This window comes from Emys orbicularis, chromosome 1 (genome assembly GCF_028017835.1).
Source record: "Emys orbicularis isolate rEmyOrb1 chromosome 1, rEmyOrb1.hap1, whole genome shotgun sequence".
Classification (NCBI taxonomy): Eukaryota; Metazoa; Chordata; order Testudines; family Emydidae; genus Emys; species Emys orbicularis.
This window is the reverse complement of record NC_088683.1, coordinates 164284553-164356122: the sequence shown is the minus strand read 5'-3', so window position 1 is coordinate 164356122 and position 71570 is coordinate 164284553. Positions and strand designations below refer to the sequence as shown.

Here is a 71570-nt window from a genome sequence, read left to right as displayed (position 1 = left end):
CCATATTATCAATGCAGCTACCTGACCAACTGAATGATCCCTTAAAATTGTAGGATAGTAAAAGAGGAAATTAATTCACAAAAGAAGACCAGGCATTTTAACTGCTTTTATTAGACCATACTGATGCATTTGAAAAGAGCCTTGCAATCAAGTTAATGTCATTTCTCCCAAATCTGGGGTGGCAGTCTCCCCTTTGCTCTGTTCTCACTTAACAGGGACAGGAGCAGGGGCAATCCTTCTCTTGATGGCTCTCCTGCCATTCCTCTTCTTGGAAGGTAAAACCACAGGCTGATTTAAGTGCAGGACTCCGCCCTGAGAGACGGTGACACCTCCCAGCAGTTTCGTGAGCTCTGAGTCGCTGTGAATGACCAGCTGCAAGTGCCGTGGGGAAATCCGACGCTTCTTGCTGCGTGCAGCGACTTCCCCAGCAGTATCCACAATCTCATGAGTCACTTATTGAAGCACCACGGCCATCTATACTGGGGCTCCAGCTCCAATACGGTCTGCAAATTGTCCTTTGCGGAGCAATCTGTCTATGCGACTGACAGAGAACTGCAGCCCAGCCCGGGAAGAACGGGTGATTTTGGCCTTAGGGTCTTTTGCGGTTGAGGTCTCACCAGAGTGCTCAGACTCAGACTCAGTCTCAGACATGTTGCAGACTTCTAGTGTTCCAGCAACACTTGGCTTGACTTTCTTGGCTTTCTTTTGTTTTCTCTGCTTGGTTTACCTGAGTCTTTACTCAGGAATTGGCCTGCCTAGCTTTTTTCTTGACTTGCTTGGCTTCAGTGGATGTTTCCTTGCTTGGCTCCACTTGCCTGTGTCTTTCTTTGCTTGGCTTGCCTGACTCTGACTCTCTTTCCTTCTGTTCCTGGCTCTGTTCACTTGGTTTTCTCTCTCTTATTTTGCCTTCTTTGATTTCTTCCTGGTCTGGCCTGATTATGACTGGCCTGACAAAGTGTGGCTTGGCTAAGCCACCTCTTGAAATCACCACAGTAGTATGCTGACCCTGTCTGAGCCTGCAGCCTTTTATAACCTCAGTGCAGACAGAGAAAACATACTTTCTGATTGGTTGTCTGAGAACCAATGGGCAGCTACTTCATTTGTTACCCAAGCCAGAGGGGATATGTCATCCTTTTATGACATCATTCCCATTGATTCACCGTTTGTGTTGGATTTTTAGTCAGTGATATCTGCTATTAGCAAAACTCATCCTGTAACGGCATGCAATAGGCTTTGGTTACATTTTGAAAATTAGATGCCTTAAATTAGGCACCTAAATAACATATAAGTGGCCTGATTTGAAGAGGAGCTGAGCACCCACAGCTCCTGTTGATTTCACTAGGAGTTTTGAGTGCTCAGCACCTATGGAAATCAGGTGACTTTTAGTTAGTTGCTTAAAAGTGGGTTTAGGGGCTGAAATTCAGGCATCCTAAAGTTTGAAAATATTGGCCAGTTTCTCTGGAGCCCTTAACTTGGTGATGCTTCCCGTCTCTTAGAGAACCCTCATGGCACCCAAGCCCATGGTAAGGGTTCTTTGCCATTCCAGAAACCCAAGTGTTCACCATTTGTCACTCTCAGATTTGATTAGCCGCTTCTCTTGTTCGTGAGCTATTTTCTGAGACCGGTTTAAAAACAGCATCTGGAGAGAACCCCTCACATCAGGCCAAATCCATTGTGTGATGTTGCACTCTATATGATTTTATGAAAAGATGCTAATGAGTTAAATATAATGTAACTGGAATATGCTTCATGCAAAAGGTCTCTTGTAAGGTATCATTACAAAGCTTATAATCTACTGAGTGTGGTCATCCTATTTGTATAAATGTACCACTCATGTATCTGAAACTAGAAAGATGAAATATAACTCTGAGGGCCTATTGTAATTATGCAAAGTGTGGGCCATTAATGGTGGTTTGGAATCTTGATGACTCCCATTAACCAGGACAATCGTCTGCAGATGGCTCTCCTTTACTTGTAAGTCTCCCTGTATACCTGTGTGCTGGCAAGTGGGTAATGTTTTCCCTTTAAAAAGGTGATCAAAGTTTATGTGAACCCCTCCAGGTATTTAATAATTTCAGAAAGCCTGATTCTAGTATCACTTATACTGTATAACTCTGATATTACTCTAAACGAGTCAATGGTTTTATAATGGGGTAACTAAAAAATAACAAAACAAAACAAAACAAAAAGAAGAAAACAAAAAGAAAAACCAGGCCCATAGGCTTTATCCTTCATGTGTAATGGATTAAATTTTTCTGTCATGAGTTTGTTCTTTTTTCTGTTTTCACAAAACATGCAATACACATCAACTTCACTATGGGAAAAATGTTCCTCATCTTCAATCTATTGGGGAAATGCCTGAAAAAAACACAGAAATCACCTCCCAGAATCTACACGATTTAGACATTTATGCTCCAATACGTCTGTTGGTCTATAAGGTGCCACAGGACTCTTTGTCGCTTTTTACAGATCCAGACTAACACGGCTACCTCTCTGATACTTGACACCATTTAGACAATTTCTGATGTAAATTTCTTAATGAAATGATTGAGTTCTATCTTTCTAGGCTTTTATACCATATTATCAATGCAGCTACCTGACCAACTGAATGGTCCCTTAAAATTGTAGGATAGTAAAAGAGGAAATTAATTCACAAAAGAAGACCAGGCATTTTAACTGCTTTTATTAGACCATACTGATGCATTTGAAAAGAGCCTTGCAATCAAGTTAATGTCATTTCTCCCAAATCTGGGGTGGCAGTCTCCCCTTTGCTCTGTTCTCACTTAACAGGGACAGGAGCAGGGGCAATCCTTCTCTTGATGGCTCTCCTGCCATTCCTCTTCTTGGAAGGTAAAACCACAGGCTGATTTAAGTGCAGGACTCCGCCCTGAGAGACGGTGACACCTCCCAGCAGTTTCGTGAGCTCTGAGTCGCTGTGAATGACCAGCTGCAAGTGCCGTGGGGAAATCCGACGCTTCTTGCTGCGTGCAGCGACTTCCCCAGCAGTATCCACAATCTCATGAGTCACTTCTTGAAGCACCGCGGCCATCTATACTGGGGCTCCAGCTCCAATACGGTCTGCAAATTGTCCTTTGCGGAGCAATCTGTCTATGCGACTGACAGAGAACTGCAGCCCAGCCCGGGAAGAACGGGTGATTTTGGCCTTAGGGTCTTTTGCGGTTGAGGTCTCACCAGAGTGCTCAGACTCAGACTCAGACTCAGTCTCAGACATGTTGCAGACTTCTAGTGTTCCAGCAACACTTGGCTTGACTTTCTTGGCTTTCTTTTGTTTTCTCTGCTTGGTTTACCTGAGTCTTTACTCAGGAATTGGCCTGCCTAGCTTTTTTCTTGACTTGCTTGGCTTCAGTGGATGTTTCCTTGCTTGGCTCCACTTGCCTGTGTCTTTCTTTGCTTGGCTTGCCTGACTCTGACTCTCTTTCCTTCTGTTCCTGGCTCTGTTCACTTGGTTTTCTCTCTCTTATTTTGCCTTCTTTGATTTCTTCCTGGTCTGGCCTGATTATGACTGGCCTGACAAAGTGTGGCTTGGCTAAGCCACCTCTTGAAATCACCACAGTAGTATGCTGACCCTGTCTGAGCCTGCAGCCTTTTATAACCTCAGTGCAGACAGAGAAAACATACTTTCTGATTGGTTGTCTGAGAACCAATGGGCAGCTACTTCATTTGTTACCCAAGCCAGAGGGGATATGTCATCCTTTTATGACATCATTCCCATTGATTCACCGTTTGTGTTGGATTTTTAGTCAGTGATATCTGCTATTAGCAAAACTCATCCTGTAACGGCATGCAATAGGCTTTGGTTACATTTTGAAAATTAGATGCCTTAAATTAGGCACCTAAATAACATATAAGTGGCCTGATTTGAAGAGGAGCTGAGCACCCACAGCTCCTGTTGATTTCACTAGGAGTTTTGAGTGCTCAGCACCTATGGAAATCAGGTGACTTTTAGTTAGTTGCTTAAAAGTGGGTTTAGGGGCTGAAATTCAGGCATCCTAAAGTTTGAAAATATTGGCCAGTTTCTCTGGAGCCCTTAACTTGGTGATGCTTCCCGTCTCTTAGAGAACCCTCATGGCACCCAAGCCCATGGTAAGGGTTCTTTGCCATTCCAGAAACCCAAGTGTTCACCATTTGTCACTCTCAGATTTGATTAGCCGCTTCTCTTGTTCGTGAGCTATTTTCTGAGACCGGTTTAAAAACAGCATCTGGAGAGAACCCCTCACATCAGGCCAAATCCATTGTGTGATGTTGCACTCTATATGATTTTATGAAAAGATGCTAATGAGTTAAATATAATGTAACTGGAATATGCTTCATGCAAAAGGTCTCTTGTAAGGTATCATTACAAAGCTTATAATCTACTGAGTGTGGTCATCCTATTTGTATAAATGTACCACTCATGTATCTGAAACTAGAAAGATGAAATATAACTCTGAGGGCCTATTGTAATTATGCAAAGTGTGGGCCATTAATGGTGGTTTGGAATCTTGATGACTCCCATTAACCAGGACAATCGTCTGCAGATGGCTCTCCTTTACTTGTAAGTCTCCCTGTATACCTGTGTGCTGGCAAGTGGGTAATGTTTTCCCTTTAAAAAGGTGATCAAAGTTTATGTGAACCCCTCCAGGTATTTAATAATTTCAGAAAGCCTGATTCTAGTATCACTTATACTGTATAACTCTGATATTACTCTAAACGAGTCAATGGTTTTATAATGGGGTAACTAAAAAATAACAAAACAAAACAAAACAAAAAGAAGAAAACAAAAAGAAAAACCAGGCCCATAGGCTTTATCCTTCATGTGTAATGGATTAAATTTTTCTGTCATGAGTTTGTTCTTTTTTCTGTTTTCACAAAACATGCAATACACATCAACTTCACTATGGGAAAAATGTTCCTCATCTTCAATCTATTGGGGAAATGCCTGAAAAAAACACAGAAATCACCTCCCAGAATCTACACGATTTAGACATTTATGCTCCAATACGTCTGTTGGTCTATAAGGTGCCACAGGACTCTTTGTCGCTTTTTACAGATCCAGACTAACACGGCTACCTCTCTGATACTTGACACCATTTAGACAATTTCTGATGTAAATTTCTTAATGAAATGATTGAGTTCTATCTTTCTAGGCTTTTATACCATATTATCAATGCAGCTACCTGACCAACTGAATGGTCCCTTAAAATTGTAGGATAGTAAAAGAGGAAATTAATTCACAAAAGAAGACCAGGCATTTTAACTGCTTTTATTAGACCATACTGATGCATTTGAAAAGAGCCTTGCAATCAAGTTAATGTCATTTCTCCCAAATCTGGGGTGGCAGTCTCCCCTTTGCTCTGTTCTCACTTAACAGGGACAGGAGCAGGGGCAATCCTTCTCTTGATGGCTCTCCTGCCATTCCTCTTCTTGGAAGGTAAAACCACAGGCTGATTTAAGTGCAGGACTCCGCCCTGAGAGACGGTGACACCTCCCAGCAGTTTCGTGAGCTCTGAGTCGCTGTGAATGACCAGCTGCAAGTGCCGTGGGGAAATCCGACGCTTCTTGCTGCGTGCAGCGACTTCCCCAGCAGTATCCACAATCTCATGAGTCACTTCTTGAAGCACCGCGGCCATCTATACTGGGGCTCCAGCTCCAATACGGTCTGCAAATTGTCCTTTGCGGAGCAATCTGTCTATGCGACTGACAGAGAACTGCAGCCCAGCCCGGGAAGAACGGGTGATTTTGGCCTTAGGGTCTTTTGCGGTTGAGGTCTCACCAGAGTGCTCAGACTCAGACTCAGACTCAGTCTCAGACATGTTGCAGACTTCTAGTGTTCCAGCAACACTTGGCTTGACTTTCTTGGCTTTCTTTTGTTTTCTCTGCTTGGTTTACCTGAGTCTTTACTCAGGAATTGGCCTGCCTAGCTTTTTTCTTGACTTGCTTGGCTTCAGTGGATGTTTCCTTGCTTGGCTCCACTTGCCTGTGTCTTTCTTTGCTTGGCTTGCCTGACTCTGACTCTCTTTCCTTCTGTTCCTGGCTCTGTTCACTTGGTTTTCTCTCTCTTATTTTGCCTTCTTTGATTTCTTCCTGGTCTGGCCTGATTATGACTGGCCTGACAAAGTGTGGCTTGGCTAAGCCACCTCTTGAAATCACCACAGTAGTATGCTGACCCTGTCTGAGCCTGCAGCCTTTTATAACCTCAGTGCAGACAGAGAAAACATACTTTCTGATTGGTTGTCTGAGAACCAATGGGCAGCTACTTCATTTGTTACCCAAGCCAGAGGGGATATGTCATCCTTTTATGACATCATTCCCATTGATTCACCGTTTGTGTTGGATTTTTAGTCAGTGATATCTGCTATTAGCAAAACTCATCCTGTAACGGCATGCAATAGGCTTTGGTTACATTTTGAAAATTAGATGCCTTAAATTAGGCACCTAAATAACATATAAGTGGCCTGATTTGAAGAGGAGCTGAGCACCCACAGCTCCTGTTGATTTCACTAGGAGTTTTGAGTGCTCAGCACCTATGGAAATCAGGTGACTTTTAGTTAGTTGCTTAAAAGTGGGTTTAGGGGCTGAAATTCAGGCATCCTAAAGTTTGAAAATATTGGCCAGTTTCTCTGGAGCCCTTAACTTGGTGATGCTTCCCGTCTCTTAGAGAACCCTCATGGCACCCAAGCCCATGGTAAGGGTTCTTTGCCATTCCAGAAACCCAAGTGTTCACCATTTGTCACTCTCAGATTTGATTAGCCGCTTCTCTTGTTCGTGAGCTATTTTCTGAGACCGGTTTAAAAACAGCATCTGGAGAGAACCCCTCACATCAGGCCAAATCCATTGTGTGATGTTGCACTCTATATGATTTTATGAAAAGATGCTAATGAGTTAAATATAATGTAACTGGAATATGCTTCATGCAAAAGGTCTCTTGTAAGGTATCATTTCAAAGCTTATAATCTACTGAGTGTGGTCATCCTATTTGTATAAATGTACCACTCATGTATCTGAAACTAGAAAGATGAAATATAACTCTGAGGGCCTATTGAAATTATGCAAAGTGTGGGCCATTAATGGTGGTTTGGAATCTTGATGACTCCCATTAACCAGGACAATCGTCTGCAGATGGCTCTCCTTTACTTGTAAGTCTCCCTGTATACCTGTGTGCTGGCAAGTGGGTAATGTTTTCCCTTTAAAAAGGTGATCAAAGTTTATGTGAACCCCTCCAGGTATTTAATAATTTCAGAAAGCCTGATTCTAGTATCACTTATACTGTATAACTCTGATATTACTCTAAACGAGTCAATGGTTTTATAATGGGGTAACTAAAAAATAACAAAACAAAACAAAACAAAAAGAAGAAAACAAAAAGAAAAACCAGGCCCATAGGCTTTATCCTTCATGTGTAATGGATTAAATTTTTCTGTCATGAGTTTGTTCTTTTTTCTGTTTTCACAAAACATGCAATACACATCAACTTCACTATGGGAAAAATGTTCCTCATCTTCAATCTATTGGGGAAATGCCTGAAAAAAACACAGAAATCACCTCCCAGAATCTACACGATTTAGACATTTATGCTCCAATACGTCTGTTGGTCTATAAGGTGCCACAGGACTCTTTGTCGCTTTTTACAGATCCAGACTAACACGGCTACCTCTCTGATACTTGACACCATTTAGACAATTTCTGATGTAAATTTCTTAATGAAATGATTGAGTTCTATCTTTCTAGGCTTTTATACCATATTATCAATGCAGCTACCTGACCAACTGAATGGTCCCTTAAAATTGTAGGATAGTAAAAGAGGAAATTAATTCACAAAAGAAGACCAGGCATTTTAACTGCTTTTATTAGACCATACTGATGCATTTGAAAAGAGCCTTGCAATCAAGTTAATGTCATTTCTCCCAAATCTGGGGTGGCAGTCTCCCCTTTGCTCTGTTCTCACTTAACAGGGACAGGAGCAGGGGCAATCCTTCTCTTGATGGCTCTCCTGCCATTCCTCTTCTTGGAAGGTAAAACCACAGGCTGATTTAAGTGCAGGACTCCGCCCTGAGAGATGGTGACACTGCAGCTATGTATTCACTTCACTTCACTGAATTGCCAGAAGATCTCTTGTGTGTTCAGAATAAACATTTGGTAGCAGGGACCCAAGGAAAGGAGTATTTCTTGGCCTGTAGTTAGATTATATATAGGGGAGAAGGGAAGCTCTGACGCAACCTCTTGTTGGAAATCCACCTCCCTTAGAGCAGTGCTGTTCTGTGCTGTTCTGTTTAATACAATGGCTGTGGTGACAAGGCAGTCAGTAATGCCCAGCCTCCCCTGGCCTCTTAAACAAGGATGTTCTGTAGGAAAATAAATAACTAGCACTTCCAGAGCACTCTACAGACCAACTTCTACAGAAGATGCACTTACTCTGAGCCATATGCAGTCTTCAGGGCTCGCTTTCACTCTGGATACATGCAGCAGACTTACCGCCCCACGTTGTTTTGACTATCCGTATTTAAACCACAACTCATCCCCATTATAGCTAAGTGTCTGGAGGCTGCCTCCGTTTAAAATATTATATTCTGTCTTTAATAGAACTGACATTTATAGGCTGTTTTCCAACCCTGCTGTGTGAGGTGATCCAACTTCCTCTCAGATTAAATTCGGATCTAATGGCAGTAACACACCAGAGTCGCTGTTACCAACTTCTCCGTTTGTAAAATACTCTGAAGCTTACTCTTTTGGAAGTGAGGAGAAGGATGGGGTGACGAAGATTCCAGTCTGTATGACTGGCTGTGCACATCTATCACTGGCTCAGTAACAAGAAATCTTGTTAAACAGATCCTTCACCTGAAATGCTGTAGGAGTTAAAAGCTTTGGTAATGTTGTAAGTCAAACAATTCATATGTATTTCGTTAAAGATTTATTTAGGACTCCTGCTGAAGTGAACCAGGGAATGGTAACATTATGCCTTATAGAATTAGGTCAGAGGTGGGCAAGCTATGGCCCGCGAGACCATCCTGCCTGGCCCTTGAGCTCCCAGCAGGGGAGGCTAGCCCCCGGCCCCTCCCCGCTGTCCTCCTCCCCCGCAGCCTCAGCTCGCTGTGCCGCCAGCTCTCTGGGCGGTGGGGCTCTGAGCTCCTGCCGGGCATCACAGTTTCCTGGCTGGCTCCATCCGGGGGCGCGGCTGCCAGACATGCTGCTCTGAGCAGCATGGAAAGGGAGTGGTGGATAAGGGACAGGGGGTCCGGGGGGCAGTTTAGGGGACAAGACGCAGGGGGCGATTGGATGGGGCAGAGGTTCAGGGGTGGGGGCGATCAGGGGACGGGGAGCAGGGGGCGGTTGGATAGGCGCGGAAGTCCCAGGGGGCCTGGCAGGGGTGTGAATAGGGGTCAGGGCAGTCAGGGGACAGGGAGAAGGGGAGGTTGGATAGGGGTTGGGGTCCGGGAGGGGGAGTTGGAGGGGGGATTGCGGGAGGGGGCTGTCAGGGGACAAGGAGCAGGGGGTGGGATGGGTACAGGGGTTCTGTGTGGGGCAGTCGGGGGTGGGGGATGGAGGCAAGGGCCAGGCTGTTTGGGGAGGCACAGCCTTCCCTACCCAGCCCTCCATACAGTTTTGGAACCCTGATCTGGCCCTCAGGCCAAAAAGTTTGCCCACCCTGAATTAGGTGGTGCACTTAGCCAAAAGGTTAGTGTGTGGGTTTCCGCCCTTCCCCGCCCCCCGCTTCATCATGAGTGGCGTTGAATTTGGTGTTTTGTTCCAGTTGCAGCAGAGATTCAGAGTGTGGTGGGGAGGAGAGAGATGTGAATGAAGCAGGAAACGGATTAGCAGCAGGCCCAAAACCTTGCTCAAAGTTAACTTCTCAAAAACTGCCAGTGGAAGTTGGAGCAATAAATACGAGGGAGTTTCGTACTATAACGTTGTCTCCCACCAGCTACACTACAGGAAGCAGCTGTTGGCATGGAACACCCCATAGCGAACACCACAAGAAAGGGGAAGCAGGATCCAGCTAATGTGTCCATGCTATAAACTTGATGTGATATCTGCACAACCCATCACCATAGGGGTGATGCTGCCTTCTTGGTTCTCTTGTGTAGTTCTTGAGGTGGTGCCAGTTCATCCCATGTTGCTTGTTCTTTGCTGGTCCTTGAAGAGAGCTCTTGACTTCCATTTTTCCTTTTCCTCTTCCCCACCCCCAAACAGTCAGAGTATCAGCAGTTGAGGTGAAGACACCAGAGGAGCTCTTTGTGGAGAATGGGACAGAAGCAAGACTTCCATGCCCATTTTCATCCTCAGAGGTGATCAGCAGCGCAACGTCCGTCTCCTGGAGCTTCCAACCAGAGGGAGCAACGACCCCTATATCAGTAAGAGCCCTTTGTCTGGGTTGATCCTGCTGTTTGGGGCAGGACTGGGAGGGGGAAATCTTGGGTATGTTTAAGAACGAACTCGTTGTGGTCAGTTTTGTTTTTTCAGGTATGATTGTAGGGCAGGTCCCACTCCATGTTGCTGCTCCTTCACCCATCCCTCACATAAGCTTTTGTTTTTAGCTTAGCATGAAGTGTCACCAAGTGCTTGTACAAAGTGTCCATCCTGTGTTTAACATTGGTTCTCTTCTTGCCGCCATGTAGCTTGGTTTGGAAAAGGCCCAGGTGGTGATATCTTCTGCAGACGGGTTAAGGTATGTTTATACTGCAGCTGGGAATGAGCCTCCCAGCCTTGGTAGACTTGTGCTAGTGGGGCATGATCTAGCATACTAAAAGTAGCTTTATGGACGTTGTGGCTCTGGCAGAGACTTGGGCGAGCCACCTGAACTGAAGCCTAAGCGGTCAGGTGGGCTTGAGAGGGTGAGCCGCAACATCCACACAGCTATTTCTAGCACACTAGCTTGAGCTCTGGAACTGAGAGTCTGTGTCTACCTGGGCTAGGGGGCTTGCTCCCAGCTGCAGTGTAGACATACCTTTAGGCTTGGTCTACACCTAAAAATTTGATTGACCTAGATACGTAACTTGGTGCTGTGAAAAATTTCACTCCCTGTGTGACAGTTAGGTCAACTTAATCCCCACTTGCATGGTGACAGGTTTCAGAGTTGTCGCCAGGTTAGTCTGTATCAGCAAAAACAATGAGGAGTCCTTGTGGCACCTTAGAGACTAACAAATTTATTTGGGCATAAGCTTTCGTGGGCTATAACTCACTTCATCAGATGCACAGAGTAAAAAATACAGTAAGCAGTATAAATATTACAGCACATACAAAGATGGGAGTTGCCTTACCGTGGGTGTGGGGGGTGGTCAGTGCTAACGAGGCCAATTCAATTAAGGTGGAAGTGGCCTAGTCTCAACAGTTGACAAGGGGTGAATATCAAGAGATGGAAAAGTACTTTTGTAGTGCTAACGAGGCCAATGCAATCAAGGTGGATGTCGCCCATTTCCGACAGTTGACAAGAAGGTGTGAGTATCAGCAGAGGGACAATTACTTTTTGTAATGACCCATCTACTCCCAGTCTTTATTCAGGCCTAATTTGATGGTGTCCAGTTTGCAAATTAATTCCAGTTCTGCAGTTTCTCGTTTAAGTCTGTTTTTGAAGTTTTTTTGTTGAAGAATTGCCACTTTTAAGTCTGTTATTGAGTGTCCAGGGAGATTGAAGTGCTCTCCAACTGGTTTTTGAATGTTACAATTCTTGATGTCTGCTTTGTGTCCATTTAGTCTTTTGCATAGAGACTGTCCGGTTTGGCCAATGTACATGGCAGAGGGGCTTTGCTGGCACATGATGGCATATATCACATTGGTAGATGTGCAGGTGAACGAGCCCTGGATGGTGTGGCTGATGTGGTTACGTCCTATGATGGTGTCCCTTGAATAGATATGCGGACAGAGTTGGCAACGTGGTTTGTTGCAAGGATGGGTTCCTGGGTTAGTGTTTTTATTGTGTGGTGTGTAGTTGCTGGTGAGTATTTGCTTCAGGTTGGGGGTCTGTCTGTAAGCGAGGACTGGCCTGTCTCCCAAGATCTGTGAGAGTGAGGGATCATCCTTCAGGATAGGTTGTAGATCCTTGATGCGCTGGTGAGGTTTTAGTTAGGGGCTGTAGGTGACGGCTAGTGGCGTTCTGTTACTTTTCTTTCTTTATACTGCTTACTGTATTTTTCACTCCATGCATCTGATGAAGTGGGTTTTAGCCCACGAAAGCTTATTTCCAAATAAATTTGTTAGTCTCTAAGGTGCCACAAGGACTCCTCGTTGTTCATACCCACTGCAGTAGCAGGCAGGTCTAGCTACTGCCAGTTGAGGGGTGGATTTACTACAGTGACAGAAAAAGCCCTTCAGTCATTGTAGCAAGTGCCTGTGCTACAGTGGCCTCGCTGTAGTGTGCTGCTATAGCACTTGTAGTGTATACATACTCTAAATTTTTAGAGTGCCTCAAAAAGGTGCACAGTTAGGTAACAAGGAAAGTCAGAGCAGGGAGGAAGCGCTGGAGCAGTGTGGAGGAGTGCACTGGGTTTGGAAGGGTACAAAGTGAGGGCCATGTCCCTGTGTCATCTTTTGCCCCTTGGAGCTGTGCACTGGGCCAGCACATCCTGGACAGCAAACCTTATTGATGTAAAGAATTCAGGCACAAAACATGAAAACCCAGTTTGACTAGAGCTTTGAAGAACTGGGTTTCCTAAAGAGGCATTCGATCATCCCTCAACAAATAAGGGATAGACGTGGTCTGGGATGGGGAACAGGGAATGAGCATGTGCAGTGCATGGGGTAGGGACTGCATCACCACTCTCCTGCCTCCATCTGGTACATGCACTCTTCACAGCCTCACCATCTCCCCTCCTCCTCATAGCCTCTGCGAGCTTACCAGGGGTGTGGAGTGCAAGGGTGCGGGTGAAGCAGCTTGGGGGTGTGTTTGCATTTGAAGCAGTGTATGTGGGAGTGCCTAGGGGGCTTGGAGCCTAGGGTTTGTGGGATTGGTCGGCAATGGATGTGATGGAGGGAATGTTGGAAGAGTTGGAGCAGTGTCAGAGCAGTGGTGGGAGGAGGGGGGCAATGTGAAGGGTGTTGGAGCAGTGCAGGGAAAGGAGGGGTCAGCTATACAGTGGGGGATGTTGGTCAGCTTCATCTGCCTCCCCAAATTCCCCTACGTACATGCTCTCCTGTCTTCCCCCACAGACTCCATGCTAGTTCCTCCACTGTTTCTGCCTCTTCTTTCTAGCTCCTCAACATGCAGGTGCTATGCTGACACTTGCCACTTCATGATGAGATGGCCTGTGCTGGAGAAGCAGAACTGGAGATGATGCCAGGGCAGTGAAATGACATACATGCAGCCAGTGCGTTTTGTGATAATCTTGCCCAGGACCAGAAGCAGTGGAAGGGGAATGCTGAGCTATGCTAGATGTGAATATTGAAAAATTATTAATTAAAAAAAAAATTCCCCCAACTTGAGTAACACAGTTAAAGTTTCCCGTGGTGTCTTGTGCCCTTCCAGAATGTGGAGCATGGCTAAGTTTAAACTTCTGAAAACCAAGAAATGAAGAGTTAGGTGTATACCATCCCCGCAGTGTAGTCTCAACTCTACTCTCCTTGAGCAATGCCTGAATACACACAGACTAGCCCTGTACCGGGCCTAACAGATGCTATAGAACACATGATCACTGCAGGGCTAAGTCTAACACCTTCTCTTTCCTACTGTAGACCTCTAATTTAGAGCAGGCATAGCATACAGGACTTGCTGATTCTACACAGATTACGCCAGACTTGCTATCACCCTTTGGCCTGAGGACTTTTTCAGAGATGGTGCCTTCACTTGCCCCTCGCCAGGCCTTGGGGACTATAATCATGCATATTGCCAGAGTTCTGACAGTCCCCATGGCAAAACCCCTGTGCACCTCTGCTGGCACAAACTACAGAACTGAGTGCTGAAATGAGGTATGCTTGATCTCAGAAGATAGATGTTTTCCACCTGCTCAGCTACACCAAACACAGTGAATGCAGCTGGAGTGCTGGCAGATAAATGCAGATTCAAATCTTGAGTACAGCACAGGTAATGACACCTTTATGTAGTTCTTCATGTCTACTAATGGCACCAACTGTACTGAACCATTCCCAGTGGCTATTGTTAGCTACCGGGCACAGAACTAACGTTGCATTGCAGGTGCAGTGTGCTACTTAATTCTCCGAAAACCAGGAAATAAGTTTAGTCAGTCTCCAGGTTCTGGAAATGTTTGGGCAACCTTAACTCTTAGTTTTTAGACATTTAGTATCATTGTTAAGTTGGCTACTTTGCACATATTTGTCAGAGATGTTCAAACAGCAACATTATCTGTCTTCCATATTTGAATAGTCAGATTTCATGTTACACTAACAAAATCTGCCATCTTAAATTAACTCTTTAAAAAATGTAGGGAAGGAAATCCCTTCACCACCACACACTAGCCAAAACCGTTTCAGGCTTAGCTCCCTTCCCCTTCCTCCATCACATAGACAATGTTAACCTTTAGCTAAACATGCAAGTATTTAATACTCATCTTGCATTGTAGCAGCATCTAGATGCCTCAATCAGAATTGTGGCCTCACTGTGCTAGGTGATGTATGAACACATTATTATGGTAAGGATTGTCTTAGGCAGTGGTTCACAACTTTTTCCAGTAAGGAACCCCAGGGTCATTTCCCAACTACCTGGCTAGTGGAATCCCCCTCTTGTTTCAATACAAGAAGGGCACAGTGGTTGTGACCTGTGACATCTATGTGTGAACCCTTCCCTACAGTGCTGTAAGTAGATTTTTCTACTAATGGAGTGGATATTATGGTAACAGAAAACAATCCATTGTTCCAAGTCCAAACCACAGAACAAATCTCCCTTTCAGGCAAAAAGCAAGCAAGAAGCCCTCAACATTTGTGTAGGAAGTAAAATCAGCACTGAGACATTGCTTGCCTGTATAGGGGACAGAGGATTCATTGCTACCAACAGGAAGGAGTAAGCACTGACCTGTTTATTCCAAGAAGCCACTGTTGTACATAAATAGCCCATGGAAGTGTGGTGAAGAAAAGCCTCATCTCCCTCTTTCAGCCCACACTTACTAAGTAGGAGTTTTACTATCAGAGGATCTGTTGTACACCTGGACATTAATAATCTTTCACTCCTGGAACAGAAGCCAGGTTTCCCAATTAGTTCATAAGTGGACTTTGTCTCCTCAGGTCCAAACTAAGATTCCTAGGCCTGGTCCACACTAACCCCCCACTTCGGACTAAGGTACGCAAATTCAGCTACGTTAATAACGTAGCTGAATTCGAAATACCTTAGTCCGAACTTACCGCGGGTCCAGACGCGGCAGGCAGGCTCCCCCGTCGATGCCGCGTACTCCTCTCGCCGAGCTGGAGTACCGGCGTCGACGGCGAGCACTTCCGGGATCGATCCGGGATCGATTTATCGCGTCTAGACAAGACGCGATAAATCGATCCCAGAACATCGATTGCCTGCCGCCGGACCCGCAGGTAAGTGTAGACGTACCCCTAGTTGACCACATCACAAAGCCACCCCACAATGGATAGTTTATTCTCACTAGCCACAGACCCTGATGCTTTGATAGAACCGTGTTAAGGCCAGGAGGAGGTAGTAACCCCCTGAATTATATAAACAGCCAGCCGGCACTAGCGCATACAATACAGCATAGTCTCCAAAGTTGTAACCTCACTAAAGATCAGATCTTACAGACTTGAACTCTGCAGCAACATAATTGCATTCATCTCAGAAACAAAGACAGCGCCCGTTTATAGTCTCCAGCCAACCCTGATACCTCATTGAATCTATGACCATATCCTCAAATCCCAAACAGACATCAGAGGACTGTGATACAGAACACCATCCTTCAGCTTTCCCTTCCCATCTCTCCCTGCAACAGTCAGGAGTCATATTAGCCTGAAAGAGCTCAGGGTCACCTCATGCAGTGCCTCTGACACAGCTGCAGAACATTTTGGAATAAGAGTGTCCCCATAGGAAGTTATATAATTCGATTGGTTTAACTATACCAGGAAAACATGTCCCAAGAATGCATGAGATCTATAAATGGAAGTTGTAAAATCCAACAAGGAATGCAGCAACTTTGGCACAAAGAAAGAACTTGGAGTGCTACTGCTGAAGGTAGAACTTGACACCAATATCTGGCACTCTCATAGGCTATGCTTTACCAACAATAGGCTGGTCTCTAAACCACACCCCCTTGGAGATTATGCTCACTCGCAGGCAGAACTATATGGTACAGCTCTGAAGGCATCACCACCACCAGCAGCAACACAGAAGTAAGCTTAGCAGTACTGTAACCCCTCTACAATAACCTTGAGATCCCCCCTGCCCCCAACTCCTTTTTGGGTCAGGACCCCTACAGTTAAAAATAGAGTGAAATTTCAGATTTAAATATCTGAAATCATGAAATTTATGATTTTTAAAATCCTGTGACCGTGAAATTGACCAAAATGGACCGTGAATTTGGTAGGGCCCTAACTATATGAAACAATGTGCCAGACAAGAATGAACTTTTAAAGTTCACTGCATTTCTAGGGGGAGGTATATGTAAATGTACCCCTTCCAGTTATGCAAGAACTCAGCCTTTTGAAACTTCACCCTGGGGAGGGGACCTTAGTCTGCTCAACACCTGTTACATGAAGACAGGCTGAGAGGCCTAACCTGTATAAAGGAGAGACTCAGATTCACATGTGTGGTAGTTCTGAGCTAAGTTATAAACTTAACCACAAAAACCCGTTGATGGGGTTTGAAAGACTGACTCCTACAGAGCCCTTGTCAGCATTGGGGTGATTTCTGGTAAGCTTATTAGCATACATGGAGGTTTTTATATGTTTTCTCTGTAATGCTTTCACCTTATGAATAAATAAGCTTGCTTACAAAAAGCTGTGTCACAGCTTATAACTGTGGGCACTTAAGCTGTTTACAGCCTCTGAGGAGAAAAGCAAAGTAGGCCTGCTGAGGCAGTCTGACTTGCTGGGGAATTCACAGTGTAGGCAGGGAACTGTGCATCACGGAAATACCCTAGTCAGCAAGAAGAAGTGAGATGCCTGTCTCCGCCCAAGAGAGGACAGCTAGGGAGCCAGAAAACCTGAGAGTGGATGTTCTTGGTGGACCATAGGGGGGAAATACAGATGTAGTTGCCTTGAACTGTGACAAACGCTTTGCATTACAAATTATTCTGAATCCCTGAAGTAGTGATGAGCTTTTGGAAAACAAACACCCATCCTACTTCACAATTTGTTCCAATTACTCCCCACAACCAAAGTTTGTCTTATTCCTGTATCTCAGAGAGGAAAGCAAACTCTTGAATTCTTCCAGCCTTAATTTATTTAATGAAATAAAGGATTTCACTCCATGATTTCATCAGGATCAATTCAATAGTTGCATCCCACATCAATTTTACATGTCAAAAGTCACAAGCCCACATTAGGAAGTGGTTTGAACCGAAAGGGGGAAGTGGGTTCTTGGCTGCATGGAAGCCTTAGAGTAGCTCAGAGAGATACATAAAACCCCTTTGTGTCACCTGTAATATACCACCCTGCTAAATTGAGAGATTTAATTATATTACTGCATAATGTTTCTCTAAACAGAGATTAGCTCAGTTTGTAATGATGAGTGTTTCATTTTGGATGAAAATGATTTGTAAACCTGTTAAACTCTTGACACAGTTTCTTCTAATAACTATTTAGGAAGTTTTAACAGTTTGATGATTTCTACTGTCCTGTGCTCTCAGAGCGGTAATAGCCTTAACATACAGACAATCCCCAGGTCTTCATTAGACCCCTTCAAAATCCCTGCATGGTTAGTTCCTATTAGGAGAGGAGTGACTTCCATCATCTGAAATTTAAGCAGCATGGAACCAAGCATCTATTTCACCAACACAAAGACAGACAAAATGTTAGTTTCCCTGAATGATGTCACCCAGCCCACACCCCACCTCATCCCTTCAGTAGCCTGTTGACTATGACAGTCATGCAAGAGAGATGGGATTTGTTTGCAGACTTTAGGGCATGCGAAAAATTAGGATTAGGGAATACTGTGGCTGGAGTAAGAAAAACTGGTTAAGACTGGTATCTTCAGTGTTTAAAAATTAACTTTGATAACAAATCCTGAGAGTGGCCCTTGGGGCTTTGGAGACTACAGATAAAATCAACAGTCTCTCCCAGGCCCAGAATGGCACCTAAAGAAAAGAAGAGTTAGTGAGGGGAGGTACCTCTCTGCACGACTCTAAGTCGGATTTCTCCTGGTTTGACAAGTATGTAAGGACCCAAGGAAAGGAGTATTTCTTGGCCTGTAGTTAGATTATATATAGGGGAGAAGGGAAGCTCTGACGCAACCTCTTGTTGGAAATCCACCTCCCTTAGAGCAGTGCTGTTCTGTGCTGTTCTGTTTGATACAATGGCTGTGATGACAAGGCAGTCAGTAATGCCCAGCCTCCCCTGGCCTCTTAAACAAGGATGTTCTGTAGGAAAATAAATAACTAGCACTTCCAGAGCACTCTACAGACCAACTTCTACAGAAGATGCACTTACTCTGAGCCATATGCAGTCTTCAGGGCTCGCTTTCACTCTGGATACATGCAGCAGACTTACCGCCCCACGTTGTTTTGACTATCCGTATTTAAACCACAACTCATCACCATTATAGCTAAGTGTCTGGAGGCTGCCTCCGTTTAAAATATTATATTCTATCTTTAATAGAACTGACATTTATAGGCTGTTTTCCAACCCTGCTGTGTGAGGTGATCCAACTTCCTCTCAGATTAAATTCGGCTCTAATGGCAATAACACACACCAGAGTCGCTGTTACCAACTTCTCCGTTTGTAAAATACTCTGAAGCTTACTCTTTTGGAAGTGAGGAGAAGGATGGGGTGACAAAGATTCCAGTCTGTATGACTGGCTGTGCACATCTATCACTGGCTCAGTAACAAGAAATCTTGTTAAACAGATCCTTCACCTGAAATGCTGTAGGAGTTAAAAGCTTTGGTAATGTTGTAAGTCAAACAATTCATATGTATTTCGTTAAAGATTTATTTAGGACTCCTGCTAAAGTGAACCAGGGAATGGTAACATTATGCCTTATAGAATTAGGTCAGAGGTGGGCAAGCTATGGCCCGCGGGACCATCCTGCCTGGCCCTTGAGCTCCCAGCAGGGGAGGCTAGCCCCCGGCCCCTCCCCGCTGTCCTCCTCCCCCGCAGCCTCAGCTCGCTGTGCCGCCAGCTCTCTGGGCGGTGGGGCTCTGAGCGCCTGCCGGGCATCACAGTTGCCTCGCTGGCTCCATCCGGGGGCGCGGCTGCCAGACATGCTGCTCTGAGCAGCATGGAAAGGGAGTGGTGGATAAGGGACAGGGGGTCCGGGGGGCAGTTTAGGGGACAAGACGCAGGGGGCGGTTGGATGGGGTGGAGGTTCAGGGGTGGGGGCGATCAGGGGACAGGGAGCAGAGGGCGGTTGGATAGGCGCGGAAGTCCCAGGGGGGCCTGTCAGGGGGCAGGGTGTGGAAAGGGGTCAGGGGACAGGGAGCGGGGGTGTTCGATAGGGGTTAGGGTCCTGTGGGGGGGGGGTGTTAGGGATGGGGGATCCTGGGAGGGGGAGGTCAGGGGACAAGGAGCAGGGGGTTTGGATCGTTCAGGGGTTCTGAGAGGGGAAGTCAGGAGACAGATAGGGGGCAGGGGCCAGGCTGTTTGGGGAGGCACAGCCTTCCCTACCCCGCCCTCCATACAGTTTTGGAACCCCGATGTGGCCCTCAGGCCAGAAAGTTTGCCCACCCCTGAATTAGGTGGTGCACTTAGCCAAAAGGTTAAGGTTAGTGGTTTTTTTGTTTGTTTTTCCCAGCTTCATCATGAGTGGAGCTGAATTTGGTGTGGTGTTCCAGTTGCAGCAGAGATTCAGAGTGCGGTGGGGAGGAGAGAGATGTGAACCAAGCAGGAAACTGATTAGCAGCAGGCCCAAAACCTTTCTCAAGGTTAACTCAAAAACTGCCATTTTTCCTTTTCCTCTTCCCCACCCCCAAACAGTCAGAGTATCAGCAGTTGAGGTGAAGACGCCAGAGGAGCTCTTTGTGGAGAATGGGACAGAAGCAAGACTTCCATGCCCATTTTCATCCTCAGAGGTGATCAGCAGCGCAACGTCCGTCTCCTGGAGCTTCCAACCAGAGGGAGCAACGACCCCTATATCAGTAAGAGCCCTTTGTCTGGGTTGATCCTGCTGTTTGGGGCAGGGCTGGGAGGGGGAAATCTTGGGTATGTTTAAGGAAGAACTCGTTGTGGTCAGTTCTGTTTTTTCAGGTATGATTGTAGGGCAGGTCCCACTCCATGTTGCTGCTCCTTCACCCTTCCCTCACATAAGCTTTTGTTTTTAGCTTAGCATGAAATGTCACCAAGTGCTTGTACAAAGTGTCCATCCTGTGTTTAACATTGGTTCTCTTCTTGCCACCATGTAGCTTGGTTTGGAAAAGGCCCAGGTGGTGATATCTTCTGCAGACGGGTTAAGGTATGTTTATACTGCAGCTGGGAATGAGCCTCCCAGCCTTGGTAGACTTGTGCTAGTGGGGCATGATCTAGCATACTAAAAGTAGCTTTATGGACGTTGTGGCTCTGGCAGAGACTTGGGCGAGCCACCTGAACTGAAGCCTAAGCGGTCAGGTGGGCTTGAGAGGGTGAGCCGCAACATCCACACAGCTATTTCTAGCACACTAGCTTGAGCTCTGGAACTGAGAGTCTGTGTCTACCTGGGCTAGGGGGCTTGCTCCCAGCTGCAGTGTAGACATACCCTTAGGCTTGGTCTACACCTAAAAATTTGATTGACCTAGATATGTTGCTTGGTGCTGTGAAAAATTTCACTCCCTGTGTGACAGTTAGGTCAACTTAATCCTCACTTGCATGGTGACAGGTTTCAGAGTGTTCGCCGTATTAGTCTGTATCAGCAAAAACAACGATGAGTCCTTGTGGTACCTTAGAGACTAACAAATTTATTTGTTCATAATGTTTTGTGCAGACTTGCTACCACCCTTTGGCCTGAGGATTTTTTCAGAGATGGTGCCTTTACTTACCTCTCGCCAGGCCTTGGGGACTATAATCATGCATATTTCCAGAGTTCTGACAGTCCCCATGGTAAGACCCCCATGCACCTCTGCTGGCACAAACTACAAAACTGAATGCTGAAATGAGGTATGCTTGATCTCAGAAGATAGATGTCTTCCACCTGCTAGGCTACACCTAACACAGTGAATGCAGCTGGAGTGCTGGCAGATAAATGCAGATTCAAATCTTGAGTACAGCACAGGTAATGACACCTTTATGTAGTCCTTCATGTCTGCTAATGGCACCAACCGTACTGAACCATTCCCAGTGGCTATTGTTATCTGCAGGGCACAGAACTAAGGTTGCATTGCAGGCGCAGTGTGCTACTTAACTTATTTCCTGGTTTTCGGAGAATTAAGTTTAATCAATCTCCAGGGTCTGGAAATGCATGGGCAACCTTAACTTAAAAACCTTAGTTTTTTAGACAATTAGTCGAAATTAAGTTGGCTACTTTGAAGTACAAATATGTGCAAACAGCAATATTAAAATATGATTTAACATCTCTGAATTATCTGTCTTCCATACATGAATAGTCAGATTTCATGTTACACTAACAAAACCTGCCATCTTAAATTAACTCTTTAAAAAATGTAGGGAAGGAAACCCCTTCACCACCACACACCAGCCAATACCATTTCAGGCTTAGCTCCCTTCCTCTTCCTCCATCACATAGACAATGTTAATCTTTACATAGCTGAACATGCAAGTATTAAATACTCATCTTGCATTGTAGCAGCATCTAGATGCCTCAATCAGAATTGTGGCCTCACTGTGCTAGGTGATGTATGAACACATTATTATGGTAAGGATTGTCTTAGGCAGTGGTTCACAACTTTTTCCGATAAGGAACCCCAGGGTCATTTCCCAACTACCTGGCAAGTGGAATCCCCCTCTTGTTTCAATACAAGAAGGGCACAGTGGTTGTGACCTGTGACACCTATGTGTGAATCCTTCCCTAGCATCACAACACCCAGATTGAGACTCCTTGGCCTAAAAAACAACAACTTTGCAGTGGGCTTGAAGGCTAAGTCATAGTGTGGCTACTTGAATGTGTGATTAGTGGAGTGACAGCATGCTTTCTACAATCTGCAAAGCTAGAAGTAGCTGGCCTCTGGAGGAATTCCTACTCCTACCTCCTAATGTGGTATTGGAAAGGGCCCAGCAGATCTGGAGATTCTATCTTAGTGAAGGAGGGGTGTAAGCTTTGCAATGTTCTGACATGGATGTTCTTGCATGCTCTCCACCCTAGCTGCAGTTCTTCTATTACTCTCAAGGGAATGCGTACCCTTGGAAAGACACACCATTTAAGAACAGAATCAGTTGGGCTGGAGACCTTAACAAGAAAGATGCATCTGTCAGCATAGCAAACGTGCAGTTCCAGGACAACGGCACTTACTTCTGCGATGTCAAGAACCCACCTGACATACTTGTCAAGCCAGGAGAAATCCGACTTAGAGTCGTGCAGAGAGGTACCTCCCCTCACTAACTCTTCTTTTCTTTAGAAGCCATTCTGGGCCTGGGAGAGACTTGATTTTATCTGTAGTCTCCAAAGCCCCAAGGGCCACTCACAGGATTTGTTATCAAAGTTAATTTTTAAACACTGAAGATACCAGTCTTAACCAGGCTTTCTTACTTCATCAACAGTGTGACGTTGCACTCTATAGGATTTTATAAAAATATGCTTATGAGTGTGAATATAATGTACCTGGAATATGCTTCATGCAAAAGGTCTCTTGTAAGGTTATTATCACAAAGCTTATAATCTACTGAGTGTGGTCATCCTATTTGTTTAAATGTATCACTTGTGTCTGAAACTAGAAATATGAAATATAACTCTGAGGGCCTATTGTAATTATGCAAAGTGTGGGCCATTAATGGCGGTTTGGAATCTTGATGGCTCCCATCAACCAGGACAACTGACTGTGGATGGCTCTGTTTGCTTGCAGGCCTTCCTGTGAGTCAGACTGGTAGAAATGAAGGCTTGGGGTCTCACAGCACATGTGATCATGTCACCTCGTACTGAAATCCATCTTAAACCTGGTGCTTTTCCATTTAGAAGGGGGACCCAGAGAGACAAAAGATTCCTGCCTTGTGCCAAAGCTATATAAGGCGGTGGAACAGAACAAAGGGGGCTGCAATCATGAAAAATCCCCTAGCTACCACCTGAGCTGGAACAAGGGCTGTACCAGGGGAAAGGATTGGGCCCAGACTAGGAAGGCGTCCAGTCTGTGATAGAAGCTTATTGAAACATCTCTGGGGGTGAGATTTTATCTGTATTCAGTTTTCTTTCTGTATTAGGCATAGAGTTGCGTGTTTTATTTTATTTTGCTTGGTAATTCACTTTGTTCTGTCTGTTATTACTTGGAACCACTTAAATCCTACTTTTTATATTTAATAAAATCACTTTTTACTTATTAATTAACCCAGAGTATGTATTAATACTAGGGCCGGCTCTAGGATTTTTGCCGCCCAAGGCAAAAACAATTTTGGCCGCCCCCCACCCCCGTTTTTTAATTACCCCACCCCCGGCCGCGCCTCAACTCCGCCCCTTCCCTGCCTCCTCCCCCCAGGCTCTCAAGCCTGGGAGGGAGGGGGAGAAGCGGCACCAGCGCCGCGGCCATTCGGAGTCTCCCCCTCCCTCCCAGGTTTCAGAGCCTGGGGTGGGGGGAGACTCTGAGTGGCCGCGGCGCAGGCGCCGCTTCTCCCCCTCCCTCCCAGGCTCTCAAGCCTGGGAGGGAGGGGGAGACTTCGAGTGGCCGCGGCGCGGGCGCCGCTACTCCCCCTCCCTTCCAGGCTCTCAGGCCTGGGAGGGAGGGGGAGCAGCGGCACGCGAAACAACTGTTTCACGCGCCGCGGCCGCTCGGGATCTCCCCCTCCCTCCCAGGTTTGAGAGCCTGGGAGGGAGGGGGAGACCCCGAGCGGCCGCGGCACGCGAAACGGCAGCAGCAGCGGAGGTGAGCTAGGGCGGCCGGGGCACATTTTTAGGGGCGGCATTCTGGCGCCGGCCATGCCACCCCTAAAAATGTGCCGCCCCAAGCACCAGCTAGTTTTGCTGGTGCCTAGAGCCGGCCCTGATTAATACCTGCGGAGGGCAAACAGCTGTGCATATCTCTCTCTGTGTTATGGAGGGCAAACAATTTATGAGTTTACCCTGTATAAGCTTTATACAGGGTAAAACGGATTTATTTGGGGTTTGGACCCCATTGGGAGTTAGGCATCCGAGTGTTGGAGACAGGAACACTTCTTAAGCTGTTTTCAGTTAAGCCTGCAGTGTTTAGGGGCTGTGGCTCAGACCTTGGTCTGGGTTTGCAGCAGGCTAGCGTGTCTGGCTCAAACCAGGCAGGGCACTGAAGTCCCAAGCTGGCAGGGAAAGCGGGCTCAGAGGTAGTCTCAACAGTTCAGGTGGCAGTCCTCAAGGGGGTTTCTATGATCCAACCCATCACACACAGCAGTCCCAAATCCTAATTTTTCGCATGCCCTAAAGTCTGCAAACAAATCCCATCTCTCTTGCATGACTGTCATAGTCAACAGGCTGCTGAAGGGATGAGGTGGGGTGTGGGCTGGGTGACATCATGCAGGGAAGCTAACATTTTGTCTGTCTTTGTGTTGGTGAAATAGATGCTTGGTTCCATGCTGTTTAAATTTCAGATGATGGAAGTCACTCCTCTTCTAACAGGAACTAAACATGCAGGGATTTTGAAGGGGTCTAGTGAAGACCTGTGGATTGTCTGTATGTTAAGGCTATTACCGCTCTGAGAGCACAGGACAGTAGAAATCATCAAACTGTTAAAACTTCCTAAATAGTTATCAGAAGAAACTGTGTCATGAATTTAACAGGTTTACAAATCATTTTCATCCAAAATGAAACACTAATCATTCTAAACTGAGCTAATCTCTGTTTAGAGAAACATTATGAAGTAATATAATGAAATCTCTCAATTTAGCAGGGTGTTATATTACAAGTGACAAAAAGGGGTTTTATGTATCTCTCTGAGCTACTCTAAGGCCTGGTCTACACTACGAGTTTAGGTCGAATTTAGCAGCGTTAAATCGAATTAACCCTGCACCCGTCCACACAACGAAGCCATTTACTTCGACATAAAGGGCTCTTAAAATCGATTTCTGTACTCCTCCCCAACGAGGGGAGTAGCGCCGAAATAGACATTGCCGGTTCGAATTAGGGTTAGTGTGGACGCAATTCGACGGTATTGGCCTCCGGGAGCTATCCCACAGTGCACCATTGTGACCGCTCTGGACAGCAATCTGAACTCGGATGCACTGGCCAGATAGACAGGAAAAGCCCCGCGAACTTTTGAATTTCATTTCCTGTTTGCCCAGCGTGGAGAGCAAAGGTGACCATGCAGAGCTCATCAGCACAGGTAACCATGCAGTCCGAGAATCGAAAAAGAGCACCAGCATGGACCGTAAGGGAGGTACTGGATCTGATCTCTGTATGGGGATAGGATTCCGTGCTAGCAGAACTACGTTCCAAAAGATGAAATGCCAAAACATTTGAAAAAATCTCCAAGGGCATGATGGAGAGAGGCCACAATAGGGACTCATATCAGTGCCGCGTGAAAGTTAAGGAGCTCAGACAAGCGTACCAGAAAACCAAAGTAGCAAACGGAAGGTCCAGGGCAGAGCCGCAGACATGCCGCTTCTACGCTGAGTTGCATGCAATTCTAGGGGGGGCCACCACCACTACCCCACCCCTGGTCGTGGATTCCAAGGAGGGGGTACTCTCAGCCATGCCTGAGGATTTTGCGGACAGAGAAGATGAGGAGGACGAGCTTGTGGAGAGCACACAGCAGTCCGTTCTTCCCAACAGCCAGGATCTTTTTCTCAGCCTGACTGAAGTACCCTCCCAAGGCGGTATCCCAGACAATGAAGCCATGGAAGGGACCTCTGGTGAGTGTACCTTTGTAAATATAAAACATGGTTTAAAAGCAACCGTTTTTTAATGATTAATTTGTCCTGAGGACTTGGGATGCATTCTCGGGCAGTACAGATACTGGAAAAGTCTGTTAACGTGTCTGGGGATGGAGCAGAAATCCTCCAGGGACATCTCCATGAAGCTCTCCTGGAGGTACTCCAAAAGCCTTTGCAGAAGGTTTCTGGGCAGTGCAGCCTTATTCCGTCCTCCATGGTAGGACACTTTACCATGCCATGCTAGTAGCAAGTAATCTGGTATCATTGCATGAGAAAGCCTGGCAGCGTATGGTCCCGGTGTTTGCTGGCATTCAAGCAACATCCGTTCTTTATCTCGCTGTGTTATCCTCAGGAGAGTGATATCGTTCATGGTAACCTGGTTGAAATACGGGAATTTAATTAAGGGGACAGAGGTGGCCGTTCCTACTGGGCTGTTTGCCTGTGGCTGAAAAGAAATCCTTCCCTGCAGTTAGCCAAGCAGCGGGGGGGGGGGGGGGGGAGGGGGCATTGGCGCTGAGCTTTTCGCGTTTGGCTAGCAGGGATCTTCCCTGATACCAGCCACGCGATGGGGGGAGGGGAAAAGCAATCATCCCAGAGAATTGGATGGGGGAGAGGGGTTAGTTTGGTTTCTGCTGCTACACGTTAACACGAAAACCGCAGCACTCAATGGGCTTTGCTTGGTATGGGAAAGGAGGACGCTGCTTTTATGAAGGTTGCAGAAGCCGAAAGATAATGGCTTACCATGGCCGCATGCAAGCCGAATTCTGTTGCCCGGCCCTGTATCTGTGATCTCTAACACCAAAGCCGCAGGCACTCAATATTAAGATGCAAAATGCGACCTTGTACCGAAATCACATGTGCTATGTAATGTGAATAGTGTTGTTCACCGTGAAAGAGTGTAAGCATTGTTCTGTAAAATGTATCTTTTTAAATACTTCTCTCCCTTTTTTCCCTCCCACAACTGCAAATTTTTCAAGCCTCCCTCCTCCGTCCTGAAGGCTATCTCAGATAAGGCAGCGAAAAAAACGCACGCGAGATGAAATGTTCTCAGAGATCATGCAGTTGACCCGCGATGAAAGAGCTCATCTGAATGAGTGGAAGGACACGGTATCAAAGTACAGGAAAGCTGCCAATGAACGTGAAGAAAGGAGGGACGAACGTGAAGGAAGGAGGGACGCTCGAGATGAGAGGTGGCGGCGGGAAGATCAGAGGAGGCAGGATGCAACGCTGGGGCTGCTGCGTGATCAAACGGACGTGCTCCGGCGTCTGGTGGAGTTTCAGGAACTGCAGCAGGGTCACAGAGTGCCGCTGCAGCCCCTGTATAACTGCCCTCCCCAAGTTCCATAGCCTCCTCACCCAGATGCCCAAGAACGCGGAGGGGGAGGCTCCATGCACCCTGCCACTCCACCCCAGTGGACAGCCCAATCAAAAGGCTGTCATTATTTTGAACTTTTGAAGTGGCTTTTTCCTTCCCTCCTCCCCTCCTCCCAAACCCCACCCGGGCTACCTTGTCAGTTCTCTCCCTATGTTTATAATCAATTAATAAAGAATACATGATTTTTAAATGATAGTGACTTTATTTCCTTTGAAAGCAAGCTGTGATGGAAGGGGGGAGGGTGGTTTGCTTACAGGGAATGAGTCAATCAAGGGGGCGGGTTTTCATCAAGGAGAAACAAACAGAACTTTCACACGGTAGCCTGGCCAGTCATGAAACTGGTTTTCAGAGCTTCTCTGATGCGCAGCGCTTCCTGGTGTGCTCTTCTAATTGCCCTGGTGTCTGGCTGTGCGTAATCAGCGGCCAGGCGATTTGCCTCAACCTCCCACCCCGCCATAAAGGTCTCCCCCTTATCACAGAGATTGTGGAGCACACAGCAAGCAGCAATAACAATGGGAATATTGGTTTGGCTGAGGTCTGAGCGAGTCAGTAAAGTGCGCCAGCGACCCTTTAAACGTCCAAATGCACATTCTACTACCATTCTGCACTTGCTCAGCCTGTAGTTGAACAGCTCCTGACTACTGTCCAGGCTGCCTGTGTACGGCTTCATGAACCATGGCATTAAGGGGTAGGCTGGGTCCCCAAGGATAACTATAGGCATGTCAACATCCCCAACGGTTATTTTCTGGTCTGGGAAGTAAATCCCTTGCTGCAGCCGTTTAAACAGACTAGTGTTCCTGAAGACGCGAGCGTCATGAACCCTTCCTGGCCATCCCACGTTGATGTTGGTGAAACGTCCCTTGTGATCCACCAGTGCTTGCAGCACCATTGAAAAGTACCCCTTGCGGTTTATGTCCTGGCTGCCCTGGTGCTCCGGTGCCAAGATAGGGATATGGGTTCCAGCTATCGCCCCACTACAGTTAGGAAATCCCATTGCAGCAAAGCTATCTACTATGACCTGCACATTTCCCAGAGTCACTGTCTTTGGTAGCAGCAGCTCAGTGATTGCTTTGGCTACTTGCATCACAGCAGCCCCCACAGTAGATTTGCCCACTCCAAATTGATTCCCGACTGACCGGTAGCTGTCTGGCGTTGCAAGCTTCCACAGGGCTATCGCCACTCGCTTCTCAACTGTGAGGGCTCCTCTCATCTTGGCATTCTGGTGCTTCAGGGCAGGGGAAAGCAAGTCACAAAGTTCCATGAAAGTGCCCTTACGCATGCGAAAGTTTCGCAGCCACTGGGAATCGTCCCAGACCCGCAACACTATGCGGTCCCACCAGTCTGTGCTTGTTTCCTGGGCCCAGAATCAGCATTCCATGGCTAGAACCTGCCCCATTAACACCATGATCTCCAAAGTGCCGGGGCCCGCGGTTTGAGAGAATTCTGTGTCCATGTCCATGTCCTCATCACTCTCGTCGCTGCGCTGCCGTCGCCGCCGCCTCCTCACCTGGTTTTTCAGGTTATGGTTCAGCATAGACTGCACGATAATGCGCGAGGTGTTTACAATGTTCATGACTGCTGTCTTGAGCTGAGCGGGCTCCATGCTTGCCGTGGTATGGCGTCTGTTCACCCAGGAAAAAAGGCGCGAAACAGTAGTCTGCCATTGCTTTCCCGGAGGGAGGGGAAGGATGTACCCAGAACCACCCGCGGCATGTGGCCGCATGCATTCGACTTTATACAATCTGTTGCCAAAAATCGAATTCTGTAAAATCGGAGTAATCCCATAGTGTAGACATACCCAAAGACTTCCATGCAGCCAAGAACCCACTTCCCCCTTTCGGTTCAAACAACTTCCTAATGTCGGCTTGTGACTTTTGACATGTAAAATTGATGTGGGAGACAACTATTGAATTGATCCTGATGAAATCATGGAGTGAAATCCTTTAGTTCATTAAAAAAATTAAGGCTGGAAGAAGTCAAGAGTTAGCTTTGCTCTCTGGGGCACAGGAATAAGACAAACTTTGGTTGTGGGGAGTAATTGGAACAAATTGTGAAGTAGGATGGGTGTTTGTTTTCCAAAAGCTCATCACTACTTCAGGGATTCAGAATAATTTGTAATGCAAAGCATTTTGTCATAGTTCAAGGCAACTACACCTGTATTTCCCCCCTATGGTCCACCAAGAACATCCACTCTCAGGTTTTCTGGCTCCCTAGCTGTTACCTCTCGAGTGGAGAGAGGCATCTCACTTCTTCTTGCTGACTGGGGTATTTCTGTGGTGCACAGTTCCCTGCCTACACTGTGAATTCCCCAGCAAGTCAGACTGCCTCAGCAGGCCTGCTTTGCTTTTCTCCTCAAAGACTGTAAACAGCTTAAGTGCCCACAGTTATAAGCTGTGACACAGCTTTTTGTAAGCAAGCTCATTTATTCATAAGGTGAAAGCGTTACAGAGAAAACATATAAAAACCTCCATGTATGCTAATAAGCTTACCAGAAATCACCCCAATGCTGACAAGGGCTCTGTAGGAGTCAGTGTTTCAAACCCCATCAATGGGTTTTTGTGGTTAAGTTTATAACTTAGCTCAGAACTACCACACATGTGAATCTGAGTCTCTCCTTTATACAGGTTAGGCCTCTCAGCCTGTCTTCATGTAACAGGTGTTGAGCAGACTAAGGTCCCCTCCTCAGGGTGAAGTTTCAAAAGGCTGAGTTCTTGCATAACTGGAAGGGGTACATTTACATATACCTCCCCCTAGAAATGCAGTGAACTTTAAAAGTTCATTCTTGTCTAGCACATTGTTTCCATACCAAATTCACGGTCCATTTTGGTCAATTTCACGGTCACAGGATTTTAAAAATCATAAATTTCATGATTTCAGATATTTAAATTTCACTGTATTTTTAACTGTAGGGGTCCTGACCCAAAAAGGAGTTGGGGGCAGGAGGGACCTCAAGGTTATTGTAGAGGGGTTACAGTACTGCTAAGCTTACTTCTGTGTTGCTGCTGGTGGTGGTGATGCCTTCAGAGCTGGGTGGCCAGAGGGTGGCTGCTGGCCGGCCAGGAGCCCAGGTCTGAAGGCAGAGTCGCCGCCAGCAACAGCGCAGAAGTAAGGATGGCATGGTATGGTATTGCCACCCTTACTTCTGTGCTGCTGCTGGTGGGGTGCTGCCTTCAGAGCTGGACGCCTGGCCAACAGCCAACAGCCACTACTCTCTGGCCGCCCAGCTCTGAAGGCAGTGCAGAAGTAAGGGTGGGTAGTAAGGGTGGCAATACCGTGACAACCCCCTTCCCCCCCAAAAAACAAACTTACACCCCCTTTTGGGTCATGACTCCCAGTTTGAGAAACACTGGTGTCCCCCTTGAAATCTGTGTAATATAGGATAAAAGCGCACAAAAGACCAGATTTCACAGGGGGGACCAGATTTCATGGTCCGTGACGCATTTTTCATGGTCGTGAATTTGGTATGACCCTACATATAGTCCTTTGAAATGCATAAAACTTCTTAGGGTTTACATTAGTCATGTCCCCCCTCCAACCCCCTGAAACATCACAGTCCCATAATAGATAAATATTTGCATTTTTAATACAGTGAACTCCTAAAAGATTGAATTCAGTAAAGTTTGTCCAAGATATTGCAGGAAGTTGCCATATCTGTCACAGCGCTGTCTGTATCATTGGGGAATAAGGAGGAGAGTTGGGTACACTCCTGTTGGAGCATGGACCCTGGACTTACGCTAAAAAAATTGCCATTGTAATTTCCTGGCAGCCTTGTAACACAACACATTAATCTTCAGCCTTGCTAGCTCCAGTGCACAGGTGTTCACACCACTTCTGAAATTACATTTGCTCTGAGCAAGGCTGATGTCCGCGACCAGTGCAGAGCTAGCATAGGCAGCAAGGGTGGATTATGTAGCTGTGTTGGTTTACTTGGTTTTCCCAGCGGTATCCCACAATGCTCCTGACCAACCTTTGCTGGCCACTTTTACAGCTGAGAGCACCTTCCCTGACATGTCAAGTTGGCTACATGGTCTTGTCTTGTACTTAGTCTATAAAGATCTTTGGGGCAGGGACTGTCTTGGTTTTGTGTTTGTATTGTGCCTAGAAATAGAGTTCAGGTCCGTAGCAAGGCCACCTAGGTGCTATAGTAATACAAATACCGTTTATAAAAAGAGTCCTGGAGTGTCACTCTGGAGCCTAAAATGTCTGAGTCAGTGTGAAGCAGTGGAAACAGCTACAAATATGGGTGAGAGCTCTCTTTGTTCAGAATATCACCTGGTTGAATAATCCACTGGGGTTTATAGTATGTTACTGTCCAATTTAACTTCTCAGCCTTTTTTACTTTAATTACATCCGTGTGGTGTACAGCAGTAAGGCAAGTGTCTATGCCATGCCAAGAGTCCTAGACCATTGTGATTTCAGAGATAACTAATTACCACCCTTGGTCTACAGCTAATCTTCCTGGAACAATTTCATTGGTTGTATTAGGGAGACTGCACAAATGGTGTATTACCTGGCCAAACCTCAAGGTAATCTTCCAGCACAACCATCATATGCAAAAGCTGCACGTACACACAGCCCCTCACTGCAAACACACACCACCCTCATTTTCCACCAGCACAAATCCACACAACTTCCCCAGCACAGCATGACAACCAATGCATTCCCCCACCCCTCCCAATATGATCACCACACAATAAACCCAAACATCACTCTGAAACCTAGAATGTCTGAATCAGTGTGAAGTGATGGAAACAGCTACAAGCATGACTTGAGAGAGCACTTTTTGTTCAGAATATCACCAGGTTTAGTCATCACTGGAATTCAGACATTTTTGGCTTTTTATGCACAACTTTATGAATTACACCTGTGCAAGTGCACGGGCATTCAGCTACTACTAGTAGTGATGCTCTTGGTTCTGCCTGGCCACTGAACGCCTCACCTAATACTAGGCAAGCTGGATAGCAGCCTAGGCAGTGCCTGGGTGTTCTATTGCCCATCCCTACAATACAGATATCACCAGCCCTCGTGATATCTGAATCCCCAGATCAACAAGTGTAGTGAGGACAGATGAATATGGAATTCATTAATGATGGCATTGATATGCATATCTATGATTATAGACCATGTCTGTACACAAGATTCACAGGTTTAAGGGTCAGTTTTTGGGGGTAGCTAAATTAGTGCAAACCCCTCTGTGGGCCCTAGATTTGAGAGGCTTATATCAATTTAGCTTAGTTTAGTAAATTAACTGGGGTTTATACTCGTTTAACTAAATCACTTTTACAAAAACACATTTATTTAAATCAGTGGAACTTCTTATGCAGACAAGGCCTTTCTTTCCTTTCTCTCCTATAAGGTACTCAGTAATTCAAAGTCTATATAAAATAGATCTGTTTGATAGTTTATAGTAATTTTTTAAAGATCTAATAAAAGGTCTTAAGCTACCTAAATTGGATTCCTTCAAGTCTGAAAGAGTTTTGTTGCCATGGCAACCTTAAACAAAAAGGAAGGTCTTCACTAAGAAAATACATGTAACTGATCACTAACAGAAGACAGGGGAAGTCATTTTCCTGCCTGATAAACTTTAAAAACATGTTTGATGCAAGATGCACCCAGCAATTAATTTTAAAACTGCTACAGAGTGGAATAACATACAACATGGTTAAATTTGTGCTTCAGCTATTTAAATATTAAATAGAATGCAGCCCCCCCCCCAACAGATTTTCAAGAAAGAGATGGGAATAAAAGTGGGATGTAACAATGTCCTCTTCAGTGTATATAACAGCAGCCTAGTGCCTTAACTGCAGTAATCCCCTAACCTAAGTCTTCATAGAATATCAGGGTTGGAAGGGACCTCAGGAGGTCATCTAGTCCAACCCCCCTGCTCAAAGCAGGACCAATTCCCAACTAAATCATCCCAGCCAGGGCTTTGTCAAGCCGGGCCTTAAAAACCTCCAAGGAAGGAGACTCCACCACCTCCCTAGGTAACGCATTCCAGTGCTTCACCACCCTCCTAGTGAAATAGTGTTTCCTAATATCCAACCTAGACCTCCCCCACTGCAACTTGAGACCATTGCTCCTTGTTCTGTCATCTGCCACCATTGAGAACAGCTGAGTTCCATCCTCTTTCGAACCCCCCTTCAGGTAGTTGAAGGCTGCTATCAAATCCCCCCTCATTCTTCTCTTCTGGAGACTAAACAATCCCAGTTCCCTCAGCCTCTCCTCATAAGTCATGCGCTCCAGACCCCTAATCATTTTTGTTGCCCTCCGCTGGACTCTTTCCAATTTTTCCACATCCTTCTTGTAGTGTGGGGCCCAAAACTGGACACAGTATTCCAGATGAGGCCTCACCAATGTCGAATAAAGGGGAACGATCACGTCCCTCGATCTGCTGGCAATGCCCCTACTTATACAGCCCAAAATGCCGTTAGCCTTCTTGGCAACAAGAGCACACTGTTGACTCATATCCAGCTTCTCGTCCACTGTGACCCCTAGGTCCTTTTCTGCAGAACTGCTACCTAGCCATTCGGTCCCTAGTCTGTAGTTGTGCATGGGATTCTTCTGTTCTAAGTGCAGGACTCTGCACTTGTCCTTGTTGAACCTCATCAGGTTTCTTTTGGCCCAATCCTCTAATTTGTCTAGGTCCCTCTGTATCCGATCCCTACCCTCTAGTGTATCTACCACGCCTCCTAGTTTAGTGTCATCGGCAAACTTGCTGAGAGTGCAGTCCACACCATCCTCCAGATCATTAATAAAGATATTAAACAAAACCGGCCCCAGGACCGACCCTTGGGGCACTCCGCTTGAAACTGGCTGCCAACTAGACATGGAGCCATTGATCACTACCCGTTGAGCCCGACGATCTAGCCAGCTTTCTATCCACCTTACAGTCCATTCATCCAGCCCATACTTCTTTAACTTGGCAGCAAGAATACTGTGGGAGACCGTATCAAAAGCTTTGCTAAAGTCAAGGAATAACACATCCACTGCTTTCCCCTCATCCACAGAGCCAGTTATCTCATCATAGAAGGCAATTAGGTTAGTCAGGCACGACTTCCCCTTGGTGAATCCATGCTGACTGTTCCTGATCACTTTCCTTGAAACTACCCACAAGTTTGCAAAAGAAGCAATACTTACTATAAACCTACTTCAAAACATAGGCTGTGCAGATCAACTAGGCAAAGACAATGATCTTTAGGGGGAAAAGCAATAACTACCAAAAATAATTCAAAGAAATGGGAAAGCACACTGAACTACCCATACCCAAATGCATGGGGGAAAATCAAACTAGGAAAAATAATAATAAAGAGCTCAGATGCTTGTATAATCACATGACTCCAGAAATTGGGGCTTTAAGAACCAAACCCGTTAAGAGTGGGCAGCGCTGGTGGCTTGGCCTGGGAAGCCGAGGGGTGGGCGTGCAGAGGTGGCACAGGCACTGGGGCCGGGGGCCCTGCAGCCCATCACACCGGTACTGGCCTGGGCTACATAAGCCACAGCCCGCCAGGCACGGGCCCAGCATCCCCGGCATCCTCCCTCGGACCCCCCCCACCCGCTCAGTGTCACGTGTTCCGGGCACGGGCGGGGCCAAGGCAATTCTACCCTTTCTGGTAGGGCGCTCTTCTAGTGACTGACAAACCAACTCGCCAATCACGTAGCCACATCGGACACCCGGGCAGAACCAGACGGGGACGGAGAGCGGGACGCGGGAGGTGTGCGCGATTGACGGCTCCTCCGTCCCATCTGCTGGCGGGGAGCCCCTTTCCCCGCCCACCGTCCGGCCCTAAGGGGCGGGGCTGCGCTGGGGCCGTGACAATAGGGGCACGGGGAGGCGGCAGCAGGAAAATGGCAGCGGCAGCGGGCGGCAGCGCGGGGGTGGCGGGTGGCTCCGGGCCGGGCCCCGTCGCTGATGCTGGCGGCGGCCGCAGCCGCTCTGGGCTTCCGTGAGTGCAGGGGCCTGCCGGGGGCGGGGGCGGCCTGGCGCGAGGGGCGGGGGGCTCCCCTGGAGGGGGCGCGGTGACCGGGGAGCCCTGGGCGGGGCGGCGCCTGGGCTGGAGGCTGGAGCCCCTCAGAGCTCCGCTCTCGGGGGCTGCTCTGGTGCGGCTGGGCGAGAGCAGCTATGGGGCAAACAGGCTCCGCTGCCCGCCCCACCCTTGCCCCCGGCTGCCGGGGGGTTGGCTGCAGTGACCAGGTTTAAACGCTCTCCAAGGAGGAGCTGTTTTAAAACGACAAAGAGTCCTGTGGCACCTTATAGACTAACAGAAGTATTGGAGCATGAGCTTTTGTGGGTGAATACCCACTTCGTCAGACGCATGTGCATCTCTGTAATATCTGAGCACTTCAAATCATTAATGGATTTAGTCTTCTAAAACTCCTGTGGGGCACAGAACTACTTTTATGCCTACTTTGCAGGAGAATAACGAAGGCACAGAAACATTTAGGTGTATGAGGTGCAAATCTGGAAGCGGAATCTGGATTTCTGAGTCCTAGTCCAATGTCTTCACCTCTGTGGAAATTCATGTAATAAACAAACTTGAGCCAACCAATAAAGGTTAACAAAATAACCCAGTGGGATAACCAGCAGGAGTGACTAAAAAACCTTGATGACATGTCACATCATATGAACATTATAAGTGTCTTTTTAATTATTATTGCAAAAGGAAAGCTGTCCTACAGTGGGAAAACCACACATTTTCATTTTGTTTGGAAGGAAAAAGTTATCTGAATAATCTGACCTTGTTCTATCATTCTACTGCATCTGGATGAAGAATGCTTTGGACAGTGGAAAGATGGTTCATCTGTGGAATTACAAGTCTTTACCCACGAGGCCATTAATAGTAGCTTATACTTACATGGTATTAACAGCCTGTGTTCTATCCAGATAGGGGATAAAGAAACAAAACTCTGTCTTACATGGCAAAGAGAAAATCACATGTGGTCTTGGGTAAACTCTGTCCAGAAGCTGTACAGATTATCAAAATAAATTTTCAAGAAAGTTAGTGAAAAGTGCTGGACTGCTCACTCTTGACAGTGTTGTCCTCTATACACAGAGCACTGTCCATCTCAAAGGCAGAGATTCCCAAATGGTGGTCTAGTGAGCACTTGCTGGTGGACTTGGGAGTGCTGCTTAGTGCTGGTCTACACTGGTGGGGGAGGGGGTCGATCTAAGATACGCAACTTCAGCTACGTGAATAGCGTAGCTGAAGTCTAAGTATCTTAGATCGATTTACCTTGGGTCCTCACGGCGTGGGATCGACAGTCGCGGCTCCCCCGTCGACTCTGCTACCACCGCTCGCTCCGGTTGAGTTCCGGAGTCGATGGGGAGCGCGTTCGGGGATTGATCTATCGCGTCTTAATGAGACGCGATAGATCGATCCCCGATAAATCGACGGCTACCCGCCGATACGGCGGGTAGTCTGGACGTACCCTTAGTCACATGGGGCTGGATCTCCTCTCTTCCATCTGCTAAACAAATTGACAGCTTAAAATACACAACTATTCTGCTAATATTACTTTCATGTAAGGAATTGCTGTAGCTGTCAGATGTTAGGAAATCATGAATAGAAAAGGAGACAATACACACAATTGCTCAGAGATGCCCTTCACACAGTGGGGAAAACCCTGAAACCTTAGAGAGTCCTTGCCCCGAGGCATTCAGCCACCACTTATATCGCAGTGTTAACCCTCAAGTTTGGGTATTGGGAAGTGAAGTGTTTGTGTGGTGGTAGATAGCACCTTTATGAAATTTCTGATAACTGCAAGTAGGGAACAAATTGGACATGTGTCCTGTGGGTGGATGAATTAGCCAATGCAGAAGAAGAAACCTGTATGATTGGCCGACTGCTACCTGTTTTGGTTTGGAGCTGAAACACTGGAATTCACGCATGGCATGGAGTTTATGCAAAACAGGTTAGACCATCCCTGGAGAACAAGATTCCCCCTGGCTACTAAATCTCACTCTGCAATACAGTAGTTTCTGTTAAGCAGTTTTCTCTTTGTTGTGAGATGACTCATGTGGAGGAGGTCAAAAGGTGATCAAAGTTTATGTGAACCCCTCCAGGTATTTAATAATTTCAGAAAGCCTGATTCTAGTATCACTTATACTGTATAACTCTGATATTACTCTAAACGAGTCAATGGTTTTATAATGGGGTAACTAAAAAATAACAAAACAAAACAAAACAAAAAGAAGAAAACAAAAAGAAAAACCAGGCCCATAGGCTTTCTCCTTCATGTGTAATGAATTAAATTTTTCTGTCATGAGTTTGTTCTTTTTCCTGTTTTCACAAAACATGCAATACACATCAACTTCACTATGGGAAAAATGTTCCTAATCTTCAATCTATTGGGGAAATGCCTGAAAAAAACACAGAAATCACCTCCCAGAATCTACACGATTTAGACATTTATGCTCCAATACGTCTGTTGGTCTATAAGGTGCCACAGGACTCTTTGTCGCTTTTTACAGATCCAGACTAAAACGGCTACCCCTCTGATACTTGACACCATTTAGACAATTTCTGATGTAAATTTCTTAATGAAATGATTGAGTTCTATCTTTCTAGGCTTTTATACCATATTATCAATGCAGCTACCTGACCAACTGAATGATCCCTTAAAATTGTAGGATAGTAAAAGAGGAAATTAATTCACAAAAGAAGACCAGGCATTTTAACTGCTTTTATTAGACCATACTGATGCATTTGAAAAGAGCCTTGCAATCAAGTTAATGTCATTTCTCCCAAATCTGGGGTGGCAGTCTCCCCTTTGCTCTGTTCTCACTTAACAGGGACAGGAGCAGGGGCAATCCTTCTCTTGATGGCTCTCCTGCCATTCCTCTTCTTGGAAGGTAAAACCACAGGCTGATTTAAGTGCAGGACTCCGCCCTGAGAGACGGTGACACCTCCCAGCAGTTTCTTGAGCTCTGAGTCGCTGTGAATGGCCAGCTGCAAGTGCCGTGGGGAAATCCGACACTTCTTGCTGCGTGCAGCGACTTCCCCAGCAATATCCACAATCTCATGAGTCACTTATTGAAGCACCGCGGCCATCTATCCTGGGGCTCCAGCTCCAATACGGTCTGCAAATTGTCCTTTGCGGAGCAATCTGTCTATGCGACTGACAGAGAACTGCAGCCCAGCCCGGGAAGAACGGGTGATTTTGGCCTTAGGGTCTTTTGCGGTTGAGGTCTCACCAGAGTGCTCAGACTCAGACTCAGACTCAGTCTCAGACATGTTGCAGACTTCTAGTGTTCCAGCAACACTTGGCTTGACTTTCTTGGCTTTCTTTTGTTTTCTCTGCTTGGTTTACCTGAGCCTTTACTCAGGAATTGGCCTGCCTAGCTTTTTTCTTGACTTGCTTGGCTTCAGTGGATGTTTCCTTGCTTGGCTCCACTTGCCTGTGTCTTTCTTTGCTTGGCTTGCCTGACTCTGACTCTCTTTCCTTCTGTTCCTGGCTCTGTTCACTTGGTTTTCTCTCTCTTATTTTGCCTTCTTTGATTTCTTCCTGGTCTGGCCTGATTATGACTGGCCTGACAAAGTGTGGCTTGGCTAAGCCACCTCTTGAAATCACCACAGTAGTATGCTGACCCTGTCTGAGCCTGCAGCCTTTTATAACCTCAGTGCAGACAGAGAAAACATACTTTCTGATTGGTTGTCTGAGAACCAATGGGCAGCTACTTCATTTGTTACCCAAGCCAGGGGGGATATGTCATCCTTTTATGACATCATTCCCATTGATTCACCGTTTGTGTTGAATTTTTAGTCAGTGATATCTGCTATTAGCAAAACTCATCCTGTAACGGCATGCAATAGGCTTTGGTTACATTTTGAAAATTAGATGCCTTAAATTAGGCACCTAAATAACTTATAAGTGGCCTGATTTGACCAGGAGCTGAGCACCCACAGCTCCTGTTGAATTCACTAGGAGTTTTGAGTGCTCAGCACCTATGGAAATCAGGTCACTTTTAGTTAGTTGCTTAAAAGTGGGTTTAGGGGCTGAAATTCAGGCATCCTAACGTTTGAAAATATTGGCCAGTTTCTCTGGAGCCCTTAACTTGGTGATGCTTCCCGTCTCTTAGAGAACCCTCATGGCACCCAAGCCCATGGTAAGGGTTCTTTGCCATTCCAGAAACCCAAGTGTTCACCATTTGTCACTCTCAGGTTTGATTAGCCGCTTCTCTCGTTCGTGAGCTATTTTCTGAGACCGGTTTAAAAACAGCATCTGGAGAGAACCCCTCACATCAGGCCAAATCCATTATGTGATGTTGCACTCTATATGATTTTATGAAAATATGCTAATGAGTTACATATAATGTAACTGGAATATGCTTCATGCAAAGGGTCTCTTGTAAGGTATCATTACAAAGCTTATAATCTACTGAGTGTGGTCATCCTATTTGTATAAATGTACCACTCATGTATCTGAAACTAGAAAGATGAAATATAACTCTGAGGGCCTATTGTAATTATGCAAAGTGTGGGCCATTAATGGTGGTTTGGAATCTTGATGACTCCCGTTAACCAGGACAATCGTCTGCAGATGGCTCTCCTTTACTTGTAAGTCTCCCTGTATACCTGTGTGCTGGCAAGTGGGTAATGTTTTCCCTTTAAAAAGGTGATCAAAGTTTATGTGAACCCCTCCAGGTATTTAATAATTTCAGAAAGCCTGATTCTAGTATCACTTATACTGTATAACTCTGATATTACTCTAAACGAGTCAATGGTTTTATAATGGGGTAACTAAAAAATAACAAAACAAAACAAAACAAAAAGAAGAAAACAAAAAGAAAAACCAGGCCCATAGGCTTTCTCCTTCATGTGTAATGAATTAAATTTTTCTGTCATGAGTTTGTTCTTTTTTCTGTTTTCACAAAACATGCAATACACATCAACTTCACTATGGGAAAAATGTTCCTAATCTTCAATCTATTGGGGAAATGCCTGAAAAAAACACAGAAATCACCTCCCAGAATCTACACGATTTAGACATTTATGCGCCAATACGTCTGTTGGTCTATAAGGTGCCACAGGACTCTTTGTCGCTTTTTACAGATCCAGACTAACACGGCTACCCCTTTGATACTTGACACCATTTAGACAATTTCTGATGTAAATTTCTTAATGAAATGATTGAGTTCTATCTTTCTAGGCTTTTATACCATATTATCAATGCAGCTACCTGACCAACTGAATGATCCCTTAAAATTGTAGGATAGTAAAAGAGGAAATTAATTCACAAAAGAAGACCAGGCATTTTAACTGCTTTTATTAGACCATACTGATGCATTTGAAAAGAGCCTTGCAATCAAGTTAATGCCATTGCTCCCAAATCTGGGGTGGCAGTCTCCCCTTTGCTCTGTTCTCACTTAACAGGGACAGGAGCAGGGGCAATCCTTCTCTTGATGGCTCTCCTGCCATTCCTCTTCTTGGAAGGTAAAACCACAGGCTGATTTAAGTGCAGGACTCCGCCCTGAGAGACGGTGACACCTCCCAGCAGTTTCTTGAGCTCTGAGTCGCTGTGAATGGCCAGCTGGAAGTGCCGTGGGGAAATCCGACGCTTCTTGCTGCGTGCAGCGACTTCCCCAGCAATATCCACAATCTCATGAGTCACTTATTGAAGCACCGCGGCCATCTATACTGGGGCTCCAGCTCCAATACGGTCTGCAAATTGTCCTTTGCGGAGCAATCTGTCTATGCGACTGACAGAGAACTGCAGCCCAGCCCGGGAAGAATGGGTGATTTTGGCCTTAGGGTCTTTTGCGGTTGAGGTCTCACCAGAGTGCTCAGACTCAGACTCAGACTCAGTCTCAGACATGTTGCAGACTTCTAGTGTTCCAGCAACACTTGGCTTGACTTTCTTGGCTTTCTTTTGTTTTCTCTGCTTGGTTTACCTGAGCCTTTACTCAGGAATTGGCCTGCCTAGCTTTTTTCTTGACTTGCTTGGCTTCAGTGGATGTTTCCTTGCTTGGCTCCACTTGCCTGTGTCTTTCTTTGCTTGGCTTGCCTGACTCTGACTCTCTTTCCTTCTGTTCCTGGCTCTGTTCACTTGGTTTTCTCTCTCTTATTTTGCCTTCTTTGATTTCTTCCTGGTCTGGCCTGATTATGACTGGCCTGACAAAGTGTGGCTTGGCTAAGCCACCTCTTGAAATCACCACAGTAGTATGCTGACCCTGTCTGAGCCTGCAGCCTTTTATAACCTCAGTTCAGACAGAGAAAACATACTTTCTGATTGGTTGTCTGAGAACCAATGGGCAGCTACTTCATTTGTTACCCAAGCCAGGGGGGATATGTCATCCTTTTATGACATCATTCCCATTGATTCACCGTTTGTGTTGGATTTTTAGTCAGTGATATCTGCTATTAGCAAAACTCATCCTGTAACGGCATGCAATAGGCTTTGGTTACATTTTGAACATTAGATGCCTTAAATTAGGCACCTAAATAACTTATAAGTAGCCTGATTTGACCAGGAGCTGAGCACCCACAGCTCCTGTTGAATTCACTAGGAGTTTTGAGTGCTCAGCACCTATGGAAATCAGGTGACTTTTAGTGAGTTGCTTAAAAGTGGGTTTAGGGGCTGAAATTCAGGCATCCTAAAGTTTGAAAATATTGGCCAGTTTCTCTGGAGCCCTTAACTTGGTGATGCTTCCCGTCTCTTAGAGAACCCTCATGGCACCCAAGCCCATGGTAAGGGTTCTTTGCCATTCCAGAAACCCAAGTCTTCCCCATTTGTCACTCTCAGGTTTGATTAGCCGCTTCTCTTGTTCGTGAGCTATTTTCTGAGACCGGTTTAAAAACAGCATCTGGAGAGAACCCCTCACATCAGGCCAAATCCATTGTGTGATGTTGCACTCTATATGATTTTATGAAAATATGCTAATGAGTTACATATAATGTAACTGGAATATGCTTCATGCAAAGGGTCTCTTGTAAGGTATCATTACAAAGCTTATAATCTACTGAGTGTGGTCATCCTATTTGTATAAATGTACCACTCATGTATCTGAAACTAGAAAGATGAAATATAACTCTGAGGGCCTATTGTAATTATGCAAAGTGTGGGCCATTAATGGTGGTTTGGAATCTTGTTGACTCCCATTAACCAGGACAATCATCTGCAGATGGCTCTCCTTAATTGTAAATCTCCCTGTATACCTGTGTGCTGGCAAGTGGGTAATGTTTTCCCTTTAAAAAGGTGATCAAAGTTTATGTGAACCCCTCCAGGTATTTAATAATTTCAGAAAGCCTGATTCTAGTATCACTTATACTGTATAACTCTGATATTACTCTAAACGAGTCAATGGTTTTATAATGGGGTAACTAAAAAATAACAAAACAAAACAAAACAAAAAGAAGAAAACAAAAAGAAAAACCAGGCCCATAGGCTTTCTCCTTCATGTGTAATGAATTAAATTTTTCTGTCATGAGTTTGTTCTTTTTTCTGTTTTCACAAAACATGCAATACACATCAACTTCACTATGGGAAAAATGTTCCTAATCTTCAATCTATTGGGGAAATGCCTGAAAAAAACACAGAAATCACCTCCCAGAATCTACACGATTTAGACATTTATGCTCCAATACGTCTGTTGGTCTATAAGGTGCCACAGGACTCTTTGTCGCTTTTTACAGATCCAGACTAACACGGCTACCCCTCTGATACTTGACACCATTTAGACAATTTTCGATGTAAATTTCTTAATGAAATGATTGAGTTCTATCTTTCTAGGCTTTTATACCATATTATCAATGCAGCTACCTGACCAACTGAATGATCCCTTAAAATTGTAGGATAGTAAAAGAGGAAATTAATTCACAAAAGAAGACCAGGCATTTTAACTGCTTTTATTAGACCATACTGATGCATTTGAAAAGAGCCTTGCAATCAAGTTAATGTCATTTCTCCCAAATCTGGGGTGGCAGTCTCCCCTTTGCTCTGTTCTCACTTATCAGGGACAGGAGCAGGGGCAATCGTTCTCTTGATGGCTCTCCTGCCATTCCTCTTCTTGGAAGGTAAAACCACAGGCTGATTTAAGTGCAGGACTCCGCCCTGAGAGACGGTGACACCTCCCAGCAGTTTCTTGAGCTCTGAGTCGCTGTGAATGGCCAGCTGCAAGTGCCGTGGGGAAATCCGACGCTTCTTGCTGCGTGCAGCGACTTCCCCAGCAATATCCACAATCTCATGAGTCACTTATTGAAGCACCGCGGCCATCTATACTGGGGCTCCAGCTCCAATACGGTCTGCAAATTGTCCTTTGCGGAGCAATCTGTCTATGACACTGACAGAGAACTGCAGCCCAGCCCGGGAAGAACGAGTGATTTTGGCCTTAGGGTCTTTTGCGGTTGAGGTCTCACCAGAGTGCTCAGACTCAGACTCAGACTCAGTCTCAGACATGTTGCAGACTTCTAGTGTTCCAGCAACACTTGGCTTGACTTTCTTGGCTTTCTTTTGTTTTCTCTGCTTGGTTTACCTGAGCCTTTAATCAGGAATTGGCCTGCCTAGCTTTTTTCTTGACTTGCTTGGCTTCAGTGGATGTTTCCTTGCTTGGCTCCACTTGCCTGTGTCTTTCTTTGCTTGGCTTGCCTGACTCTGACTCTCTTTCCTTCTGTTCCTGGCTCTGTTCACTTGGTTTTCTCTCTCTTATTTTGCCTTCTTTGATTTCTTCCTGGTCTGGCCTGATTATGACTGGCCTGACAAAGTGTGGCTTGGCTAAGCCACTTCTTGAAATCACCACAGTAGTATGCTGACCCTGTCTGAGCCTGCAGCCTTTTATAACCGCAGTGCAGACAGAGAAAACATACTTTCTGATTGGTTGTCTGAGAACCAATGGGCAGCTACTTCATTTGTTACCCAACCCAGAGGGGATATGTCATCCTTTTATGACATCATTCCCATTGATTCACCGTTTGTGTTGGATTTTTAGTCAGTGATATCTGCTATTAGCAAAACTCATCCTGTAATGGCATGAAATAGGCTTTGGTTACATTTTGAAAATTAGATGCCTTAAATTAGGCACCTAAATAACTTATAAGTGGCCTGATTTGACCAGGAGCTAAGCACCCACAGCTCCTGTTGATTTCACTAGGAGTTTTGAGTGCTCAGCACCTATAGAAATCAGGTGACTTTTAGTTAGTTGCTTAAAAGTGGGTTTAGGGGCTGAAATTCTGGCATCCTAAAGTTTGAAAATATTGGCCAGTTTCTCTGGAGCCCTTAACTTGGTGATGCTTCCCGTCTCTTAGAGAACCCTCATGGCACCCAAGCCCATGGTAAGGGTTCTTTGCCATTCCAGAAACCCAAGTGTTCACCATTTGTCACTCTCAGGTTTGATTAGCCGCTTCTCTCGTTCGTGAGCTATTTTCTGAGACCGGTTTAAAAACAGCATCTGGAGAGAACCCCTCACATCAGGCCTAATCCATTGTGTGATGTTGCACTCTATATGATTTTATGAAAATATGCTAATGAGTTACATATAATGTAACTGGAATATGCTTCATGCAAAAGGTCTCTTGTAAGGTATCATTACAAAGCTTATAATCTACTGAGTGTGGTCATCCTATTTGTATAAATGTACCACTCATGTATCTGAAACTAGAAAGATGAAATATAACTCTGAGGGCCTATTGTAATTATGCAAAGTGTGGGCCATTAATGGTGGTTTGGAATCTTGATGACTCCCATTAACCAGGATAATCGTCTGCAGATGGCTCTCTTTTACGTGTAAGTCTCCCTGTATACCTGTGTGCTGGCAAGTGGGTAATGTTTTCCCTTTCAAAAGGTGATCAAAGTTTATGTGAACCCCTCCGGGTATTTAATAATTTCAGAAAGCCTGATTCTAGTATCACTTATACTGTATAACTCTGATATTACTCTAAACGAGTCAATGGTTTTATAATGGGGTAACTAAAAAATAACAAAACAAAACAAAACAAAAAGAAGAAAACAAAAAGAAAAACCAGGCCCATAGGCTTTATCCTTCATGTGTAATGGATTAAATTTTTCTGTCATGAGTTTGTTCTTTTTTCTGTTTTCAGAAAACATGCAATACACATCAACTTCACTATGGGAAAAATGTTCCTAATCGTCAATCTATTGGGGAAATGCCTGAAAAAAACACAGAAATCACCTCTCAGAATCTACACGATTTAGACATTTATGCTCCAATACGTCTGTTGGTCTATAAGGTGCCACAGGACTCTTTGTCGCTTTTTACAGATCCAGACTAACACGGCTACCCCTCTGATACTTGACACCATTTAGACAATTTCTGATGTAAATTTCTTAATGAAATGATTGAGTTCTATCTTTCTAGGCTTTTATACCATATTATCAATGCAGCTACCTGACCAACTGAATGATCCCTTAAAATTGTAGGATAGTAAAAGAGGAAATTAATTCACAAAAGAAGACCAGGCATTTTAACTGCTTTTATTAGACCATACTGATGCATTTGAAAAGAGCCTTGCAATCAAGTTAATGCCATTGCTCCCAAATCTGGGGTGGCAGTCTCCCCTTTGCTCTGTTCTCACTTAACAGGGACAGGAGCAGGGGCAATCCTTCTCTTGATGGCTCTCCTGCCATTCCTCTTCTTGGAAGGTAAAACCACAGGCTGATTTAAGTGCAGGACTCCGCCCTGAGAGACGGTGACACCTCCCAGCAGTTTCTTGAGCTCTGAGTCGCTGTGAATGACCAGCTGCAAGTGCCGTGGGGAAATCTGACGCTTCTTGCTGCGTGCAGCGACTTCCCCAGCAATATCCACAATCTCATGAGTCACTTATTGAAGCACCGCGACCATGTATACTGGGGCTCCAGCTCCAATACGGTCTGCAAATTGTCCTTTGCGGAGCAATCTGTCTATGCGACTGACAGAGAACTGCAGCCCAGCCCGGGAAGAATGGGTGATTTTGGCCTTAGGGTCTTTTGCGGTTGAGGTCTCACCACAGTGCTCAGACTCAGACTCAGAGTCAGTCTCAGACATGTTGCAGACTTCTAGTGTTCCAGCAACACTTGGCTTGACTTTCTTGGCTTTCTTTTGTTTTCTCTGCTTGGTTTACCTGAGTCATTACTCAGGAATTGGCCTGCCTAGCTTTTTTCTTGACTTGCTTGGCTTCAGTGGATGTTTCCTTGCTTGGCTCCACTTGCCTGTGTCTTTCTTTGCTTGGCTTGCCTGACTCTGACTCTCTTTCCTTCTGTTCCTGGCTCTGTTCACTTGGTTTTCTCTCTCTTATTTTGCCTTCTTTGATTTCTTCCTGGTCTGGCCTGATTATGACTGGCCTGACAAAGTGTGGCTTGGCTAAGCCACCTCTTGAAATCACCACAGTAGTATGCTGACCCTGTCTGAGCCTGCAGCCTTTTATAACCTCAGTGCAGACAGAGAAAACATACTTTCTGATTGGTTGTCTGAGAACCAATGGGCAGCTACTTCATTTGTTACCCAAGCCAAAGGCGATATGTCATCCTTTTATGACATCATTCCCATTGATTCACCGTTTGTGTTGAATTTTGAGTCAGTAATATCTGCTATTAGCAAAACTCATCCTGTAACGGCATGAAATAGGCTTTGGTTACATTTTGAAAATTAGATGCCTTAAATTAGGCACCTAAATAACTTAACAGGGACAGGAGCAGGGGCAATCCTTCTCTTGATGGCTCTCCTGCCATTCCTCTTCTTGGAAGGTAAAACCACAGGCTGATTTAAGTGCAGGACTCCGCCCTGAGAGACGGTGACACCTCCCAGCAGTTTCTCGAGCTCTGAGTCGCTGTGAATGACCAGCTGCAAGTGCCGTGGGGAAATCCGACGCTTCTTGCTGCGTGCAGCGACTTCCCCAGCAATATCCACAATCTCATGAGTCACTTATTGAAGCACCGCGGCCATGTATACTGGGGCTCCAGCTCCAATACGGTCTGCAAATTGTCCTTTGCGGAGCAATCTGTCTATGCGACTGACAGAGAACTGCAGCCCAGCCCGGGAAGAACGGGTGATTTTGGCCTTAGGGTCTTTTGCGGTTGAGGTCTCACCAGAGTGCTCAGACTCAGACTCAGACTCAGACTCAGTCTCAGACATGTTGCAGACTTCTAGTGTTCCAGCAACACTTAGCTTGACTTTCTTGGCTTTCTTTTGTTTTCTCTGCTTGGTTTACCTGAGTCTTTACTCAGGAATTGGCCTGCCTAGCTTTTTTCTTGACTTGCTTGGCTTCAGTGGATGTTTCCTTGCTTGGCTCCACTTGCCTGTGTCTTTCTTTGCTTGGCTTGCCTGACTCTGACTCTCTTTCCTTCTGTTCCTGGCTCTGTTCACTTGGTTTTCTCTCTCTTATTTTGCCTTCTTTGATTTCTTCCTGGTCTGGCCTGATTATGACTGGCCTGACAAAGTGTGGCTTGGCTAAGCCACCTCTTGAAATCACCACAGTAGTATGCTGACCCTGTCTGAGCCTGCAGCCTTTTATAACCTCCGTGCAGACAGAGAAAACATACTTTCTGATTGGTTGTCTGAGAACCAATGGGCAGCTACTTCATTTGTTACCCAAGCCAGAGGGGATATGTCATCCTTTTATGACATCATTCCCATTGATTCACCGTTTGTGTTGGATTTTTAGTCAGTGATATCTGCTATTAGCAAAACTCAGGGTGTAAAACTGTTTTAATTTCCTTTATTATTAACTTTTTTTTAATCTTTGAAATTATCAAACAGTTCCTAGGCAAAGAGGAAGCTACCCATTTCCATCAGCAATTAATGAACTTTCCTAAGTAGAAATACAAGGGCAGCAGCCGAATTTATTTTGAACTCCAAAAGCATAGCAGTCTGGTCTAATTAACTTCCCTTCAAACAGCCACAAATTCAAATCCTTCCTACTACCCTAAAAATAATAATATGTTTCCTCTCTCTTCCACAAGAGGAGCTTTCTTTTAAAAAAAAAATCAAACATATCTAAGCCTCTCAAAATCATATAGACCTAAGAAATTACTAGCAATGCCTTCTGGAGATAAATGGTAGCAGAGATACTGGCTTATAGTTAAGTGGTAGTGGAGATACTCTCTTATAATATATGTAGTGTTTATATATATATATATATATGTAATCATATTCTGCTCTTTGTTGCATGGGTGTAAATCAACAATAAGGCTAGGCATTCATCAACAGGGGATGGATCACTTGATGATTCCCTGTTCTGTTCATTCCCTCTGAAGCACCTGGCCTTGACCACTGTCGGAAGACAGGATACTGGGCTATATGGACCATTGGTCTGACCCAGTATGACCATTCTTACGTAAAAATGAATTATAATAAAAAAAATGTTTAGTACAGAAACTCACCAACATAATGACCTCTCAAGATAGCAATGATGTGAGATAACAACCTTGGCAAATAATGCATTTTAAAAATCTTGGCCTGCTAGGAAACATATTTATATAAGTTTCCATTCCCAGTCACAAATCTAGCATTCTGGAGCAAAGTCACTGAAATATAGTCCAACAAACAAATGTTTATTTAACGTGCCCCTCACTTTTCCCTCCACCGCACCCCACTCACCGGTGTTGTCCTTGGTCAGTGGAGACTCAGAGTTCAGAGGTGCTTTCACGTGAGTTCACCTCCCAGGTGGGGGGCAAGAAGGCACCTTGCTCGTTCCTCCAGCTGCTCACTGTTCGCTCTGGCCACTGTTGTTCATTGTGCCGCCATTCACTCCATCGTTCTGTTGCCAATGGCCCTGCGCCGTCACCTTCTGCTGCCACCTGCCACTGTGACCTCTGCGAGTTGGTCTCTTGAGGTTCTACCCAGCTCTCAGTGATTTCAGATGAGCTCTCGGCAGGGCCGGCTCCAGGCACCAGGCAACCAAGCACCTGCTTGGGGCGGCACCTGGTAAGGGGCGGAGGGGGGAGCGCGGCGCGGCATTCCACGCGGGGGGGGGGGCGCTCCGGCGGCGTGGCGGTCGGCGGGGGGGGGCGGGCTCCGGCTGCGCGGCGCTCGGCGGGGGGGGCAGCGCAGGCGTGGCGCTGGGGGGGGGGGGGAGTTCCAGCGGCGCTCGGCGGGGGGGCGGCACGGGGCTCGGCGCTCGGGGGGGGTTCCGACGGCGCTCGGCGGGGGGGGTGGGCTCCGGCGGCGTGGCGCTCGGCGGGGGGGGCGGCGCGGGGCTCGGCGCGCGGGGAGGTTCTGGTGGCTCTCGGCAGTGGGGGCGGGCTCCGGCGGCGTGGCGCTCGGCGGGGGGGCGGCGCGGGGCGCGGCGCTCGGGGGGGGTTCTGGCGGCGCTCAGCGGGGGGGGGTGGCGCTTTTTTTTGCTGGTTGGGGCAGCAAAAAAGGTAGAGCCGGCCCTGGCGTCAGGGGCACCATCTTCTCTTGGTGTGTGAGGCGGGTGTTACTGCGATACAAATATAATAACCCTCTTAAAGTTCCCTCCACTCAGGGCTTTGAGCATGAGACACTCGGATCTCCAGTGTGAAGCTACCTTTGGTTCAGCTGTTGGACTAGCTCTTTAAGGCCTCTTTAAACCATTGCAGGCTGATGAGCTTTTGGGAGACTGGGCAGAGCGACCAGAGATGCTCCAGCTACAGAGGATGAGGAGGCTTGCGGGGGCAAACTGCCTGCTCCGGAGACACAGCGCTACGGGGAGGAGCTCTACCAAAAATGCATCGTTTTCGGAAGTGCTGCAGCTGGAGGATAAAAAGCTCACTGGTGTAGTTTTCCCTCTCCAGGGTCTAGAGAAGTATCTAGCCCCGAACGTGAACACTGCAAGCTTCCGGACTTTCAACCCTGGCCTGGATGACATCCACAGGGCAGAGGCGCTTTTCAAACCCTCGGGCAAACACGTGATTGATTATTTCAGTTCTGCCGTCCGCCTGGATCATGCACCACAGCTGTCACAGCCTGAGGTGAGGCCATTTCCAGGGATGGAGAGGGAGGTGGTATCCTTGCTCCTGTGGTCAGAACACATGCTGAGTGGGGGGAGCAGGGAGTTCATCCTATACAGCAGGGGTAGGCAACCTTTCAGAAGTGGTGTGCCGAGTCTTCATTTATTCACTCTAATTTAAGGTTTCGCGTGCCGGTGATACATGTTAACGTTTTTTTAGAATGTCTCTCTCTATAAGTCTATATATAATATAACTAAACTACTGTTGTATGTAAAGTAAACAAGGTTTTCAAAATCTTTAAGAAGCTTCATTTAAAATTAAATTAAAATGCAGATCTTAAGCCGCCGGCCTGCTCAGCCCGCTGCCAGCCTGGGGTTCTGTTCACCTAGGCCGGCAGCGGGCTGAGCGGGGCCTACGGCCGGAACCCTGGCTGGCAAGGGGCCAGCAGCCAGAACCCCAGGTTGGCAGCGGGCTGAGCGGGGCTGGCGGCTGGGACCCCGGCTGGCAAGGGGCCGGCAGCCACAACCCCAGACGGGCGGCGGGCTGAGTGGGGCCGGCACCCCAGACCAGCAGCAGGCTGAGCGGCTCAGCCCGCTGCCGGTTTGGGGTGCCGGCCGCTGGCTCCTGCCAGCCAGGGTCCCGGCTGCTGGCCCCGCTCAGCCCACTGCTGGTCTGGGGTTCTGGCTGCCGGCCCCTTGCCAGCCGGGGTCCCGGCCACTGGCCCCACTCATCCCACTGCCAACCTGGTGCTCGGGGTGGGGGGTGCAGGAGTCAGGGCAGAGGGTGTGGGGGGGCTGGGTATGTGGGGAGGGTGCAGGAGTCAGGGCAGGGGGCTGGGGGCATGTGAGGGGGTGCAGGAGTCAGGGCATGGGGTGTGAGGGGGCTGGGCATGTGGGGAGAGTGCAGGAGTCAGGGATGGGGTCGTGGGGGGGATGCAGGGGTGCAGGGGTCAGGGCAGAGGGCTGGGGGGGGTGGGCTGGGATCAGGGGGGTGCTTCCAGCCCCCTGCCCCCTGAGCGGCTCACGGCAGGGGGCTGGAGGGATACGCCCCGCTCCTACCCCGCATCCCCCTGCCTCTTCTTCTCCTCCTTACCGGTCTGAGCAGCGAGGGCGCTGGGGCTGCTCTTCTCCCCTCCCTCGCAAGGGCCATCGTCGGCAGGGAGGGAGAGGAGGCGGGGCTCCATGCAGCACGCTGGGGGAAGAGGCAGGGGAGGGGGAAGCTTGGCTGCTGGCGGAGCCTGCCGTACAGCAGCAGCCAGCAGGACCAAGCTAGCTTCTGCCCGCTACCCCCGCCAGAGAGAGCGGTAGGCGGGGGGCAGAGAAGAGCGGGCTGGGTCGGGCAGAATTTTTAATGGCACGCTGCTGCCTGCCGGGGTCCGGCTCAGCCCGCTGTCAGGGTTCAGCAGCGGGCTGAGCGGGACCCCGGCAGGCAGCAGCGTGCAATTAAAAATCGGCTCGCGTGCCGTCTTTGGCACGCGTGCCATAGGTTGCCAACCCCTGCTATACAGCGGTGTCCCTATCTCACCTCCCCTGAATTCATGCATTTGGGTGCTGTAGTTTTGGCAATTGGGGTTTGACCACATGGAGCGTCTCTGTGCAGCCTCAGCCCTCTGTGAACCATGGGGGCTGTGTCAGCATGAACTTTATGTAGGGAAACCTGCTCTGCACTGTCAATTGCCTCGGAGCAAGTGGTGCATTTTTGTCCACACTGGGCAGGGGAACTGATGGAAGCGCAGCTTCTGAAGAGCCTGAGGTCCAAGGAATAGACTAATGCCTGGGCTTTCTGCAGATGTCCCAAGATTTTACAGATCCTGGGGCTTCTACAGAGTTGAAGGACTAAGCCCCTTACAAAGGGAACAAAATATTTATCCCTACAGATAGGACAGTTACATGGACATTTCATGTTGTCAGGGGTACTAAGTTTTCAACCTAACTTGGCCCTTCCTGAGACTTTTCATATAGGAAGGTATCAACTAGCACAAAGACATTCCCTGAAAGTGAGTCTGTCTTAGTTACATATATGGCCCCCAGCACCATGGTATCTGAGCACCTCACACTCTATGATGACACCCCTGTGAGATAGGGAAGTGCTGTTATACCCATTTTACAGATGGGGAACTGAGAGGCTACATGACTTGCTCAGCTTTACACGGGAAGTCTATGGTATGGTCTAGAACTCGGCTCCCAAGACTTACGTGAGTGTCATAGTCACTGGACCATCCTTCCTTGTCTAAGGTGGTAAGGCCACGAGAACTAATTGAGGGTTTGCAGGAGTGACCCACTCCTTTTGCACAGGTGGGGTTGGATGAAGGAGAGAAAATTAACAGTGGTATCTCCTTTCTCCTGTCTCTCTCCAGGTGTGCTTTGTGGGCAGAAGCAATGTTGGGAAATCCTCCTTAATAAAGGCCTTGTTTTCATTGGCTCCCGATGTTGATGTCCGAGTGTCAAAAACTCCAGTAAGTGTCGTTATGGGATTCCCTCCATCTCAACTGGAAGCTCCTGCCAGTCAGGGGAGATGAGAGAAGGAGGTATAACCTTAGCGCTGGAGTAACACAAAGCTCTGGGAGCGTAAGCTGGATTCTGTTCTGGCTTGTGCATCTTCAACAGAAATTTAAAGGTTCATTTGCAAAAGTCCTATTACTGGAAATATGAGGTGAAAAGAACCCAGCTTGACTCTCAGAGCCCAGGGTAAGTTTGCAGGGCTAACAGTTGGGAGGAAAAAAAGAATCTTTTTACTCATAAGTTGGAGCACACTTGATGTGCAGCCACTGAGACAAAACAAACACACAGCCCTACAAAGCTAATTTGTAGTCCCTTTTTGAGAGTAGTTTGGCACTCGGAGCTAAATCCTCCTGTTCAAGTAATGACTGTGGAAGGTCTTTGAAGCAGTGGAACTGTCACAGTCTGCTCCACACAGAGAGGAGCATAGGCCACAGGGAGGCTGTGCAAGGGGTCGCCACACCCTATGGACCCACAGAGGGAGACTTGGGGGCGTGGCCAGTGATGCCGTGACAGTAGATCTATTGACTTAAACACTCACAACACAGGCTTTTTGAGTGTGTTACTGATGCTACTTCAGCAGAGGCTTCAGTGGTGGCTCTGGAGCAGCTCCCCAGGTATCCTGTGTCCTGCTTTCAGCATGTGAGGTGGGGAGAGGATTCCAACCCCCCGCCCATTCCCATCCACGGTGCCCAAACTGAGAACCTCCCGTAGGCAGAGACTAGGTTAGACTCATAGACTCATAGACTTTAAGGTCAGAAGGGACCAATATGGTCATCTAGTCTGACCTCCCGCATGATGCAGGCCAAAAGCTGACCCACCCACTTTCCCTTGAAGTCTTTAAATTAAGTCGCAGAGAATCCTCCAGCCTGCGACCCCTGCCCTATGCTGCGGAGGAAGGCGAAAAACCTCCAGGGCCTCTGCCAATCTACCCTGGAGGAAAATTCCTTCCCGACCCCAAATATGGCAATCAGTAGAACCCCGAGCATACAGGCAAGATTATATAGCCGGACCCTCATTTTACCAGCGCTGGCACGTTAATGCTTAATTGACTAAAATCACGTTATCCCATCAAACCATTCCCTCCATAAACTTATCTAGCCTAATCTTGAAGCCAGAGAGGTCTTTCGCCCCCACCGTTTCCCTCGGAAGGCTGTTCCAAAATTTCACCCCTCTGACGGTTAGAAACCTTCGTCTAATTTCAAGCCTAAACTTCCCCACGGCCAGTTTATATCCATTTGTTCTCGTGTCCACATTAGTACTGAGCTGAAATAATTCCTCTCCCTCCTTGGTATTTATCCCTTTGATATATTTAAAGAGAGCAAACATATCCCCCCTCAGCCTTCTTTTGGTTAGGCTAAACAAACCGAGCTCCTCGAGTCTCCTTTCATAGGAAAGGTTTTCCATTCCTCGGATCATCCTAGTGGCCCTTCTCTATACCCGTTCCAGTTTGAGTTCATCCTTTTTAAACATAGGAGACCAGAACTGCACACAATACTCCAAATGAGGTCTCACCAGCGCCTTGTATAACGGAAGCAGCACCTCCTTGTCCCTACTAGAAATACCTCGCCTAACGCATCCCAAGATCGCATTAGCTTTTTTCACAGCCACGTCACATTGCCGACTCATAGTCATCCTGCGATCAACCAGGACTCCTAGGTCCTTCTCCTCCTCCGTCACTTCCAACCGATGCGTCCCCAGCTTATAACTAAAATTCTTGTTAGTCATCCCTAAATGCATCACCTTACACTTCTCACTATTAAATCTCATCCTATTATTAGTACTCCAATTTACAAGGTCATCCAAGTCTCCCTGCAGAATATCCCGATCCTTCTCCGAATTGGCAATACCTCCCAACTTTGTGTCATCCGCAAACTTTATCAGCCCACTCCTACATTCGGTTCCGAGGTCAGTAATGAATAGATTAAATAAAATCGGACCCAAAACCGAACCTTGAGGAACCCCACTGGTGACCTCCCTCCAACCTGACAGTTCACCTTTCAGTACTACCCGCTGCAGTCTCCCCTTTAACCAGTTCTGTATCCACCTCTGGATTTTCATATCGATCCCCATCTTTTCTAATTTAACCAATAATTCCTTATGCGGCACAGTATCAAACGCTTTACTAAAATCGAGGTATATTAGATCCACCACATTTCCTTTATCTAAAAGGTCTGTTACTTTCTCAAAGAAGGAGATCAGGTTGGTTTGGCACGATCTGCCTTTCGTAAACCCATGTTGTAATTTGTCCCAATTGCCATTCACCTCAAGGTCCTTAACTACTTTCTCCTTCAAAATTTTTTCCAAGACCTTGCATACTACAGAAGTTAAACTAACAGGCCTGTAGTTACCCGGGTCACTTTTTTTCCCCTTCTTGAAAATAGGAACCACATTAGCTATTTTCCAGTCCAACGGTACCACCCCCGAGTTTACAGATTCATTAAAAATTATCGCTAGGGGGCTTGCAATTTCTCGCGCCAGTTCCTTCAATATTCTCGGATGAAGATCATCCGGTCCGCCCGATTTAGTCCCATTTAGCTGGTCAAGTTTGGCTTCCACCTCTGATACTGTAATGTCAATCGCCCCTCCTTTATTCCCCTCTGTCCTGCTCCCTTTATTCCTAAGCCCTTCATTAGCCTTATTAAAGACCGACGCAAAATATTCATTGAGATATTGTGCCATGCCTAGATTATCCTTAATCTCCACTCCATCTACATTCTTCAGCGGTCCCACTTCCTCTTTCTTTGTTTTCTTCCTATTTATATGGCTATAAAACCTCTTACTATTGGATTTAATTCCCCTCGCGAGGTCCAACTCTACACGGCTTTTGGCCTTTCTCACTGCATCCCTACATGCTCTGACCTCAATAAGGTAGGTTTCCTTGCTGATCTCTCCCCTCTTCCATTCTTTGTACGCTTTCTGTTTTTTCTTAATCGCCCCTTTGAGATGCCCGCTCATCCAGCTAGGTCTAATTCTCCTGCCTACTAACCGTTTTCCCTTTCTCGGGATACAGACCTTGGACAGCTCGTGCAACTTCAGCTTGAAATGATCCCAGGCGTCATCTGCCTTTCGATCCCTAAGTATGTTAGCCCAATCCACTTCCCTAAGTAGTTGCCTTAATTTATTAAAGTTGGCCTTATTGAAATTGTAAACCTTAGTCACAGTTTTATTTCTGTTAATCCTTCCATTTAGTTTAAACCGAATTAGCTCATGGTCACTCGAGCCAAGGTTGTCCCCTACAACCATTTCCTCAACGAGGTCCTCACTACTCACCAGCACCAAATCTAAAATGGCATCCCCCCTTGTCGGTTCAGTTACTACTTGATGAAGGAATTCATCAACTAGCACGTCTAGGAACATCTGAGCCCTATTATTGTTACTAGCATTTGTTCCCCAATCTATATCTGGGAAGTTAAAGTCCCCCATGATTACACAGCTCTTATTAGTTTTTACTTCCTTAAAAACATTAAATAGTTCTCTGTCTGCATCCAGGCTAGATGCCGGCGGTCTATAGCACACCCCAAGTACTATCCCAGGGGAGGCTCTAGTAGGTCTTTTACCCAGTGTAATTATTGCCCATACAGACTCCGTCTTATCCATTCCATCACTTATTATTTCTTTACATTTTAGCTCATTATTGACATACAATGCCACACCCCCACCTTTACCTTTTTTCCCGGTCATTCCTAAACAGCACATACCCTTCCATACCTGTACTCCAGTCATGACTACCGTTCCACCACGTTTCGGTTATTCCTACGATATCAGGTTTCATTTCTTGGACCAGGAGCTCCAATTCCTCCATTTTATTACCTAGGCTTCTCGCATTCGTGTATAAACATCTTACTGTATGCTGTCTATCTTCTCTCCCATGAGTTATGCAATTTGGTACGGACTCTGTACTGTCCATCCGCCCCCTCCTTCTTATGTCCAATTCCCTACCCCTACCTATATCTGTGCTTATCTCTTCGCCCTCTTTTTCAGTGTTGGAATCTGGCGTGGAGATTAACTGGACATCTCCCAACCGTCTCCCCCAAATTCCTAGTTTAAAGCCCTTTTGATGAGATGAGCCAGCCTCCCTCCCAGAAGTCTATTTCCTTCCCTACTCAGGTGAAGTCCATCCCGTGAGAACAGCTGCCTGTCCCCGAAAGCCTCCCAGTGGCCATACATCCCAAAGCCCTCCTTATAGCACCACTCCCTTAGCCAGCTATTTATCCTCACAATTCTGTCTGCCCTTTGCTGTCCTTCTCTAGGAACAGGCAGAATGCCACTGAAGATAATCTGAACCTCTACTTCCTGAAGCGTCTTCCCCAGCCTGGCATAATCTCCCTTGATTCTCTCTAGCGAGAACCTAGCCGTGTCATTCGTTCCTACGTGAAGGATGATCAAGGGGTTCTTACCTGCTCCTTTTGGGATCCTTTTCAACCGCAGGTCCACATCCCGTATCTTAGCGCCCGGCAGACAGCACACCCTTCTGTTTTCTGGGTCCGCCCTGGTCACAGGCCTGTCTAACCTCCTCAGTAAGGAGTCTCCAATCACATAAACCTGCCTTTGCCTTGTGGCAGTGTGATCTACTAATCTATCCCGTGTTCCCTGCAGTCGTAACTCCTGTCTGTCTCTATTTTCCCTTATAGTCCCCCTAGTGCCATCCTGTATCCTGGGGCTGAGTATTGATGCTGTCTCCATCAACTCCTCCCCTCTCTCTATTGGACTAGCTGCCCTTCTTTTCTTCCTCTGCCTCCCACCATCAGTTACCACCTGCTGCGTCCCCTCCTCGTTATCCAAACACCCAAACCTGTTCCTGAGTTCTATTTCCCCCTCACTAGCCCTCCTTTTCCTTGGCCTGCTTCTCACGGTCACATGCTTCCACTGCTCTTGTCTCCCCCCGACATTCCCCCCTCACAGACCATAGCCCCCGCTTCCACCTGCACCCCTGAGCATTCCCCTTCAGCCACCCCTTGCCTTTGCTCCATTAGCTGCTCGAACCCCCTTCTAAACTCCACCAGGGTCTCTACCTGCATCTCCAGCCCTCGGACCTTTTCCTCTAACAGATCAATTAGGCGGCATTTCATACAGACATACCTCTGTTCAGGTGCCACTGCTATGTGTGAAGACCAGGATCCGTAAAGCAGTGGTTCTTCACCTTTCCAGACTACTGTACCCCTTTCAGGAGTCTGATTTGTCTTGCGTACCTGCAAGTTTCACCTCACTTAAACTATTTCCTTACAAAATCAGACATAATGTGCTGTGACACTTTTGTATTTTTATTACTGAAAAATTGCTTTCTTTCTCATTTTTACCGTGTAGTTATAAAAGACATCAACTGGAATGTAAATATTGTGCTTACATTTCAGTGTATACTATAAAGAGCAGTATTGGTCCTGCTTTGAGCAGGGGGTTGGACTAGATGACCTCCTGAGGTACCTTCCAACCCTGATATTCTATGATAAACAAGTCATTGTCTGTATGAAATTTGAGTTCGTACTGACTTTGCTAGTGCTTTTTATGTAGCCAGTTGTAAAACTAGGCAAACATGTAGATGAGTTGATGTACCCCTGGAAGACCTCTACGTACCCCCAGGGGTGTGCATATCCCTGGCTGAGAAACACTGCTGTAGAGTGTTTTCTAAAATCCTTTCTGATACCATGGCTAAATAGTATGGTAAGTACTAGTGTTCTGGTGGCACCTTAAAGGCTAACAGATTTATTTGGGCATAAGCATTCGTGGATAAAACACCTCTTCACGAAAGCTTATGCCCAAATAAATCTGTTAGTCTTTAAGGTGCCACCAGACTCCTTGTTGTTTTTGTGGATACAAACTAACGCGGCTACCCCCTGATACTGCTCTAGGGTTGTAATTTCAAAAAATGTAAGTCCAGTACATCATGTGCCTACTGGACTCTCCTACGTGGGCTCATACAGCATCTCCCTCCTCTCAACTATCTAGATTTGTGTAGTCACATTTAGACAAACTTAAGCTTGTGTATCAGTCGTTGGGATGGTATCCTGTTTCTACTAAACCATGAAGTGCTTCCCTCATTCAGTCAGCTTGTCAGTTACCCAGGATACATTACAAAGTCTATTCAGCGTTTCTAATGAATCTAAAACACTTTCCAGTCTTCTAGGCCCATCGGATTCTTGGTTCTTGTCCATATTCAGCTCAGATTTCTAATGTTGGGCATAAAGTACCTTTTAAATAATCCCATGGCCATTTAGTAGTAATTAATAAAGCCCAACCTTTCTCTCTCCAGGGCCACACAAAGAAAATGAATTTCTTCAAAGTGGGGAAATACTTTACGTTGGTGGACATGCCAGGCTATGGCTACCGAGCCCCGCAAGACTTTGCTGACATGGTGGAGGCCTATTTACAAGGGCGTCAGAAGTAAGAGAGCCATTGCATGCTGTCGTGTTTTACCTGCAATCTCACAGTGCATCAGAACAGTGGCATGTTTGCGGAGATTATAAAAAGGTGGAAGAGTTAAGTGTAGATATCAAGAAGGCATTACCAACAATGGGGTGGAATGTATTAGACCACGGTATAGCTTCCAGAGTGAAGTGGTGGCATTACCATTGTTTGAATTCTGTTTTGAAGCTTGGATGGATCAAAGCACTGGAAAATATTCCCCTTAGGTGCTATCCTGTATTGACTCCTCTCAGGATGAACTAGATAAGACTAATTCTCTTTTCCCATCTCCAAATCCTATGAGGTAGCGTCTCAGTTCTCATGCTAGTTAATGTAGAAACAACCATTGTTGCATTGCCCCTCACTTGTGTTACTATCTGTATCTTTGTTAGCTTGAAGAGGACGTTCTTATTAGTGGACAGCTTGGTAGGATTTCAGAAAGCAGACCACATTGCCATAGAAATGTTGGAGGAGTTTGGGATCCCTTACGTTGTAAGTTATACTTTCTCTTTAAAACACGAACCAAAATAAAAATGTAAATTGGCCGGGCTCAAGGGCATTCTCTAAACATTTTGTACCTTCAGCTAGATGAGGCTCAGCAGTAGAGCTCTAGCAGTGAGTTAAAGGTGATCTGCACAGGGAAAAAAATTGTCCCCCTCTGCCCCCCCCCCTTTTTTTTACATACTGTATAGGGAGGCCTGAAAATCTGTCTTTTTTTTTTTAGGTCTGAAGTTTCAAAATTGACCTTATTTTTGGTGCCCAGTTTGACACCCCTTAAAGAGGCCTGATTTTAATAGGCTGGGTGCTCAGCATTCATGTCCTAGTATCCCATTAGATAGGACATGGAGCAGTTTGAAAGCGGTGGGAGGGTGATACATCTTGGCAAACATTTCCAGGTTTACAGTAAAGCAACATTCTTTCCCCCCTGCTCCCTAAATCTTCTCTTTATGGATTTGTGCAGTTTGTGTTAACCAAAATGGACAAAACTCCCAAGGGACTGTTGGTTAAAAATGTACTGGAGATCCAAGACTTCGCAGAGAAACACACTCAGGGGTGCTTTCCTCAACTCTTCCCAGTCAGGTAAAGCTCACTTCTACTGATGTCTTAATTTTAAGCACCTGAAAAACACCAAACTCACTGAAAGGTATGACAGTTTGGGAGACCGAACTCCTGTTTATGCCCAGAACAGGTACAATGGGCAGTGTCAGGGCAAGTTACCCTCATGCTGATCCCATCCTATCTGAGGGAGAACCCCCTAAAGAGGTGAGAGGAGAGTTCAGCTTTCAAGGCCCATTCCTCGTTTGGTCTTTCAGATGAGACTGGCAGCAGAGGCACAACATATGATGGTAGGTTTTGTGGTGTGAATGCCTGTCTGAGACTACCGCACTCATTTTAAACAGACCACGTATGGGCAATAGCTTGGGACCAGGTTTGAAATGGTTGTGGCTTTCTTAGGCATACCAAGGATAGTACGTGCAGTTATGCTGCCCAATACAAATTAAGGCTACTTTGCGCTAAGACTGTATACAAAGTATCCCCTCTGCAGATGGGGGAATGGGCAGAGAGGCTAACATGCAGTTCTACTCTGAAAAAGAGCAAGATAAAAATGGCATCTTACGTAACGGCTCTGCTGCCTGTGTGTAACTTTAACTTCAATGTTCTTATTCCGGTTAGCCCTGCAGAGCCTGTACAACTGTGGGAGAGGGAGCTGGGTTCTGTTTTGGATCCAGCATTAGCAGAACAGGTAACCAGTTTCTGATTTCAGGCCCAGCTCTGCCCTTGGTTACATCTGTACACCTCACTGAACCGAGCTGCATGGTACAAATGTAACTGAATGGAATTTGGCATATAGAATCTTGTACGGCGGGTGGATGTGTTGGAAAGAACCCAGCTTGACTCTGTTTCTGGGGTGAGACTGTGGCAATTTAAAAAATCTCTTTGTGTAAATAGAGCAAGGTTGATGTTGAGCGTGTCAAACATGGGACCCTAAAATGCTGCTTTTACAGTGTCAGTTTTTAGAGTAGAACTATGCTAAGGCCTAGAGCCACAAAGCTATGTAGGCTCCTAAGTGACTTGGCCAAGGACACACAGAAAAGTTGTAGCAGAGCTTGAAATAGAACCCAGATATCCATTGCTCTGCATTTGTGAAGTCACTTACATCGGTGCAAAAGGCTACCAAAAATCAGCATGGTGTAATTTTCTACAGCCACTTGGTATGGGTATAAGTGACTACCCAAAGCCTGTGCTTTTAGTATCATATCTCCGCTCCGGGGTCGCTGCGCCCTTATCTCATATCATATGGGCTCGGGATTTTTTTATTTGATATTGAGCAGTGAGCAATTGTCAATTTGGGGAGATCAGCACTGGATTTTGTAAGATAACGTGTAAAGGAGTACACCAGTTTGTAACTGTCATGATAATGTCCCTTTATAATGAGATCCTGAATTAAGTGACGAGCCACAGCCAAGCTTCCATTGCTGAGCACGTTGTACCTGATAAAAGTTCAAATGTAGCTCCTTTATGGAGAAACATAAGTGAAATCCTAGGACATTGAAGTCAATAGGCCAGAATTTGACCCGTGACATTTAAATTAAGTGGTGTGTGTAACTGGGGAAAATCCTATGTAACATTTTTTCCTTGTTTAAAAAATATCTCAGCAGAGAGCCCTAGTAAAAATATTAAACATCACCTTATTTTGAACATGTCTTGTGAAGTTGTTAAACTTGTACTAAGGGTTGCTGAACTCTAAACCTCAGCTGCAGAGTGTAGCAACTCTGTTATTATTGCAGCAGTAAACTAAATGGAAGAATTAACACCTAATTTCATTGGATAGAAAATGTTTAGGGCACCACTGAGCTGTAATTTCAAACTCTTGTGAAGCTGCATTTTTGCACCAGAAAGACAAGTACTTCCTTCTACACACAAAGCTAAGTGAAGAGAATCTGTGATGTACCATAACATTTTTTGCTGATTCCACTCTGTGATTGTGCAGTGGGTAGAGTTAAAGTTGCTGCAGGAACTATACATTTCCTGATTGTTATGGGACTAAATTATTGATGTTTTAAAATGTATCAGAAACGATTGGCTGACTTTGAAGTTACCTGTTACTCCAAGGGACGATGGCAGCTTAGCAGAATTAGGCACCTGCATTTAAAGGAAGCAAGGACCTGAACATGTAAATCTTTGTTTCTACAGTTCCATAGAGTATTCTGGCATCCACCTGCTGAGGTGTTTTATAGCCCATGTTACAGGAAACCTTCCCATGATGAATTCTTGACAGCCACAACTCTCCTGTTGTATTCTACTCATCCAGCACAACAGGTACCAACCATATTGCTCTGGACTTTGCTTTTTGCTTTGTAAATAAGATAAAATAGTGAAATTATTTTGAGGGTTTGTAACAAGTTTCCTTAAATTTTCATTAACAAGTTAAGTGATTCATGCAGCAGAATGTTATCTATGATTTTCTAGATGCATTTATTGGTATTAATTTACTAAATTGACAAAAAAAATAAAGGATTTTTAAAGCTTATGTTTTAACAAGCTTCCACTTGTTTCCCTTCCTTGTTATGAAGATAGCTTTCATTTAAAACCTGCTTCACAATTAAGGCTTAGATGCTAGAACATAGCGGTATAGCAAGAGAAACGCCAACAGAGTGCATGTGGCCCTGGCTATAGCAACATTCTTTATTCACTGATCAGCTGTGACTGTCAGTCAATTTATTTTAATACAGATAACATATGAGAATAGGGTCACCCTGTGGAATTTGAACTTGTTGATGTATGTGTTCAGTTCTAAATTTTCATGCTTTCTTTAGTGGTGACAAGGAAGTAGCAAGAACACTCTTTCCTGCTGTATTGCTGTAGGGCTTCCTACCTGGAGGTGGAAAGGACCTGTCCTTTAAGAAGTTATGAGGGGATGATGCCTGAAAAGAAAGTCTGGTACATAGGCTGCATGGAGTTATGTGGTACCTCCACTCTATGCCCCAAAAGGAAATTACCCTAATGTAATTGAGCACCAGTGGCTACAAGCTGTGAGGGCTCTCCACCACCCCATCAGTTCCTAGGAGAAAGAGCAGATGAAAAGCTGTGACTTTGTGAATGGTGAGAAGATGACGACTGCTTTGACAGCACATGTTAATGGAGCACTCTGCTGGAAGAATTAGTACTTACATAGCATCTATTGCCTTAGAGAGCAACGCCTGAGGATTTCAAAGGGGTGGAGGTTACCTCTCCTTTTTGCACTGTGTTCTCTTGCTTAGCACAGACTTCATTGTGGACCTCTCAAGGAACAAACCAAAATTCTAATGTGATGACAACTGACCATAAAGGAGTGAACTTCCATGGCAAATGAGGTACATGCTGCATATCTGGCCCTACCTTGTCCCTCAGTGGCAGCCTCCTATTCTTCAGGGGCACATAACAGATGTGGAATAAACTTCTCACACTAAGTTGCATCTGTCCAGCAATGCCCACTAGATGGCATAGCTGTAGTGTTACTGATGGGTAAGATTTCCTTCCCAGAAGGTCGCCCATTCTTAAGCTCCGTTTACACTGGTGGGGTGTGGAGTACTGGCTGTGTTCTCACTTGTCACTGCAGGGGCTAGCTGTATGCCATGGCAACAGGCTTCAAGAGGGGGGAGCAGCTGGAGCCTTTCACTGGGGCAGGGGAAGGCTTAAGTAGGAGGATGTTACACTGCTAAAAATAGCACTATAGAGCAAGGAGCGCGCACACACACACAGAGCGCTCTCCAGCCTGGGGGTTCAGGCATGTGCTCTTCACTGAAGCAATGCTGTTAAATACCAATGCTATGTCTGTACTCTACATGTGACTTAAGTGTAGATTAAGAGGGTGTGTGGTCAAGTTCATGTCTGTTCATAAAAGGAAATGCTTTACCTAACCTAATTGACCTCAGAAACTCATTGTCATTAGATGTTAATCCTGCTACCTGATAGTAGCCACTCCTAAAAACAGGATCTGGGAGTTGTTGGAACAGTAGCCTAATGCAGTAAACTAATTCTTATGTGCTGTAAGCAAAAGAGATTGATCAAAGTACTTAGGAGTTAAATCCATCAAGCAGAACAAAGGGAGAGTCAGGGCTATGACTCCATCTATAACCACTGTTAGAAGTGCTTAGTGTCATAACAGCAGAGGTGCTGTCCCAAGACCTTGTGTCCCAAATGGTACATTTCTCAGGGGCAAAGTTTCCTGGAGCACATGCTATGGCTCAATGTCAGTTCTTGGTGAATAGTTTCAGCATGCTAGCAAACATTTTTCAGAAGCATCCACTCAGTTTTGGGTGCTGCATGCTCTGGGCTCTTGCCAAGTTAAGCATCCAAAATTAATGGACCCTTTTGAAAAGTGTGTCTTAAATCCTATAGCTTCATATACATCTGCCTGCAGAACCCAAGGTTCTTATTTAAAAAAAAAAAAAAAACACTACACCAACTGCTATCAAAAATCTTTATGAAATACCTTTGACTGATATTTTGAAATACACACACAGTTTACATTTGTAAGAATTTAATAAATATATACTTAAGAGTAACAGCTCTCAAACAGCACATTGTGGACCAGATCCTGTAGTCCTTGTACATACGTAATTACCATTAGATTGACTGCCTTGGGAGTTAGTGGAAGGAATGCAGGACTGGCCCACATTACAATTGTGCTACAGGAAAAAAAAAATGCATAGGTGAAGTCCTCCATGCAAGGGTTATAGAGCATTAGCTTTACTTTTATATTTGGCTAGGATTTGTTTCAGGTTGTCCAAGAGGTCTTCAGACATAAATTCTTCAAACACTGTATCAGCTTTTGCATTATGCTCAGCCAGGTATTTCTAGGAAGAGAATGTTACTGGTGAGATTTCCAACTTTCGTTTTTAACCTAAAAAGACATGCAGCTTCTGTGTCAGCACCATGTGCATCTTTTATTATTATCCACTGCATTGGAATAAGGCCATCTATCTAACTTAAATAGTAAAACTGGTTTCTTCAATAAAAAAATTAACTAAATAAACTCCAAGATCTGACTCGATAGTAAAGTAACTAGGTTGAAAACAGCTGTGTTTGACAGTGGCATGCCACCAAACTTTGTGAATTCCTAGGGCACAAATCTGATCCCTAGGAGTTCTTGTGAATGAAAGACATACCTGTGTTGCCTATTAAAATAGTCTCAACTCATAGGCTGATGGTGTAAAAGCCAATCCTGTTCTTGAGGGAGGTTAGCATAGCAGAACACCAAAGGAGCATGGATAATTTGTTGATTTTTAGGAAGCTTTAGATCCCTCTTAAATGTCTGCAGAGTGACTGGTAGCTCTCTGCCATAATGCCTCTTCTTCACAGACCTAAGACTTTTTTTTTTTTTTTTTTTTTTTTTGCTATTTCCTGGTACAAACCTTCAGAAAAATCCCAGCTTCATTGAAGTTAATGGTGCAGGATGTCACTCTGAATATCTAAGTATGCCTCTTCTCTCCCCTAGTCTAGCATTAGTTGTTTCCACATTTCTCCTTCCCATTGAATGTGTATATTTCAGATTGGAAACATGCAATCTGAATCTTGCACTTGGATTACAGTGTCCTAACCATTTACCTTCCCCAGACCCGAAGAAGTGCTGTGAAGCTCGTAAGCTTGTCCCTTTCAGCAACAGAAGTTGGTCCAATAAATATTACCTCACCTAGCTTGTGTCTAATGGCCTAAGCATTCATCTCCCTTCTGTAGCCATCCCCTGCACAGTCACTACGAGTGTAATTCCATTTTAGAAGGGGTTTTGATGGCCCAATACTTTCACTAACCTAGATGGATTTACACAGCTAACTGCACACTCTTTATGGCTTAAGCCCTCTTGGTTAAAATTGTTTTCCCTGAATAAAGGTACTGGCAACATTAATTGTGAGGCAGATGCTCTAGGGATAGTAAGGAGCACAGAGTTCTATTTCTACTTCTGTCATTTTACTGCCCTTGGCTGAATCCCTGGCCCCTCTCTGTGCCTGTTTCCCCCCCACAGTTTGTGTTGTCTATTGTAATGCAAACTATCAATCACATCCCACCCTTTGCAGATTGGTTAATAAGCCTTTGAACTACAGGAGAGGCTATTGTCATCTTTCCAAAATGATCTCTACTTTTTGCAGTTCTGATAACAGAGGGTCTGAACAAACTAGAACATCCACCCACATCAGCAGTACTGAACACCAACAATTAAAGTATTTGGAGACCTACAGTGTCTCCTTTTTCAAATACAGCCCAGGAAGAACAATTGCAATTGTTACTGCTATTTCATCCTACATTCAATCAGTGTGGTGACAGCTGTTTTAGGTGAGGTTGGCAGGGCATGGTGCTGTACTTTTGCAGCCTCCAAGCTCTTTGGCAAAAGCTTAATAGACATTGGAAGCATTACAAGGGGTCATTTTACCAGTAAACTGGCATTACAAGGGGTCATTTTACCAGTAAACTGGTCATTTTACTGGTTCTGCCAATAATTTGAGGGGGAGGTAGGGAAGATGAGGTGTGTGTGTGTGTGTGTGTGTGTGTATATATATATATGGCTAAGGCAATCAGTTATGAAATATCCATAAAAGGAACCCTAGAACAAGAGACCATTAAGAGGCTATTCCCAACACCACACACTGGTTGGGTGCTCTGCTTGCACATGGCAGTTAGTTTCAGCACATTTTTAATCCACATGGAATTTGCTATTGTGTCACTTTGGGAGAAATTGTGGACTTTTCTGTACAGGAAGGGAGAAGATTCAGCATGCCCAGACAAACAGGAGAGAGATTTGTTCTTTCTAAGGAGCTTGGAGACACTAACCAGTCACTCCCGAGAGAGAGACTGACTGACTTTTGGGGAGAACAGACCACCTCTTTCTTCATAACCTGCCATGAACTGGGCAGGACATGGAGAGAGAGAGAGAGAGAGAATTAAAGAGGGGTGGCATGGAAATAAACTGACCGTAAATTGCCTTTTGGGCAATGTATATTTCCTGACCCTGCTTTTGTGTTAACAGTAATGGGTGTGACTTACCTCTACAGACCCTACATGAAAAGCCACCATCTCCAGGACACGGTACAACTTATCAAGCAGTTGCATTTTCTCTTCATTTGTTGTCCTCACAGCAATCTGGTGCCTGAGGAATACAAATACATTCCCTTAATTGCATGCCCAGGCCAAAGAGAAACCTCTTCATTTTAAGGTTGACAATGTAATAAATGTTAGAAAAACTCAACAGGCTGGATAATTTAAATCAAAGTAATTTAAATCAAGGCAATTTAAAAATCAGCAAATGGAAAGCCTCGATTTAAACCTACTTTTCCATTTGTACTTCAGTGTCTTTCTAAAGGAAGGTGCATTCTCATTGGAAGATGCAACTATTAAAATGTTAATTTACAACTAAAGCCTTTTCACTAGATTTAGTGCATCCTTTTGCTACCTAAGAGGATACACTAGAACTATCTACATTTAAGCAATTATGTAGCTTAATATTGTCAGATTAACTGTACATTTTTAGTACGTTAAAAAATTGTGAGGGATACTGCTTATTTACTAGATAATTTACTTTTTGCTCTGATTTGTGTCAAGCTGTAGTAGGATGGTAACTGGAATTTAAACAAACACAAAACAGCATATAAAATACCACCTTAAATGTTTTGGCTAGATAATCTCTTATCAAAGCATGTTCCACCTTTACAACTAAATGATTTATTAAACAGAGATTAACTGCTCAGTGGATTAAACTGGTTATTTCAGGTGAGCTTGGGAAAATTTTCAAATATGCCTAAGTAAAAGTGAGTTTAAATTCCTAGTCTCACCTAAGTCTCTTGAAAATAAGACTGTCTCCTAAATTACTCAGGCTGACCTATTGTGCCATATTTAAAAAGCTTGACCTCAAAAGTTACTCAGGAAAAACATCTTCTATATAGAAAACAGCTATTAACTCAGTTTGCTTGTTTTTTTGTCCAGATTTAATTTTAAACAGGTTTATTTTTATAAAAAATAATTTAAATAAAATAAAAATCCAATTTCAAATAAAATCTAATCCTGAAACTAAGACTATAGATAAAATTGAGTACCTATACAGTTTATACATTCTCTAGCAAGCATCTAGCCAATTCAGCATTATCAGACATTACAATAACCTTACATCTAATCTCTCCCAATACATTTTTAGTCAGTTCAAACATATCAAAAACTATAAAGGCAGTGAACCATCCATGTACACAGGAGTATTTTTAGGTATTATATATAGATGTAGTCTAAGATGATAAATCTTAGTTACACAACAATATTATGCGTGCTTTGTAGTGTTAAAAATATTAACATTCTGCAGCTATATGTGTAGGGCTAGACTTTGAATGTGCATGGTTTATGTAGCATGGCACAAGATAAAGCAGGGGACTGGGACTCAGATTTGTGAGTTCTATTCCTGGCTTTGCCACTGGCCTGCTGGGTGACTTTGGACAAGCATTTTCCCTTCCGGTGCCTCAGTTTACCCATCTGTAAAATGGTGGTAATACAGACTTCCTTTGTAAAGCACTTTGAGATCTACTGATGAAAGGCTATAAAAGAGCTAGAAGGTATAATATTAGGACTTTTATATGTTCAACAAGTGTGTCAAGTCTTGGGGCCTTTCTGTAGAACTTGAAAACTCAAAGACTCTTGATAGATGGGGCATAGAATTGGAATATGTAATAACTAACATTCACATGGCTGGATATTAGAGAATGCATGAACTGTAAAGGATACTGAAACCTTTAACTACAGTCCAGTCACTATTGAAAGTTAACTTCTGAATTTCACAGTATATGGAAATGTGTCCAAACACATACAGGTATTTCGGACTCACTATGGCAGACTCACAGTAGCAAGGCTGATTAGAAATGGGCTTTTCCCCTCAAATCAATTTAGTCAGTCAAAAAAAAAAAAAAAAAACAGGGTTAATTTTCAAAAAAGTGAAAAGGTTTTGGTTTCTTGACAAAGTCCATTTTCCACTGAAAGTAGCAGGCACTTTTCTTACGTTTGTCTTAAATTTTAACCAGCCCTTGCTATGCAGGCATTAATTAATACTCCATACTGCAAGGTTCTGGGAGGAGAGAGAGTTAGTGATATGGGAACCATAGTATATATGCAAGACTAAGGGCTAGTTACGTACTCAGTCAAGGAAATCTTATACAAACTACAGAAATTCACCATCAACCCTCCAGAGTATGGTTTTCTCTCTACATTGCAATGCAGTAGACTTCTCAGGAACAATCTGTTTTAAAAAAAACATCTGGCTGTGTGCACTTACTTCTTCTGAATTTCGTGTAGCTCATTCATAGCTTCATTGAGGCCCTCGTTGACTCCAGCCTCAGTTAGGTTTTTATGTATCTCTAGAGCTTGCAGTTCAGCTGCACTTTTTTCCTCTTCTTCTTCAGCCACGTAAGGAAGGATAAACAAATTCTGATCAGCAACATGTTCCTCAGACTAAGTTTACCTACCAATAATTAAAGTCCTAGAACTTGCTAGGAGAGTGGACCTCCTGCCAGCAGAGGAATACAGGCAAACCCAAAGAATTCCCCCTATGAGAGGATCAAACCAAGGCCTCAGCAGGACAAACTTCAACTAGTAAAAATTATTGACCCCCTTCTCTTCCCCCCACCAAAGATTAAACAGTTGCTTTTTGGTTATATTGATAAAGAGGTGACAAGTAGCAGTGCAACTCACAAGCATGTTTTAAAAGGCAAAGCAAGTGTTCTTGGGTAAAGGTTCAACAACAGTATGGCAAGATGATGCGGAATGGGAGAGGACCATACATGACTAGAAATAGTCCCAAACTTAGATCCCTTTAATAAAAACAAGTAACTCCTTAAAGGTTTCCTTTTTCTCTCTTTTCTTTTTAAGAGGAGCCATTGTTCTCATGGGCAGCCTGCCACTCAGCCCCCAATCTGAGTGGGGTTCAAAATGACTTAGCAAGAACTATGAAAAAAGAAACAGGAAGAAACACTTCTCTCCTGTATCCATTAGATCAGCAGTTCTCAAACTTTAGCAACCCGAGGACCCTCATTTTCATTTAGTATTTTTTGCAGACCCCCAAGTTCCCCACTCAGCCCCAGGCCCCACCCCCACAGCGCCTCCCCTGCCCCTCCTCTTCCCTGCCTCTTTCCTCCCCCTCCCAGCACCTCCTGCACACCGCTGGCTTGCAGGGGGCCCTGGGAGGTAGAGAGGGGGAGGAGTTGATCAGAAGGGCCCGCAGACCCCAGTTTGGGAAATGCTGCACTAGACAAGTTGGGCATCGGGTCAGGCATGAACTATAATGAGCCAGGCATCATGAGAGGCTGCACACCCTGAAGTGTCCTTGCAGCACCAAATCTGAAATATTTTGTGAACCATTTTATTATTATTTTTAAAGACGTTTTGCCCTGTCCATGCACGTTGGCACCTGCCTACACCAGCATGCTGCCTGGAATGGTTTTTGAGAACCTCACCAGGCTTTTTCTACCCCCTCTCCCCCACTTAGTGAGGAACAAGTGAGATTAGGACTGGATTAAGGCAGTCGGGGGCCCTAAACACATCACAGTGTGGTGCAATTGAACTCAGTTTCTGCTGTAGAGAAGCCATCAACCAGGCAGATCCAGGTCCAGAAAGGGTTGCGGAAAAAGGTTGCAACAAGTTATTTGTTCCAAGAAAAACTGGGTGTCTAAATACTTCCATCTGAACAGAAACTGGGTACCATACCTGACAACTGTTCAGAAAGAAATGGGAGGCAACACATCAACAACAAACAACATCCAAAGGGTGGGTGTGCGGAAAGGGAGCTCTTCTGCTGGAAGTTAGGCAGAGGGATAAGCAGTTTCTACTCATGAGATGCCACCTAAAACAGGACCAGCTGACTGTCCAAAGCCATATAATGATTCATCAGGCTAAATTCAGAGTGACAGAGGGTGTAAGTCAGTGCAGAATTTAGTCCTACTCATTCAAAGATTTCTCATTTATTTTCACTTTAGAAAAGTAAATTCCTACCTTGAGCTTCTGCTGGTGATGGTCATCCAGCTTTTGGGCTTCGTCTTTCAGCAGTTTTATGTTGCTTTTCTTCTCTGCTGTCACCACATTCAACTTCAAGAATAGATTTGGTTTAAAAAAAAATAAAACACCACACACCATATGTACAGCCGCCTGGAAATACCTTGCAAAACCTCAGAGTTATATAGAACTTTAAACAATAGACTACCTAGATGGGGCTGAAACAAAGGTCAAGGACCCTTACTCAAGTGCTAGAGATAAATGCTCAGCCTGAACTCACAAGGTAGATATTAAGATAAGGGAAATACTGGAGAACTATTTAATGTCATGTTAATTTTCCCATATCAGGAAGCCAGATGAATTTATGTTCCCTCAGAAACAGAGAAAGGTGCTAGTGCAGTTGCAGAGTCCATGGAAAATTTTCACTGGAAAAAATAAACAGATGCTCAAATTTTGTACATTA

The 71570-nt window shown here is 45.5% G+C and overlaps 2 protein-coding genes across 2 annotated transcripts; both read left to right on the top strand.

The window, feature by feature from the left end:
• Window positions 1-10261: 10261 nt before the first annotated feature.
• Window positions 10262-22556, top strand: LOC135891176 (myelin protein zero-like protein 1). Its single transcript, XM_065418703.1, has 3 exons — window positions 10262-10349; window positions 20006-20166; window positions 22320-22556. Exons 1-3 carry the CDS (start codon window positions 10262-10264, stop codon window positions 22554-22556), a joined length of 486 nt encoding a protein of 161 aa, XP_065274775.1.
• A 27303-nt stretch (window positions 22557-49859) lies between these two features.
• LOC135888769 (GTP-binding protein 8-like) lies at window positions 49860-64214 on the top strand. Its single transcript, XM_065416551.1, has 7 exons — window positions 49860-50231; window positions 52567-52665; window positions 58959-59089; window positions 59503-59602; window positions 60072-60190; window positions 62306-62431; window positions 62978-64214. Exons 1-6 carry the CDS (start codon window positions 49899-49901, stop codon window positions 62385-62387), a joined length of 864 nt encoding a protein of 287 aa, XP_065272623.1. The 5' UTR covers window positions 49860-49898; the 3' UTR covers window positions 62388-62431; window positions 62978-64214.
• Window positions 64215-71570: the final 7356 nt, after the last annotated feature.

Coding starts and splice junctions, on each gene's coding strand:
- LOC135891176 (XM_065418703.1), top strand. CDS start 10,262: ATGCCCATTTTCATCCTCAGAGGTGATCAGCAGCGCAACGTCCGTCTC. Junction 10,350..20,005: donor GAGCAACGACCCCTATATCA/GTAAGAGCCCTT, acceptor ACCCCCAAACAG/TCAGAGTATCAGCAGTTGAG. Junction 20,167..22,319: donor GAGCAACGACCCCTATATCA/GTAAGAGCCCTT, acceptor TCTCCACCCTAG/CTGCAGTTCTTCTATTACTC.
- LOC135888769 (XM_065416551.1), top strand. CDS start 49,899: ATGCTCCAGCTACAGAGGATGAGGAGGCTTGCGGGGGCAAACTGCCTG. Junction 59,603..60,071: donor AGTTTGGGATCCCTTACGTT/GTAAGTTATACT, acceptor GGATTTGTGCAG/TTTGTGTTAACCAAAATGGA. Junction 60,191..62,305: donor CCTCAACTCTTCCCAGTCAG/GTAAAGCTCACT, acceptor TTGTTTCTACAG/TTCCATAGAGTATTCTGGCA.